At 39.9% G+C, this 72,089-nt stretch overlaps 1 protein-coding gene across 3 annotated transcripts; it reads right to left on the bottom strand.

Moving 5' to 3' along the window:
- Positions 1–39,146: 39,146 nt before the first annotated feature.
- LOC308261986 (cytochrome P450 2C18-like) lies at positions 39,147–70,737 on the bottom strand (the record flags this gene model as incomplete). 3 transcript variants are annotated; one of them, XM_080694223.1, is made up of 10 exons in its annotated part: positions 39,147–39,328; positions 41,429–41,570; positions 44,298–44,485; positions 49,265–49,372; positions 56,694–56,739; positions 60,035–60,211; positions 63,366–63,526; positions 68,431–68,600; positions 68,705–68,883; positions 70,570–70,737. In XM_080694223.1, 10 exons carry the CDS (start codon positions 70,735–70,737, stop codon positions 39,147–39,149), a joined length of 1,521 nt encoding a protein of 506 aa, XP_080550349.1. The 3 variants fall into 3 exon arrangements, with proteins under 3 accessions (XP_080550349.1, XP_080550350.1, XP_080550351.1); XM_080694224.1 differs by having other exon boundaries at positions 68,431–68,580; positions 68,721–68,883; XM_080694225.1 differs by lacking the exon at positions 60,035–60,211 and having other exon boundaries at positions 68,431–68,580; positions 68,721–68,883.
- Between the last annotated feature and the right edge of the window lie 1,352 nt (positions 70,738–72,089).

The raw sequence follows: 72,089 nt of genomic DNA, 5'->3' as shown, positions 1-72,089 counted from the left end.
TATGAATGAATATGGACTTTCCTAAATGATCACTTGCTAAAGGCTTGGTCAGGAATAGGGCAATGTTCAAAGTGGGTGGGGAGGCTCTTGGTCAGTGATCTACTTCATCAGGAGATTAATCCAATGATAACTGAATGGACCACAGGGAAGTGGTAGAAACTGTGCAGATGGGGCAGGGGCGGAAGAAGTAGATAACTGGGGATGTGTTGTTAGGAACTACATTTTATCCCAAACATACTCTTTCTCTCTCTTCCTCCATCCCTCCCTCCCTGTCTCCCTCTTTTATCTCTCTCTCTTTCTTTCTCCCATCTCTTCCCATTCCCTCCCTCTCTCTCCCACTTTCTGCTTCCTGACTGTCAGGAGCTGAGCTGATTTCCTTCACTATGCTCAATGATATGCTGCCTCATCTCAGGTTCAATGTGATGGAGTCGGTCATTGGTGGTGGACTGAAACCATAAGCCAGAATAAATATTTTCTCCTCTAAGTTGTATTTTTAGGCATTTTTTGTAGTGACAAAAGGCTGAGTAACACACTCCCCATATGTAATCTTGATTAATATCTAGGAAACTTGATGATTTGATGAAATAAAACTATTCATAATTTGGGTGGCTTGAGCTGTTTCAAATAAATTAGAGCTGGCCTCCTCAGTTCTAACCTGATAGATACTTAAAGAAAAGTTGCTGGGGTTAGTGACTGACTTTGATATGTTTGTGAATGTGGGGGAGGGAATGGGGTGGGAAGTGAGGAGGGCTAAATGAATGATGTGTTCATTTATATTCTACTACCTTGTACCCCATTAAGATGTATGACTACAGCCAGGCGTGGTGGTGCACGCTTGTAATCCCCGCGCTTGGGAGGCGGAGACAGGAGGATGGCGCAGGTTCGAAGCCAGCCACGCTGGTGTAAGAGACCCTGTTTCAAAAATATAAAATAGGTCTGGGAGTGTAGCCCAGAGGTAGAAGGGCTTCCAGAACCCCAGTACCACCAAAATATATATATATATATATATATATATATATATATATATATATGTATATATATATGTATATATATATGTATATATATGTATATATATGTATATATATGTATATATATATGTATATATATATGTATATATATATGTATATATATGTATATATATATGTATATATATATGTATATATATATGTATATATATATATATGACTACAATGCACAATTTAAAAAATGAAAAAGAAAAAAAAGAAAAAGTTGCTGGAGAAGGAAAATAGTGGATTGGAACTAGGCAGCAGATCTCAATTCCTCCATACTCCATAATCAAAACAATGAGATAGCAGCTGATCAGAAGGTGGCAGCCAACTGAAAGCACTAAGACACAATTCTAGACTGTTGGAGGCTTGGAGGAGTCAGAAATTTCAATTTCTGAAACAGAAAAGAGGAAAGAATTTATTCACCCCAACCCTGGCCAGGTCAGGTCTGTAGGAAGAGTAACAAATGAGAAGGGGGAGAAGCAAAACCAACAAGCTAATTTTATAAACATGGTGTATAAAAAGAAGGCAGGCTGAGTTAAGCTGGAACAAGAGTTTCAAAGCCCCTAAGTGAGGAAGAAGTGAACTGCTTATCTCAAATTGATGGTGAAAAACTGCAGGGCAGTCATTTGATAGAGACCATGCCTCAGACAGCCTCATAGAAAGAATTAAATCTACACAGCTTCATCACACACACACACAAAAAAAAAAAGTGGCAACAAAATTATCACAGGGAACATCATTCCATTAGTCTACATAGAGGGAAGGCCGCCAGCTGCAAGTTGCTGAGCCCCTCTCTCCTAACCATACCAACCCTTACATTTATAGTCAATCAATTTTTGACAAGGGTGCCAAGGAAATGTATTGGGAATAAATAGACTTCTTGACGAATGGTGCAGTAACAACACAGTTCATCCTATGGGTTACCTGAGAGACATGGAGCTCTAACTCTCTATATGAAAATTCATCTGGAGTTACACTCAATTAAAGCTTCTCTCCTCCATATACTCTTTCTCACCACACACCTCAACCTGCACCATTCAATCCACATAAAACTCACTCACCTTTCAATTCACCTGAAATTTGCAGTCCACAGAAGAAAAGTGAATTAGCAGTCAGTCACTAGAGACATTTGGACTGAAGGTACCTAGGGTTAGAAGTTCACTGTATCCTTGAGAGTCTCCAGCAATCACCATAGGACTGATAACAATAGTATCTGTGGGTTGAAATGACTCGGCCAATAGGCTCAGAAGACCTAAATTCAAATGCAGCTATGTTTGGGTGCGAGAAGCACCAAATCCAGAGTCCAACAAGGTCTCATGTAATTACAGATGCCCAGAAGAGTATCAGTGTCCCTGAGACACTGCTCAAGCCCCAGGATAGCCACTCAAGCCCCAGGCCAGCATGCTACAATCTCTCCCTATGAGAATTTATCCCCTATAAGTAGGGAGGTCAGGAGCTAGTCAGGAGTTCATGTGATCACAATGACAGTCTGAGAACTCAATAATCTCTCTACAGGTACACTTTAAGACTGGCATGCATGCATCTGACAGCACTCCATGTAATCTTAACCAGCAGATCAATAGTAGCTTCCCTGGACCATCAAAGTTCAGCCAGCCAAGCCACAAGATTGGAACATACTTATCTATGGCTCTGATTAACTTAGACCTGGTGACCACAGAGGCCAGAGGTCAGTGCTTGGCAAAGTGTCACAGTTTCACATCCAGTAGAGCAATGGTGGTGTCTATGGAGCATTAAATACCAGTCATCAGGCTGCAGGCTTTAAGAAAACATCATAGTCTCTGGCTGTACAGAGATTGGGCCCAGAGAGCATTGTGACCTGCAGCCAAGCAGAGACTCCTGTTTGGCTGCACTAAGAACTACAGCTTGTTAAACAGGCTGAAAAAAAACCACAAACTCAAAGGATTAATTATATAAGAAAGATTCATAAAAGCAAATATATACCCCCAGAATATGCCTTATTATAAAGGGATAAAAAATGGACACAGGACTCCCACATAAATAGGAAGAGAATGCCAAGACAATAGAAATACATACCTGAGAACTCTGAAAAGTGTGACTGGACCAGTGAGGAAACAATACACTCCCACAATGCCACAACAAGAAAGGCTACCAATGCCTGAAGGAGAATTCAGAATATTTATTTTCAATATAATCAAAAGCCTCAAGATGAAATCAGAAAAAGTATACAGAAAATTAAGGAATATATGGATAGAGAAACTGAGGCTTTAAGTACAAACCAAAAAGAGTCTTTGAATGAAATGAAGGAATCAGCACAAGAATTAAAGACCTCATCAGAAACCAACTCTGGCAAGCTAAACCATATGGAAAGTAGAGTCTCACTCTTGGGAGACAGCTTATTCAAAACTTACTACACAGTCAACAATATAGAGAAGCAGTACAACATGATCTAAAAAAGATTGAATAATATGAAATTACCTAACCTATAGTTAATAGACATTGAAGATCTATAAGCACAAATCAAGGATATTAAAAACCTCTTCAGAGAAATAATATCAGACAATTTCTCACACCTAGAAAAAGACTTGTATACCCATATACAGGAGACATTCAAAACACCAATAAGAAAAGATCAAAGAAGAACTTATCCCCACAACATAGTAATTAAAATGACTAACATAGAGACAAGGAAAGAATATTAAAAGCATCAAGAATGAAAAAAATGGGTAACATTCAGAGGCAAAACAATAAAAATGACTCCAGACTTCCCAACCCAAGTCATGAAAGCCGAGTGGCTCAAGTATAATATACTCAGACGCTGAAAGAAAACAACTTCCAAATAGACTTAATAGACTTACATAGGATATTCCAACCAGCAATAGCTGAACACACATTCTTCTCAGCTACTCAGGAAAAATTCACTAAAGTAGATCACTTTCTGGGTCACAAAGCAAGTATTAGCAAAGTCAAAAAGTGTAATATAATTCCCTGCATCTTTTCAGATCATAATGTAATGAAACTAGAAATTGACATAAGGAAGACCAAATTAAATTACATAAATACATTGAGACTGGATGAAAAAACTTAAATGAGGACTGGATAAGAGAAGATATAAGGGGAGAAAAATTTTTTTAATTCTATAATTAGACAAGATTAGAGAAAAAACATACCAAAAGCTATGAGACACATTGAAGGCAGTTTTAAGAGAAAAATTTATAGCAGAGAGTGCCTAAATAAGAAAAACAGAGAGTCAGCAAATAATGACCTAATGATACATCCCAAGGACCTGGAAAAATGGGAACAGTCTAATCCAAAAGGCAGTAGAAGGCAGGAGATAATTAAAATCAGATCAGATATCAATGAAATAGAGAACAAAATAATAGTAAGTACCAAAGATTAACAAAACAGAAACTTGGTTCTTTGAAAAGATTGACAAGATTAGTAAAGCCTTAGTAAACCTAACCAAATGAAAGAGAAAATCAACCCAAATTATTAAAATAAAAAATGAAAAAAGAGACAATACCACAGACAGTGAAAAAATTCAGAAGATCATCAGAAACCATTTTGAAATTTTATATTCCAATAAACTGAAAAACATAGAAGAGATCCAGATTTCTAGATACATACAACCTACCTAAATTGAACCAGGAAGATATAGAAATTTTCAGCTGAACAATAGAATGCAAAGAGATAGAAATGGAAATAAAAAAACTAAAATCAAAGAAAGTCCCGTGTCCAGATAGATTCCAATCTGAATTCTACAAAACTTCTACAGAAGAACTAAACCCAATACTTCACAAGTTATTTTGTGAAATCAAAAGAGATACAATCCTTCCAAACTCCATCAATTAGGACAGTATCACCTTAAATCAAAACCAAATAAATATCCTTAAAGAAAAGAAAATTATAGACCAATATCATTGATTAATATAAATGCAAAAATTTATTTTTTTTGAATTTCAAGATTTACTTCAGCAGTTTTCAAAGGCTTAGAAATAGCATTAAATAATAAATATTTAATATGGAAAAGTTGCTTACTTGAAAATTGGGCTTTGAAATTGACAAATCCAAAAAACACTGCAGAAATCAAGATAGAAAAAACTAACCTCAACAACATTAGGACAATATACAACAAACCCAGAGCCAACATCATACTGAATGCAATCCATTCATCTGTTGATGGGGACCTACGTTGTCTCCATATTTGGGCTATTACGAATTGTTCTGCTATGACCATAGGTATGCATATGTTGCTGTAGTTCTCTGATTTCAACCCCTTAGGAAAACTACCCAGGAGTGGTAGAGCTGGAATGTATGGTTGGATCTATTCTCAGTTTTCTAAGGAATCTCCACAAAGATCCCCATAGTGGCTGAACTAGTTTGCACTCCAACCCCACATCCTCACCAGCATTTGTTATTTGATTTCTTTATGCTTGCCAATCTGACTGGGATTAAATGTAACCTGAGCATAGTTTTGATTTGCATCTCCCTGATGGCAAATGATGAAAAACATCTTTTCATGTATCTATTGGTCATTTGTATCTCTTCTTTTGTAAAGTGTCTATTCAGTTGAGTTGCCCATTTCTTGATTGGGTTGTTTGTTTTGCTAGTATAGAGTCTTTTGAGCTCTTTATATATTCCGGATATTAGCCCTCTATCAGAGTGGTGGCTAGTAAAGATCTTCTCCCATTCTGTAGGCTTCCTCTTTAGGTTATTGATGGTTTTCTTTGATGAGAAGAAACTTTTTAGTTTGATGCCATCCCACTTGTTAATTCTTGCTTGAATTTCCTGAGCTTTGGAGATTTTGTTGAGAAAGTTACTGCCTGTGTCTATATGTTGTAGTGTTGAGCCTATGCCCTCCTCTAATAGCTTCACAGTCTCTGGTCTAATTTCTAAGTCTTTGATCCATCTCAAGTTGATTCCTGTGCATGGTGAGAGGTGAGGATTTAGTTCCATCTTTCTACAAATGGATAGCCAATTCTCCCAGCACCATTTGTTGAAAAGGCTGTCTCTTCTCCAGCACACAAATTTGGCCCCTTTGTCAAAGATTGACTATATGTGTGTGGATTTGTTTCTGTATTTTCTATTCTGTTCCACTGGTCAGTACACCTGTTATTGTGCCAGTACCATGTTGTGTTTACTACTATTGACCTATAGTATAATTTGAAGTCTGGGATTGTGATACCTACTGCATGATTCTTACTGCTGAGAATTGCTTTGGCTATTCTGGGTCTTTTCTTTCTCCATAGAAAGTTCATGATTGATTTTTCTAGGTCTATGAAGAATGTCATTGGTATTTTAATGGGAATTGCATTGAATCTATAGATCAGTTTTGGCAGAATGGCCATTTTGATGATATTTATTCTGCCTATCCATGAGCACGGGAGATCTCTCCATCTTCCAAGGTCTTCTTCAATTTCTTTCTTTAATGTTTTATAGTTTTTGTTGTAGAATGTCTTTTACATCTTTGGTTAGGTTTATTCCTAGGTATTTTATTGGTTTTGAGGTTATAGTGAATGGAATTGTTTTCTTTATTTCTTTCTTTGTGGATTCATTGTTTGCATAAAGAAAAGCCACTGATTTCTTTAGGTTGATTTTGTATCTTGCAACTTTGCTGAATTTGTTAATCAGCTCCAGAAGTCTTGGTTGAGCTCTTTGGGTCTTCTAGATAAAGGATCATGTCATCTGCAAATAAGGATAATTTTAATTCCTCTCTTCCTGTTTAATTAATATTAAATTAATTAATTAATATTAAATTAATATTTAATTAATTAATAATTAATATTTATATTAATATTAATTTTAAATATTATGATATTTTAAAATATTTATATTAATATTAATATTAATATTATATTTATATTTATATTAGTTAATATTTAATATTAATTAATATTTAAATTAATTAATTAAAAATTAATTAATATTATATTAATTAATTAATTAATTCCTTTGAATTAATTTCCTTGTCTTATTGCTGCAGCAAGAGTCTCAAGGACTATATTGAAAAGGAGTGGTGACTGTGGGCATCCTTGTCTTGTTCCTGATTTTAGAGGACATTCTTGCAGTTTTTCCCCATTCAATATAATGTTGGTCCCGAATTTGTCGTATATTGCCCTAATGATGTTGAAGTACATTCCTTCTATTCCAATTTTCTGCAGTGTTTTTTAACATAAATGGGTGTTGGATTTTGTCAAATGCTTTTTCAGCATCTATTGCTATGATAATGTGGTTTTCATTCTTGGTTATATTTATGTGGTGAATAACATGTATTGGTTTTTGTGTATGTTGAACCAGCCTTGTTTTTCTGAGATTAATCCAACTTGGTTGTGGTATATTATTCTCTTGATATTTTTTTTGGGGGGGGGGGTTGGGGATGGAACACAGGGGCATTCGACCTCCAAGCTACACCCCTGCCCTATTTTTTATTCTTTATTTTGAAACCGGGTCTCACTGAGTTGCGGAGGGCCTCACGAAGTAGCTGAGGCTGTCCGTGAACCATGATCCTCTGGTCTCAGCCTCCTGAATGCTGGGATTACAAGCATGGGCCATCACACCCGGCTCTTCTCTCGATATGGTTCTCAATGCATATAGCTAGTATTTTGTTTAGAATTTTTGCACCTATGTTCTTAATGAACATATTGTGATATTGGTCTGTAGTTTTCCTTTCTTGAGGTATTTTTATTTGGTTTGGGGATTAATGTGATATTGGCCTTGTAGAAGGAAATTGGGAGAGTTCCATTTCTTTCAATTTCCTGGAACAAGTTATGTAGTATTGGTATTAGTTCTTCAGTGAAGGTTTTGTAGAATTCAGCTGGAAACCCATCTGGGCCTGGGCTTTTCTGTGATGGAAGAATTTTTATCACCATTTCTATTTCTTTGCTATTGGTTGGTTTAGGCTTGCTATGTCCTCTTGGTTCCGTTTAGGTAGATTAACTGTGCTTAGAAATATATCAATTTCTTCCATGTTTTCTAGTCTATTGAAGTATAAATTTTTAAAATAGTTTTTGATAATCCTTTGAATTTCTCCACTATCTGTAGTGATGTCCCCTTTTTCATTTCTAATTTTATTAATTTGAGTTGATTTTCTTTTTCTTTTGGTTAGGTTGGCCAGGAGTTTATCAATTCTATTAATCCTTTCAAATAACCAGCTTTTTGTTTTGTTGATTCTTTGAATTGTTTTTTGTTGTTTTGTTGTTGTTGTTGTTGTTGTTCTCAATTTCATTTATTTCTGCTCTGATTTTAATAATTTCCTGCCTTCTGCTGACTTTGGGATTACACTGTTGCAGTCTTTCTAGATCCTTGAGTTTTGTGTCATTCAATTTTTTGTTGTTGTTGTTGTTGTTAAATAAATGTTTATTGGTGCATTGTAGTCATATATCTTAATGGGATTAAAAAAAAACTTGTGGAGATATACATGCACACATCACCCAATCAGTCCCTACCCAATTCCTAACCCTTCCCTTCCCCTCCCTCGTTCCCATACTTGGTTTCCTGATTAACTTTGATATGTTTGGTTTTTTATTCTTCCTTATATGGTCAAGTTATTTTTGACAAGGTTCCCAAGAACATTTAATGAAGGAAATAATAATATTTTCACTAAATATTGTTGAAAAATAATAACTACATAAAAAATTAGACCCTTACCTAACACCATATACAAATATTAACTCAAAATAGATAAGAGACCTAAAAGTAAATCTTAAGACTATAAACTTTTAGAAGAAAACCAGGGTCATAAAACTTCACAACATTGAAATTGGTAATGATTTCTTTAATATGATTCCAAAGGCACACAGAACAAAAGCATAAACAAACTTCATAAAAAATAGATAAATATTGTACATCCAAAGACAATGTAAACAGAATTAAAAGTTACTGTTAGAATGGGATAAAATATTTCCAAATGATATATCTGAAGATATATTAATTTCCAAATATAAATCATAAAAATTAGCAACAATAAAAGCAAACAATACTTTTTAGAAATAGGTAAAAGACTAATACTGGGTGTGGTGGTGCAAACTTGTAATCCCCATGCTTGGGAGACAGAGACAGAAGGACGCAGTTTCGAAGCCAGCCTTGCTGGCTTAAGAGACCCTGTTTCCAAATAAAATATAAAATAGGTCTGGGAGTGTAGCCCAGAGGTAGTATAAAATAGGTCTGAAATTGTAGCCCGGAGGTAGAAAAGTCCCTGGGTTCCAATTTCACCACAATCAATCAATCAATCATCATCATCATCATCATCATCATCATCATCATCATCTCTAAAGGTATTGGTGATTTTTCCTTTAAACCTAGTGTTCTGAAATTCCACTACCCTGTGTCTTAGGGGTGGATATTTTTATTTTATTCAGTTTTCTGAATATTTGGGGAGAAATTTTTCTAGGTGAATGACAAGTAAAAAAAGAGAGTTTTTTCCAGTGGTACTATTCATTCTTTAGGAATTACATCTGGCTGCTGAATGTCAGGAACAAGAAAGAGGCATTATGCTTTTCTATTCTTCTCTTCCCTCTCTAATTCCCTATTTCCACTTCCTTCTCTAGTTCCCAGTAGCAACTAGCTGTTGGTTTTAATTCCCTGATTCAATTTATATTTGAAAAAGAGCCCTCTGTACCATTACAACTATAATATCAGGGCCATAGAAAAAAAGTGACAGTATTATACAACATGCAAGTACTTTCAAGAACTTCAGCCTTCAAGATTAGGGCAGAGAAGAGAGTGAAACACAAAGGTCACAGTCTCTCCCTGAAAGAGACTTACTAGTGTTCCAGTCATGGTAACTGGGACTAAAAAAAATTTTTTAAAAAGACTCTATGATTGGTCATCCTAGGTTCCTGATAAAGACATACCCTGTTGTGATGGGCCTGGCCAGCTCTAGCTGCTGGCTCTTATGAGATAAATAAATAGGACTTAGATATAAACCTTGATGTCTCCAGAGAGTGGCACCTAATGTAAGAAAGAAACTATAAAAACAGGTGTCAGATCCTGAAAAATCCACTTTGGTTAACTAATGCAGACTACCAATTTGGTATATTATAACAGGAACTTGGAAAGGGAAAAATAGGAGAAACACCATGGAAAAAATCTGACTTCTATGCATATAGGTACCAATCCCACAGGAGCCCATGCTTTAGGTGGGGAAAGCTGAGATGAATGTTCTCAGCAAGGAGATAACAGACACCCCTCAAAACCTGGCCCATGGTGTAAAGGAGACCACTGGAAATGCTAGTGGCCCCAGATCTAGAGGAATCTGCTATTCTCAGACCAAAGTCTCCAGTGATGGCTCCGAGGACCACCTCTTTAGGCTGTCACCACCTGGGCCAGAATTGAAGAGCCTTGAGAAACCCTAAGGGTGGAATCAGCCGGGTATGGTCGTGCATGCTTGTAATCCCAGCATTTGGGAGGCTGAGACCATGGTTCACAGACAGCCTCAAGTACTTATCGAGGCCCTTTGCAATTCAGTGAGACCCTGTTTCAAAAAAATAAAAAATGACTAAAAAATAGGGCTTGGAGTGTAGCTCGGAGGTATAATGCCCCTGGGTTCCATCCCCAGTACCCCACAAAAAAAAAGTAGAATCATAGTCCATTGTGAACATAGATGACAGATTCTCAATGCTGCCTTTCTCCCCTGACTCAATATCCTCTCGTGAAGTGATGGTGTTGGGCATATCAAGCCAGCCCCTTAAACATTTCTTTGCTCAAGACTTAGCCTTCTTCTGGGGTGACCTCCATTTCTCTCATTCCTTTTTAATCATACCAGAGACCACAGCTTCACTGTTGGGAAGGGATATAATGTCAAGAAACCAAGCTAGCAGAGTGTGGTGACACATGCTTGTAATCTCAGCATTTGGGAGGCTGAGAGAGGAGGATCTTGGTTTGCGAACAGCCTCAGCTACTTGGCAAGGCCCTTTGCAACTTATTGATTGAGGCCCTTTTTCAAAATAAAAAATAGGGCTGAGGGATGTAGCTCAAAAGTAGAGCTACATCAGTACCACAAAGAAAGAAAGAAAGAAAGAGAAAGAAAGAAAGAAAGAAAGAAAGAAAGAAAGAAAGAAAGAAAGAAAGAAAGAAAGAGAAATCAAGCTAACTTGGATACAAGCCTTACCCTTATTCTTACTTAATTACACTCATTTTGTCTACAAGCACATTTCATCCCTCCAGAAAATCTCCCAAAGGGGGAAAAAAACTAAACTTCTCTTTTACCCCTTTTTGCTGTACTGTTTGTATTAAAATAATTTTGCTGTTCAAAGGTGCTTAAAATTTTGTCATTTTAGTCAGTCCTGGCTAAAATGTGAACATCTGGGGGGAAAGGCTATTAAATTTGAATAGATTATTTTTATTTGTTTTTTATATTGTTAAAAAGTTTATGAAATGAGCCAGGCATGGTGGCGCATGCTCGTAATCCCTGCGCTTGGGAGGCTGAAACGGGAGGATCAAAATCAGCCTCAGCTACTTAGTGAGGCTCTCAGCAATGTATTGAGACCCTGTTTCCAAATAAAATATAAAATAAGTCTGGGAGTATAGCCCAGAGGTAGAAAGCCTCTGGGTTCAACCCCAAGTACCACCAAAAAAATAAAAAAATAAAAAGTTTATGAAATGTTTCAAAATATAAAGTCAAGAAATTAACTAAGTCAGAAAGAAGCCAGTATGTAGGAATGAGAAAGAGATGTGAAGAAGGTACATGAGTATGAGTTTTGGTAAGGAAGGATAAAAATAAAAATAGATATTTTAGGGATAAAAAATGATTTAGAAAGATAAAGTAAAATCTATCTTTTTCCAGTATTGGAAAATTGCTCTAGTATTAATTTCCAAAATGTGAAAAGCAGTCAGAATCTGGGTGCTTCTCAGGCACTCAGGCAGGGAGTGGGGGCAGTTGTTATACTACAGAGATCCTCCTCTCTATCTACTTACTATCTATATATCTATTTCTGCCCTTTATTCTAATATTTACCCATAGCAAAGCCTTTAGCCCTAAAAATATGTAGGAACAATTGAAAACCCTAAGATCACAGTGACTCAGCCTGGCACATTTCAGAGACACAAAAATAGCAAAAACCTTGTGCCTTTCTCTTAGAGATTACACACAGCTCACTGGCTGTAATTTGTGCCTCTATTTCCCTCCTATTCTTTGGGACCCACAAAGGTAAACTCTGTGTACTGCTTCAAAGCACCCATAGTTGATGGGCAACCAATATAGCCCAATACAACAAAGGTAAAAGCAACGTAGATTATTCACCTCTGTACTTAAGCAAGCGCACTGCCAGGAGACAAAGAGGTACCACCTGCCTAAGAAATAAGTTACTATCCCATTGCCTTGGTAATGCTGATAAGAACATACCAATACAAAATCTATATATAAAGGTCAGGGACAGAGGGTGGGGGCAGAGTTATATTTTTGGGCTCTCCAACAGATCTGCCAGGCACACTGATTTTCCTCTTTTCCCTTTCTATTTCCTACTGACTTTGTAATCAAAATTTGTTTGAACCTGCAACCAAGTTATTAGTTTAATTTACCAATTCAACATATCTTAGTTGAATTGAGGAAAAAAATCCTTCAATGTGGTTACAACTGTAGCATATCCTAAAAATGTCCCAAATGGGAATAGAAAACTAGGGTAAAACCACAAAAAAAGGTTTGAGTACATCGCAGAATATTTGTTAAGAATAAAGCTTATGAAACAAAGATTGCATGTGTGATAAAGATGGTTATATTTAGCCGGGCATGGTGGCGCACGCTTGTAATCCCCGCGCTTGGGAGGCAGAGACAGGAGGATCGCGCGGGTTCAAAGCCAGCCACGCGTGCTGGCTTAGGAGACCCTGTTTCCAAAATAAAAATGTAAAAATACGTCTGGGAGTGTAGCCCGGAGGTAGAAGGGCTTCCAGGAACCCCAGTACCACCAAAAACAAAAAACAAAAAACAAAAAGATGTTTATATTTTTTAAATTATTTAAAAGGTTTACAGTGAGATTCTATTAAGCATACCTCTTTTGGAACCTCTAGCGACCATTTTATTCAGCTCATTTTTACTAAATCATATGGTTAAGTTTGTCTCCAGCAGGATTAAAGCCATCAAGCTTCAGATGATGCTCCAGATGAAACCACCAATGTACATTTACTAGAGTCCAAGGATGGCCATGGTAACCTTGGACATTTCTCCATGTGGCATTTTGCTTGCATACACCCCAAAGGCTGGGACCCCACTCCATCCCCATACAACAAGAAGTAGTTGGATCAATTTGAATGACCTATTCCTTGTCTATGGATATATGTAAGTTAATAAGAGAGGAGGGAATGATCTAGTTATGGTATCCAGAAATGATTAGAAAGAAAAGATCCTGTGACTGCTCAACCAATATTTCTGATAGAGATATACCTTGTTGTGATGGACCCAGGAAGCTCTAGCTGCTGGCTCTCATGAAATAAAGAAATAGAACTTAAATATAAAGCTTGAGGTCTCCAGAGTATGCTGGAGGATACTAGTAGGAGGATAAGGTGAACCCATGGTGGGAGACCAGACTGGGAAAAACAGCAAGATATGTCTGAAAACAATACTGAATTATAAATGTTTACTGATGTCATATACACTATTTGCCACCTTCTGTTAAGAAGATGAAGCCAGACATGGTGGCACATGTATGTAATCCCAGTACTTGGGAGGCTGAGATAGAACTATAGGTTCAAGGGCAGCCTAAGCAACTTAGTGAGATCCTGTTTCAAAATTTAAAAAATTAAGATAATGCCGAGATAAAGCTCAGAGGTGGAATATTTCTAGGTTCAGCCTACAGTACCCAAAAAGACAAAGAGTGGGTGAATAAAAAATGATCACCAACTTGAGGAATAGCATTTAACTGTACTTATTAAAGATTCCTCCTGCGGTTCCCAAAGGGGTGCTGTGAAAAATAGATACATAAAAGAATGCAAACTTGTCATTGCATCTGTTTATTAGCTTAAATAAGGCAGATTTCCAGGGGAGGAATGCTGAGAAAATTTTTTTTGTTTTTGTTTTGCTGAAAATAGGGTGGTAAGCCAAATTTGGGAGGAACAGGTTTGGGAACCTCTGCCTGCTGATAGAGAGGCGGGCATCAACTGATGACATGATTGCAAATGATAAGAATTTCCTACATTCATACATTATTTTGTAGCATTAAAGCATCTTAAGCCACACATGGTGATGCGTACCTATGATCCTAATACTTGGGAGACTGAGATATGAGGAACACAAGTTCAAGGACAACCTCAGCAATGTAGCAAGACTCTCAGCAATCTACCAAGATCCTGTTTCAAAAGCACAACAGAGCCAGGAACAATGGCACAGGCTTGTAATCCCAGTACTTGGGAGGCTGAGACAGGAGGATCTGGATTCATGACCAGCCTCAGCTACTTAGTGAGGCCCTCTGCAATTTAGTGAGACCCTGTTTTAAAATAAAAAATAAAAAATAGGGCTGGGGTATAGCTCAGAAGTATAATGTCCCTGGGTTCAATCTTTAGCACTACAAAATAAATAAATAAATAATAAATAAATAAATGCCTGGAGATGTAGCTTGAAAGTAAGATTATCCCTGGGTTCAATCCCCAGTCTCCCCCCAAGAAAATCTTTACATCCATTGTCTCATTTTTACCTGTAACCTTGAAATATGGAATGACATGAATTGAAGAAAGAAAAATAAAGAATGACATGAATTGCTATGAATCACATGTTGTAGATAAAGACGGGAAATTTGAGCCACCCAAACCAGAGCACGAGCCTGCCATTTTGAATACCAGCAATGGGTCTCAGGAATAGAATCATAATTTTATAACTGGGAGGTGTGTAAAGACACCATAAAACTCAACTCTGGATTTATGGATACATATTGTGCACAAGAGAGGTTAAAATACTTTTGTAAAATCATGCAACTATCTTTCAAGCAAAAAAGACAAAGTCATATATTTGAGTAGGGTTTATGCACTCCAAAACCCAATGGTTCTGTCCTCCTTACCCTAGTTGCCTTCTCAAGTAGGATCCCAGCTGGAGCGTTAACCCCCACTATTCAGGGGTTCCTGGCACATTCTGTGCTATTCTCCACCCTTGACATCTTAAATTAAGACATTGTTTCTGCCTGGTAACATGATGAAATGGTCCCTAAGTGTTGATTGGTGGATAAGCCAGTGGGTAGTGGAAGCTTTTCAGCAAGAATCTTGATGTCTCCTTGGTGCTTGTGCGTGCTTTAGGACAGTCACCAAAGAACTGCCTGGAATCTGAGGTTTGGTGGGAAAACCACTATAGTCACTGGGCCTGAATGCAGCCCTACACGCAGGCATTTTCTTTCTGTCTGTAAAATAAAGGCTTCTATCTTTCTGAGATGTTCATACCATGATGCTAAGATCCAGACAGGATGGTGGTGGCCAAACACTCACTTCACAGTAGGTACAATGGACAGTCCATCCCCTCAAAAAGCTTAAAAGAACTGAAACGATCAGCATCAACTTTATCAGAACTCAGGAGAACACTCAAATGTTTACAACAATGAAGGAGGAGTTGATTGGGGGAAAGGGTGTGTGGGGGACAGGGTACTGGGGATTGAACCCAAGGACATTGTACCTCCAAGCTACACCCCCATTTCTTCTTTATTTTTCATTTTGAAACAGAGTCTCGCTAAGTTGTTGAGAGCCTCGCTAAGTTGCTGAGGCTGGCCTTGGACCTGGAACCCATCTCAGCCTCCTCAGTACTGGGATCATAGGCATGCACCACCATGCCCAGTTGAAAGGGGGAAGCTTTAAAATGATAAGAAACCCTGCAGCACTGCTTTTGCCCTTGTGCAGCCTCCAGCCTCGGCTTGACCTTGGCACTGACAAGGGTGGCCTGTTCTCGGTGTGGATTCTTGATTCCAGAGAACTGTGTTTCTCTGTTCTGCCTGAGGACTGCCTGCACTGAACAGAAATGATATTTGTGTTTTCTTTCATTTCAGTCAGAACTCACTGGGAGAAATAATGCCAAAAAGCCACCAAGCAACCCAAAGCCACCCAGGGTAAAAAGAGTGTAATCAAGGCACATGGTAGTCAAGAGCCTGAGAAGAGCTGTGGACAGAGTCTCTTTGAAAAATTAGAACATTCAAAGCACACACACATACTGGTAAGTCCACAAAGCTACACATGCCCGGGCAGGACATGAAATGACCATAAGCTTTCGCCTCTGCTGGCTTTGAGGCTGCTCACAAGAGTGGGCGGTGACAAATGCCCGCAGAGAGCCATCCAAAGGAAGTTTCTCCCTTCCGCCTTCCCTCCCTTCTTTCACTCTTTCCTTTTTCCTTTTCTTCCTTTTTCCTTTTTTCTTCCTTCTTTCTCTCTCCCTTTGTTTTTTTCTTTCCCTCTCTTCTCCTGCATTCCCTGATTCTCTCTGTCTCTCCTCACATTCAAGAAAATCTCTGTCAAAACCAGCTATTCATAAGGTACAGGATCAGAGACTTCATAGGCTACACATAACAAAGATTACAGACTTTTAAAAGTGTAGAAAAGTCACTAAACTAATAATTAGTTACAGCCTGTAGAAAAAAGAAGAGAGAGGGAAAAAGAAAAAAATTATCAAAAAAAGGAAGGTAAGTCCTGCTTTGTTGGGGTGTGTGCATACAGCGCCTAAAGAGATACAGCCTCCCTTGGCCTGAGCGGCCTGCAGGCTAAGCCTTAGGTAAAGTTTAAGAACTTCCGCAATAAAAGGGGCTAAGACGGTGCCTGGAGGAAGTTACGAAGGCATGGTTTCCCCATTCGTTATGGGTGGGGAGACTGAGCAGTTTTTCCCTTTTTACCTTTAAAGGAGCTTCCGCACACATGAATGACTCGTGTACTGGCCTGGGATTGGCTGAGACCTACATGCTGGTGACCTTTATCCCGATAGGCTAGGCTATTTCCTCATTGGAAATTTCCCTTGTGGTTTTGTGCTATAGATATGTTGTTTGAAGAAGAATAAATGAGCTCCTGCTTGACTCAGCTCCTGGCTCTTGTGTGGTTCTGTTCAGGCCATCGGCACCCACCATTCTTCTCAGCCCCACCGCTGATGGGCTGGACCCGTCACTGCTTTCCAGAAAAAGAAATTCTATAAACCTAGCTATGGGTAAATGTTTGGAAAGTGGACATGTTGGACACTGATGGAAAATGTTGGGCTTATCAGAGAACTGAGCATAAATGATTATTAGAAAGAGAAGAATGTGGGCTCACCAGAATCCATGTGGTATTCAAAATCCTGAAGTTTTCATTGACTTTTCTCATCAAGTTAAGAAAGGTCTGATCTTCATAATCAAAACAATTCTGGAAAATAATGGAGCAGATTATATTGCAGGGAACAAGCCCAGGATGAAGGTAAATTCACAGGGTGAGCCTAGAAGAGTCGGAACATTTAAAATACCACTAAAATATACATATACAAGTCTTTATCTTTGAAGTAATAAACAATGGTAGTTTCATAATCTCTTAAGCAATGCTGACTTAGAAATTACTATTGGCAGTAACTTCCACATGCTTCAGATCAACACATCACTTGTTCCTTGAGCCTTGATTGACTTTTGTATCCTAGTTTGTTTAATAATTGTTGTCCCAATAATAAAATGATGTAAAAATAAAGATAAAATAAAAGATAACTCTCACTATTTAAAAAGTGATTTTAACCAGGCATGGTGGTGCACGCTTGTAATCCCCACGCTTGGGAGGCTGAGACAGGAGGATCGCACGGGTTCGAAGCCGGCCTCCGCTACTTAGTGAGGCTTTCAGCAACTTAGTGAGACCCTGTTTCCAAATAAAATATTTTAAAAAGGTCTGGGAGTATAGCCTGGAGGTAGAAAGCCTCTGGGTTGCACCCCCAGTACTACCCAAAAAAAAAAAAAAGTGATTTTTAAAAAGCCAGGGTTGAGCTAGGCGTGGTGGCTCACACTTGTAATCCCCGCGCTTGGGAGGCGGAGACAGGAGGATAACGCAGGTTCAAAGCCAGCCGCTCTGGCTTAAGAGACCCTATTTCCAAATAAAAATATTTTTAAAAAAAATAGGTCTGGGAGTGTAGCCCGGAAGTAGAAGGGTTTCCAGGAACCCCAGTACCACCATAAATAAATAAATAAATAAATAAATAAATAAATAAATAAATAAATAAAATCCAGGGTTGGCAGCCTTATACCTGTAATCCCAGTACTTGGGACCCTAAGCCAAGATTATAGCAAGTTTGAGATCAGCCTCAGTGACTTAGCAAGACCTATTTCAAAACAAAAATGTTTTTTAAAGGGCTGGGTCCTTTAATATCCACTGCCTCATATGAATATCACTCTTTGTGTTTATGATTCTCAATCATGGTCATTATTTTGGAAGATAAAGGGAAATAAGTTTGAGTAGGCATTTTTTATAACACCTAATAGCTCAAGTTAGTGCTGAATGATATCTATCTGGATAAGTGTTGATATAGGAAGGAAAAAAGAGCATCTGGAACTTTTTTTTGTACTGGGAATTAAGCCCAGGGCATTATGCCTCCAAGCTACATCCCTAGACCCCTTTTTTTTAGTTTTTTGCTTTGAAACAAGATCTCATTAGGTTGCTGAAAGTCTCCCTTCATTGCTAAGGCTGTTCTTAAATCTGTGATCTTCCTGTTTCAGCCTCCCAAGCAATGGGATTACAAGCATCCACCACCATGCCTAATTATAGAAACCTTTTCTATATAATGAATAATTGAAGGAACTGTGAATAGAACCAGCAGAAGGACAAACTAAAGAGACAATGATTATGGGAAATGCAAGTATTTGATGGAACTAAGGTAAAAAAGACAAAAGTCATCCATATTATATAAAAAGAAAAACTAACAAAAATGAGCACAAATTCTAGGAAGTTAGTTTGCCTAAAATAAAAGTGAAATAAGAAATATTCATTTTAGCTGGGTGTGGTAGTATACACTTGTAATCCTACTACTTGGGAGAATGAGATAGGAGGATCACAAGTTTGAGGACAGACTCAGCAAGTAGTGAGACTCTCATCAACCTAGTGAGACTCTGTTTCAAAATAAAAATTTAAAAATAGAGCTGGGGGTGTAGCTCTGGGGTAAAATGCTTCTAGGTTCAATCCCCAGTACTATAAAAACCTCAAATTTAAATCACAGATAGAGCAAATAAAATGTTAGGTTGCTAAATGAATTGTTTCATTTCTTTATTTCCATATTGAAGAGAAAAAATTAAAATAACTTTCTGCACCAGAAAAGTGTCTATTATAACTAGAGCCTATGTGCAATGTATGCAGTGTGTGTGTGTGTGTGTGTGTGTGTGTGTGTGTGTGTGTGTGTGTGTGTGTTGTGATGAGGATTGAACACGGGGGCATTCTACCTTTATGATATATCTCCCAGCCCTTTACTTTTTGTTTTGAAACAAGATCTTTCTAGGTTTCTGAGAGTCTCACTAAGTTGCTGAGGATGGTCTCAAAACTGTGATTCTCCTGTCTCAGCCTTCCTAATATTTGGATTACCATGCTGGGCTCTGCTACACATTTAATTTATTTAAACAAAGCCTACCCTATTATGGAAATATAGGTTTTTGATCTATATAACCATCAACAGAATACTGTATATTATTACAAAAAAAATTTTTTTTGGTGGTACTGGGGATGGAACCCTTCTACCTCTGAGATACACTCCCAGACCTATGAGATTATTTATATATATATATATATATATATATATATATATATATATATATATTTTTTTTTTTTTTTTAAATTTGGAAACAGGGTCTCTTAAGCCAGCAAGGCTGGCTTTGAACCTGCACAATCCTCCTGTCTTTGCCTCCCAAGTACGGGGATTGCAAGTGTGCACCACCACGCCTGGCATTATTACAAAATTTTTAATGTGAACATCGTTTAAACCAACTCCATCATTTTAAAGAAAAAGATATTAAGACATAGGAAATGTTTCTTTTTTAAGTGAATAATATTTTTGTGGCACTGGGGATCAAACCCAGGGGCATGCTATCACTTTATTTACTTATTTATTTATTTATGGAGCTATACCCCAGCCTTTTTTTTTTAATTGGGTCTAAGTTGAAGAGGGCCTCAAGTACTGGGATTACAAGCATGCACCATCATGCCTGGCAAAACAGGCAATGTTTAAAGCAAATAATCAAGAAACCTTATGAATAAAAGCCCCAAAATTCACATTATAAATATAGTTAAGGGTGACTTCAATGAGAAGTATTAATGAAACAAATGATAGGAAATTAAATAATAGAAATTGGTTTAGTTAATGGCTCTTGTATCAGGCACTTTTTCAGGTGAAACACTAGGGCACTAAACTCTTAGAAAATTTTTATTTTTCCCTGAAAGATAAGAGATAATTTGAAATCATTAATTTGATGTGTGTGTTGTACATTGAAAATTTGATTTTCAATATTTCCTAACATTTAGGAGAGATTATTAAATTTTAGGGTAATTTGTAGTCCAAGCTAAAAATCAGACTTATCGTGACAAGTGCTTCATAATTTAGTAGAGATAGCAATGGGGGGGGGGGTGCCAAGACATCCTGTTGCCTCGGCATCTATGTGTTGAGACCCCCACTCCACATAGTTAAATCGGCAAAAATGCCCCGAGAAGGAGGTGTCGTCTCTGGCCAAAGTACCCCCCACTTTTAGATACCCTTCACTATTATTCCTTTTAACTTTCTACACGAATTGCTCCAGTGATGTGAAATTAGGACTATAAATAGAAACTGAGTCCGTGGAAATAAACTCTCTAATAATTTGTCTAAACGTCCTTGGCTTTGCTCAATAATAATAATAAAAACTGGCCAGAACTCAGATGCTGTGATAAGCATTCCAGCTGCAGCAATCACAAAGGGTCTCCGACCCTCACTATCACTAACTTAGGTTAAGCTATTAACTCCGGTAAGGTAGTTCAGTTTAAGGTAACTTTGTTTACCCTTGAGATCCTGCCTAGAGACAGAGAAGATAAAAACCTTGTGTGTGACCTTAAAGCAATTTAGTTGATAAACAACTTAGTTGCCCAAATACAATAGACTCAAGGAAAAAGATTGGTGACTTTTACGCCCAGTGTAAATATTTCTGAAGACAGAGAGGCTGACCGCATGGTTAATGAATATGACAAAATAAAGGACAGACGTTCTAAATATATATGTATGAAGGAAAGGAAATACCGTGTAAGAGTAAGAAAAGCATTTTTGCATGAAGAAGAGCTTATCATAAGAAAGTCCCAACTGGGAAAGAAAGGAATTAGAAAGTTAGAAGCAGGTTGCAGAGGGTTTGTGACAGAGAAATGGATTATTAAAGATGGTTAGACTTTTAATAGGCTTATTGTCTAAAGAAGAGTGTTCAGCAGTTAAGGAAATACATCTGACAATTAAAACCAAGAACTTTGTGGTGTTGTTTGTGGTATTTTGTCTGCAAAACTGTGTTGTGAGTTTGCTTAAGCTTTCAGACTTAGAAGATAAGATGCCAACACCTGAAGAAACTCCATCACATCCACCTGAATCACCACATCTCCCCACACTTGCTATATGAACTGAGCCCAAAAGATGGAAAGTTCCAAGAAAGCCAAAGAAGATTCCCCGAGAAACCCCCAAGCCTTGGCCATGCTTGTTTATTTTGGGAAGTGGCCCCCTGGGACTGCTTATCTGCAAAGACCTTGGAAAAGAATCCGGAGTCAATCTCTCGAAGGCCAACAGCCAGCTGAAGGACTAGTTTTATTACCTTTGTTTACATGTCATTCATTATTATCTCACAATGATTACACCCACCTCCCTTTTCTCTTATTATTAACTTTACTGGTGAAGGGTATAAATTTTGGAGTTTTTTGTAATAAAGTGTCATTGGCTCAAGAAGCCTTTGTCCGCCTCAGATTCTTTCCCAAACGTCGTACCTAAAAACTTAGGGAATTCATAGAGGGGAAAGAATCGCTGCAGATAAGTTTCTGCAGGACATCACCTGCCTTTTGCCCCATCTTTCTGAGGATTTGACCGGGAGCTGACAATAACGACCCAACTGAGATTAGTCGGCAACAGGGGGGGAGCGCTGGATAATTATACAAGTTCTAACCCAAAATTCAATGCTCTTAAGATGCACCTGGGATTTTTTTTCCCAAATACAATGAAGCCAACAAACCAAGATATGATAACCATTGAAAAGATTGGTGGTTATTCACAGTTCTCAGAACAAGGAGGAATAACACTCCATGCAAGGCCACACAGGGAAGCAGTGGAGTTAGTCAGAAGGCAAAGGAAGCAGAGTTAATCATGGAGCCAAAACTTCCTTGGAATTTGCACAGAAAGTAATGGGTAACACAGGATAGGTACCTGAGTAAGCCTCATTACAGAGTGTGAACAGTTTCAGTCTCAGGGCTATAGTGATGGTCCCTGGATAGCCCATCCATGGCCCCGAGGTGATTTAGGTCAAGGAAACTATAGGATTTGAGTGTGGAATTTGATAAAGGAGGTTGGTTTGTACCTCAGAGGCACACTATCTATCTCTAGGAACTAGCCAACCCTGAGACAGGCTGTTCCTCCCTAGGTTTAAAAGGCATCCATGATGTCAAAGGATTATAAAATACGGAAGATAAAAATGATTAACATAGCCGGGGATGGTGGCACACGCTTGTAATCCCCGTGCTTGGGAGGCTGAGACAGGAGGATCGCATGGGTTCGAAGCCAGCCTCGGCTACTTAGTGAGGCTTTTGGCAACTTAGTGAGACCCTGTTTCCAAATAAAATATTTTAAAAAAAGGTCTGGGAGTATAACCCGGAGGTAGAAAGCCTCTGGGTTCCACTCCTAGTACCACCAAAAAAAAAAAAAAAAAATTAACATACAAATAACTAAGAAAGAAGTACAAAGAAAACTTAAAACAGAGCCAACTTACCATTATGGAAGGCAGAATAAAGAGTTATGAATAATATTTGAAATCCAGTTTAAGCCAGGCGTGGTGGTGCACACTTGTAATTCTAGTACTTGGGAGGCTAAGACAGAAGGATCATGATTCAAGGCTAGCCTCAACTACTTAAGGCCTCCACAACTTAGTGAGACCCTGCTTCAAAATAAAGAATAAAAAAGAGGTCTGGGGGTGTAGCTCCTAGGTAGAATGTTCCTGGATTCAATCCCCAGTACCAAAAAAAAAAAGAAAAGAAATGCAGTTTAATAAATCATTTTACATTGGTATTTATATATTTGCAGTTTTGCTATAACTTTTTTTACTCAAAATATATAAAACAATACAGGAAGTAGTGATTTAGTGAGTAATATTAACACCAACCAATAGTTTTCAAATAGTTCTTTGTTTACTGGGGAAACACTTGATGAGGACTGCAGTAAGAGATCCCTATGCAAATAAATAAAAGGTATACATAATTGTGGGCTTGCCAGAAAACTAAACAAAAAAATATGGACCAACAAAGTGACAGCACATTTTACTTTCTGCTGCTCAGTAAAGAAGTGATGAGGTCATTCCCATCATGTCCTCTTGATAAGTGTTCCAAAGAGAATATTCCAGAAGAGTTAACCCACAGTTATTACACTGTAAGTAAAATACCACTCTTTAACAATTTTTATTAATGAGACTCAGAACTTTCCCAGCTTCAGGCTGTACTGATTTGAAAGCAAACAAGCTGGAAAAGAATAGTACGCACAGTCACTGTGTACAAACTCGACACAAGAGACCCCCTCGGCTCTCTGCATTGTGCCATCCCACCTTCACATGCCAGGTGACAATCAGTACCCAAAATGAAGTATCTGGCCACCCTTGCAATGTTTAGGAAGACTTCATAAGAGAAGGGAGCAATCTGTTGATGTCAACGATAGAGGCACCCACCATCATTTTTACTCAGCTCCTCCACCAGGCAGCGGGCTTCCTCTTGAATGCAGTCCTCAATGGGTCAGTCCTCAATGCTTCTTTTCCCCATCCTGAAATTCCACAGGGTCATGAGAGAGAAGTGACGAATCTCCTTCCAGGTCTTTTTTTTTTTTTTTTTTTTTCAGTACTGGGAATGGTACCCGGGCGCATTCTGCCTCTGAGCTATACCCTCAGCCCTTTTTTTTTCTTTTTTTTTTTTTTTTTTTTTTTTGGTGGTACTGGGGTTCCTGGAAGCCCTTCTACCTCCGGGCTACACTCCCAGACCTATTTTTACATTTTTTGGAAACAGGGTCTCCTAAGCCAGCGCGCGCGGCTGGCTTCGAACCTGCGCGATCCTCCTGTCTCTGCCTCCCAAGCACGAGGATTACAAGCGTGCGCCACCACGCCCGGCCTAGTTTTTTCATTTTTGAAACCGGGTCTCACTAAGTTGCAGAGGGCCTCGCTAAGTAGTAGCTGAGGCTATCCATGAACCACAATCCTCCGGTCTCTGCCTCCCAAATACTGGGATTACAAGTGTGTGCCACCACGCCCAGCTCTATTACAGACTTTTAACAACGCATTTAAAACTTCTACTAATCAAAGGTGGGCTTCACTGTAATATTTTTAAGTGATACATTCCTTCCTCTCAAATCACCTCAAAATTTCTTTGAGAACTGATAACTCAATAACTGACAACTGGTTCCACAGTGATAATAAATGTTATATCTAAAATGACTTAACTAAAACAATTCTAGACTGCCACTAGCAGAGGTCACATAGAATTGAGGTGTGGTGCTTCCTATCTTCTGGAAGAACAGACAGGTCCTTGAAGCGTGAGAGTTCAGAGAGGAGCCATTTAAATAGGCAAATTACCAATGGCTACTGTATGCACTGGGAGGCCCGGTAGGCAAAGATATCCAGCAAGTGGCCGACATATACCTTACAGCTTTTCTTCGAAATATCCAATATAAGAAAAAGCCCATTTTAAGTCTCCTAGGTATTTTCAATGGTTTCTGAATTGTGGGGAACCATTAAGGCTTTCCCCTAAAAGAATATTTCTGACTCAGCTGACAGTCCTTTGCCCAAAGTCAACAAGGTTTGGGGTCATGGAAAGTTCAGAGTAAAAGGTCTGGGAGAAGATCAGATGGTGATGGCACGAGGGTACTGATTAACCTATCTGTAATATATGTACTTTGGATTGGTCTTCATTGTATTCTGGTGGTGGTTGCATGAGGATATTGATTGACCTGTAACCGTATAAATACCTCTAGAAAAACAAACCAAGCATCGGCGCAATAAAGAATACTGACCCAGGAGTAGTTGTTGACCAGTAGAGATATTGACCCAGGGGCAGGGGCCAGTAGAGATAGTGGGCTAGCGGCCCCCCCATGTTAAAATCAATTAAATATTCTGAGAATAAAATTCTAAGAGTTGAATTCTTCATCCTCACGCCTCTCTTCAGAACCCATACTTCTGCCGGCTGGCTCCAGCACTGAATTATCTGTAGGAAGCTTTGACTTAGTTGTATATAGTTTGATATATGTGTCCACTATTAAAACCAGATCATGTTTTATATCATAATTTATGTTAAGCAAAGCCAAGTTACTTGACCTTTGTTCTGTCAAAGTGTTGCTCAAGTACACTTTGAGAGCCCTTTATTTTATTCTTTAATTTGAAACAGGGTCTCACGCAGTTGTGGAGGGCCTCACTAAGTAATAGCTGAGGCTGTCAGCGAACCGCAATCCTCCTGTCTCAGCCTCCCAAATGCTGGGATTAAAACCATGTGCCACCACACCCAGCTTCCTTCCAGGTCTTTCCGTTCCTGAAAAAGATTCCTACCAGAGTGGAATACAGAAACTAGGATGGAGATCCCATGAAATGAGGAAATGGCCAGGTGGCAGCCACCTGGATGACCAAGATCTGCCTAAGGACCTCTTCAGCTTCACCCCTTGACCACTGCCCAACACACCGTGCAAACACATGCACATGCATGCTCACCAAGGCTGTTATTGCTTCTTTCAATAATTGAGAAAGTGCCTCTTGCAGAAAACTCCTCTCCTAGATAAACCAGGACTTCCTTCACAGCTTCATACCCATGTACCACCACCATGGGCTTCGTACCAAGATACAGAGTGAACACAGAGCCATAGACTTTAGAGAACTAGAAATAGAGAGGAAAAATACAAACATTAGGAAAAGAAGTCACTGTATGGTCTACATATTGTGCATGATTCAGAGCGATATTATCACTGGTATCTTTACCAAACACAACTTCTAATCTTGCTGAATGTCATACATAGAAAGGTTGTGATTACCCATAGCTGCCACAGACAGAATGACTCCTATTTGCCAGGAAATTGCCAGGGGAAAGAGCCATGCAGACTGTTACAGCTAATCGACACCTTGAGCTAGGTTTATTTCCTCTGTTTTATAGATAAAGAGATTGAGGTTCAAAAAATTTCAAATTCACCGGGTGTGGTGGCGCACGCTTGTAATCCAACTCTTGGGAGGCTGAAACAGGAGGATTACACAGGTTCAAAGCCAGCCTCAGCTACTTAGTGAGGCTCTCAGCAACTTAGTGAGACCCTGTTTCTAAATAAAGTACAAAATAGGTCTGGGAGCGTAGCCTGGAGGTAGAAAAGCCCCTAGGTTCTACCCCCAGTATCACCAAAAAAATTCAAATTCATTTCTGTTTCCCATGGCTAATAAATAAAAAATATTTGTACCTTGCTTAGTCACCTTCTGGCACTGAGCACTTTATCAGTTGCCAATGCCCAGATTCAAACCAGCTGTATTAAGAAACTACTTTAGGATCTCCTGCTAAGCTCTCCTCCTGGGAATCTGACTCAGTTGCCCTGTAATAAGTACTAGAAATATTTGTTTTTTAAAAATCTTCAAACAGGGCTAGATGTGGTGGCACACACCTGTAATCCCAGTAGTTGGAAGGCTGAGACAGGAGGATCTCAGGTTCAAGACCAGCCTTAGCCACTTAAAGAGACTCTCAGAAACCTAGCAAGACCCTGTTTCAGAATAAAAAAAGTAGCTGGGGGTATAGCTCAGAGTAGAATTCTCTGGGTTCAATCCCCAACAACAACAACAAAAATCCCTGTAACTTGGGAGCCTGAGATAGATAGCGCACCTCAGTAACTTAGCGAAGTTCTTTACCACTTAATGAGATCCTGTTTCAAAATAAAATAAAATAGGGCTGGAGTGTGTAGCTCAGAGGTAGAATGCCCCTATGTTCAATCCTAGTACCACACACCAAAATAAATAAATAAATAAATAAATAAATAAATAAATAAATAAATAAATAAAATCTACCCAGATGATTCTAATACCCAGCTCTGTTTAGAATCTGCAGCTATTATTAACTCAGAATTAAAGTGGGCACAGCACAGGCAATTTCAGGAAGTATAGCATTCCATGGACCGACAGTTTCTTCCATAGCATATATTCATAGGTCATAGACAAGAACTTGGTACAGAGCCAAAAGCATTCTGATACCACCTAGTTGACCCTCCCTAACTCTTCTTTCATTCACATATGTTTATTATAAAAATCATAAATACTTCCTTGACATCAAGCATAATTACCATCTATGGAGAAGTTTAACTACCAATCAAAATACACAGCATGGAAGCCAGTCATGATGTCATACACCTGTAATCCCAGTACTTGGGAGGCTGAGACAGGAGGATTGTAGGTTCAAAAATCAGCCTTGGCGATTTAGTGAGACTCTCAGCAATTTAGTGAGACACTGTTTCAGAACAAAACAATAGGGCTGGGGGTATAGCTCAGAGATAGAATTCCTCTGAGTTTAACCCTAGTACACACACACACACACACACACACACACACACACACACAGCCTGTACAATGGATGACTTCTTGAATAAAATCTCTAATCTCAAAACACTTCTACTTTCATTTACCTTCATAAAAAAGGATGTTAGTAACTGACTGTGAAGGAGAATTGTAGTGTATTATTTCCCAAGTATTACTCTCTTTGAAAAATACCTTGTATCATTCCAATATTTCAGACAATGACAAATCAAAAATAATAGTCCAAGACAAACATGGTAGTACGCACCTATAATCCCAGTACCTGGGAGGCTGAGACAGGAGGATTGCAGGTTCAAGAACAGCTTTAACAATGTAATGAGACTCTCTGTCACCTAGTGAGATCCCGTTTCCAAACAAAAAGTAAAAGGGGTTGAAGATGTAGCTTGGAGATAGAATGCCCCTGGGTTTAATCCCCAGCATCACAAAAAATAATGAGAGTCTACAGAGTATATTTGTCTTACAATGGCTCATTTAATAATTTCCCCCAGCAAAAGGAAGTACTAGCTCAGAGGTAGATGCGTGATGGTGTATGCTTGTAATCCCAGTACTCAGAAAGCTGACAGGAGAATGGCAGGTTCGCAACCAACCTCGGCTACTTATTGAAGCCATCTGCAACTTGGTGAGACCTTATTTCAAAATAAAGAATAAAAAATAAGACGGAGGTGTAGCCCTAGGTTCCATTCTCGGTACCACAAAAATAAAATAAAATAAAAATGGAGTACTTATTCTTTGCAAGCCACTAGAGGAGCATAAAGCATACTTACATTTCATAAAGATTTGCTGATATCCTTAACATCTATGTGCAGGATATTTCCAATAATTGGGAGAGGAGTGGGTCTAGGAGGGAGCTTCCCTCACCCAGAGCTCTGTCTCCAGAGGGAAAGAAGCAGCAGACAGGAAAGACCGAGCTTCACGACTGGATCTACCGCACCTCCTCTTGATATCTGTGTGCTGCAGCACAAAGCTTTTATAATGTTCGCTGCTAACTTGCTAACACCTAAGTGGCCAATCTGCTACATGTGTTTTAATTTATCTTCTGAGTGGACTCCCGCCAAGAGAAAAACATAAAACTCAGCTGTTCTTTACTCTTGCTTTCCTTTCCATAGTCCCACTCTGGAGATTCTAGTACAACTAATCTGGGGTAAAGCCCAGTTCCTGTTCTCATTTTTTAAGCACCCCAGGTGGTTCCAGTATGCAGTCAGAATTGAGAACCAATGATGTAAATTATTTAATCAAAAATACTGTTTAGCCAGGTGTGGTAGCACATGCCTTTAATCTCAGTATTTGGGAGGCTGAGAAAGAAGAATCATAGGTTTGGGCCGGGCGTGGTGGCGCACGCTTGTAATCCCCGCGCTTAGGAGGCGGAGACAGGAGGATCGTGCAGATTCGACGCGCTGGTTTAAGAGACCCTGTTTCAAAAAAAAAAAAAATAGGTCTGGGAGTGTAGCCCGGAGGTAGAAGGGCTTCCAGGAACCCCAGTACTATTAAAAAAAAAAAAAAAAAAAAAAAAAAAAAAAAAAAAACCAAGAAGAATCATAGGTTCATGGGCAGCCACCTTAGTGAGAATCTCTGCAACTTAGTAGACTTTGTTTCAAAATAAAATAGGGCTGAGAATGCAACTCACAGGTAAAATGCCCCTCAATTCAATCCCCAGTTCCATACACACACACACACAAAAAAAAAAAAAAACAAATTTATTCTGCATTATTAGATTGATGACCATTTGGGAATTTATGAGACTGAGGGCAAACCATGTATTTTACCCCTTGAATATAAAATCCTCGGTAATGACTTGGGTGATTTATCCAGTAATAGCTCTCAACACTAAGGTACTCTCCTTGAAAATGAAAGTCTTTTGAAATATTTTAATGTACTCCACCAACATGTGAGCTGCATAAACATGAAACAGCTAACATAAAATACATCTTGAATAACTGAACAAGTATAAGGTAATTAGCTAAGCAAATATGTACACACCTTTTGCCGCTAAACACCCTGTAAAACACTGAAAGCCAAAGGTTATTATTTTTTATTTTTCTAATGAGGTGTGGGAGCTAACTGCAGGTATATACACCTGTCATCTCAGTACTCAGAAAGCTGAGATAGGAGGATCACAGGTTAGAGGCCAGCCTCAGCAACTTATCAAGACTCTCAGCAGCCTGGTGAAAACCTACTTCAAAACAAAGAATAAGCCGAGCGTGGTGGTGCACACTTGTAATCCCCGCACTTGGGAGGCAGAGACAGGAGGATCGCTCAGGTTCGAAGCCAGCTGCGCTGGTTTAAGAGACCCTGTTTCCAAATAAAATATAAAAAAAATAGGACTGGGAGTGTAGCCCGAGGTAGAAGGGTTTCCAGGAACTCCAGTACCACCAAAAGAAGAAGAAGAAGAAGAAGAAGAAGAAGAAGAAGAAGAAGAAGAAGAAGAAGAAGAAGAAGAAGAAGAAGGAGGAGGAGGAGGAGGAGGAGGAGGAGGAGGAGGAGGGGAGGAGGAGGAGGAGGAGGAGGAGGAGGAGGAGGAGGAGGAGCATAGAGGTAGAATCCCCTGGGACTCAATCCCGATTACCAAAAAAAATGAGAAAAAGGAGAACTCTCGTGTCATACAGCTACTGGATGGTAGAACTGGGGCTTGAATGAGCTCTTCTGATAACCGCTGTAGAACACCACAGTAGCTGCCTAACACTAGAGGTCTCTGTATCATCGTTTTTGTGTTTTGGTCCTGGAGAAGAAATAAGATAGGGTTTCTCCCCTTTCCATTCCTGCAAAAGTAAATCTTGTTCAGTGTAACTGAAGGAAGAGCCAATTTTGGAGAAGCTACTAGAAGAAAAGAAGGGAAATTATGGATAGAACAAGGGTGCGTGTTTTGATGGCAGGTGCTGGAAGCACAGACTGTCTTTAAATAGTCCCCACAGCATGGAGACACTACACTACACTACACAGAGCAGAACGGGAAGATGACATTGAGTGATCATGATGCTCCAAATATCAGCAAAATACCATGGACCATTAGGTCACTGATGACAATATCCTGCACAAAATAAACTATGGACAAAAAATGTAGATGAAATAGAGGTGCATAGACAGGGAAGTCTTTAAGTCCACAGCACAAACTGCCCACAATATGCAGACCTGAATAGGCTGAGATATTTTGTGGTCACAAGGATTTGAATGGGACTGACATGACATTACTAGATAACTAATTGCAAAGACATGTATTGTAATGATATCACATTTGTTCTAACTCAACTAGTATTGTTATTTCTAAGCTTATTTAGTAAGTAAAATTAAATCCTACGGAGAATACGTTACACAGTGTTTTATTGGTCGTGTTTAGAGGGATTTTGACTATTTACAAAGGATTTTCACACCAATGAAATCCTTCTGGATTTTCTCAATTTCTTTTGCCTGAGATAAAATTATTCTCATCAGGGGGCTGAAGATGTTGGGACCTGGAGATTCCTTCCCTTAGCCAAGAACTCCCAGACAGCAGGTGGTTGAGCTGAAGCGGGACTCCATGTCCCCAATGTGTTGCACCCTTCCCTCCAAAAAGGCATTCAGTTCCACCGGGTTTGCTAATATTTACTATGTACTTTTGATTTTTTTATTCAATATTTCATGACTCAGCTTCGGTGACTTTCAAAACAAACATGAATTTAGTTAATAATTACAGCACCAGTACCAGAGAAGTTTGGTATGTAACACTTCTTTAAATGAACACAGGGTTTAGGGAATCCTTCAGCCAAAGAGAAGCAGTAACTTGCCGTCAGCTTCACGTAGCTCTAAAACTCTAACAGAACCATAGTCACTCTCCAGAGTCATCAGTTTATTCCTTAGGGCGGCCCTCAGCTCGAGGCTACACGATGCGTGTTGGACTCTGAGCCTCTAGAACTGTGAGCTAAAAAATAAATAAAATAACTTATTTCTTCATAGGTAGCCTGTGTCGGGTATTTTCTTATCATGATGAAAATCTAAATCAGTGTTTCACTTTCTAATGGGTCTACAATTTATTTTTCCATGATATTGTTATAGACACTTGGCTTGCATCCAGTGTGAGGTTATCTTGAATAGTGCTAACAATATGTAGCTCCTGTATGTGCCTTTTTTGGGTATCCCAATGAAATGTATTTGCGTTCAGTATACAACTATAAGTGAAAGTGCTAAATATGCATGCATCCACGTTGAGTCCTTTTGCCACAAACGTGTTCGAATGATTGAACCAATTTGCAATTTTACTGAGAGTACCAGCTGCTACAATTTACTGACAGTGCATAGTATATCTATCTTTTTTTCATTTTAACCATTCTTGGAGGTTATATAATATCTCATTGAAGTAAAGTCTGTAAGGTGACAAATAGTTTCAAAGTGGGGAGTCAGAAATTTCTTTAATTTGGGCTGTCTTAATTATTTATAAAGTGTATGCTATAATATTTTGAGTCAGTGCAAAATATGTACTACATTTAATGATTGATTGGAGAATTGTTTGAGGCAAAGAATGGCTGTAGCAAATTTTGCCTTTTTAGTACAAGAATAATTTTTGTGAGTTAGGGAATTATACTGATTAGTAAACCAAGTCATAAGTGACAGTAAAAACAAGAGATTATTCTTGATAAAACACAATTTTTAAAGGTAGGTTTTAATATATGTTAAGAGCAGAAAACTATATTGTTTTAAATATGAACGTAGGAATAGATCATAGAAAATTATCTTAATAAAGAGAAAAATTTTTAGACGAGTTTTCATAAAAAAAAATTTACCAAGAAGCTAAGTGTGGTGGCACATGCTTGTAATCCTAGTATTTGGGAGGCTGAGACCAGAGGATTGCAGGTTCAAGGACAGCCTCAGCAGGTAAAATGCCTCAGGGTTCAATTCAGTACCACAAAACAAAAATGCCAAGAGCAAATATGTTAAGAAAATCCAATTGTTTTAAAAATAGAATCAATGCATTAAATGTGACTTTTATTAAATTCTTTAAATAATTTTTAACTTTATTAAATATATAAATTATTTTATAACTTTTTTATTATTGGCAACTTTCTTAAACCCTTTGTGACTCACTTAACCTTTGATTTTTGTTTTTACCTTTTTTATATGGGATAACTCAGTCATTTAGAAAAAAAATTTCCCATACAAAATCCTTTTAATCTAAAGATATTTTTCTTTTTTAAATTTTCTTTCTTAAAATATCTCTTCATACCTACAAATATGACCTACTATTTATTGGATTTTCTTATACTTAAAAGAATTCTTATAAAAATCTTTTAATTTAGATAAATTGCCCTTTTTTTAGGTAGGACAAAATACTTTGTTTTTAATAGTTGTTTATCAAAACACAGCTTAAATCCTTTTAATGTTACATATAACTACATATTAATTTGAATTTTAACTTAGTAATTTATGCTTAGTTAAAATCCAAATGAAGGTTGTTTTTTTTTTTTTTAAATTTTATTTTATTGGTGCACTGTATTCATACATCATAGTGGGATACAAACTTTTGTAGACATACATGCACACATCGCCCAGTCAGCCCCCACTCAATCCCCACCCCATTCTCTCCCCATCCCTCCCTCCCATGCTTGGCTTAGTGGTTGACATCTAGTATTATAGCAATTTAACCAAAATTAAAAATGATAATCTCACATAACAGTTTCATTTGTCTGATACCAAGCTTTTGATGACTTAAAGATAACATTTCAATATTTCTTTTTGCTTTCTTTCTTACCAGAGAATATTTTTTTTCTTTTTTTTAGGTGAAACTATCATATATTTATTTTTCAGAAAAAAATCTATCCTGATATGGAATATGGACTCTAGATACCCAAAACAATCTCGAAGCAAAAACAAAGCTAGAAGATGTATATTTTCTGATTTCAAACCATATAAAGCTACAATAATTGAAACAGAGTAGTACTGTTCTAAAGGCAGATATATAGACCATTGGAGTTAAATACAAGCCTAGAGCTAACTTCTTCCCTATATTGTCAAGTTATTTTTGACAAGGTTTCCACGAAGATTTGGTGGTGGAAATAATAATCTTTTAACTAAATATTGTTGAAAAATAATAATTACATGGAAAAGAATAAAATTGGACCCTTACCTAATCCCACATACAAGTATTAACTCAAACTAGATAAAAGACCTAAATATAAATCTTAAGACTATAAACTTTTAGGAGAAAATCTGGGTCATAAAACCTCACAACATTGAAATTGGCAGTGATTTCTTGGATATGATTTCAATGGCACAGGCAACAGAAGAATATACAAACTCCCTAAAAAATAAAAGAAAATATTGTATATCCAAAGACAATGTAAACAGAGTTAAAAGTTACTAATAGAATTGGATAAAATATTTCCAAATGCTATATCTGAAGGTATATTAATATTCCAACTAGAAATCCTAAAAATTAACAACAATAAAGGCAAACAATACAATTTAGAGATAGGTAAAAAACTAACATAAATAATGAATCTCCACAGATAACCAATCTTAGTTGTCTGTTGGATGGAAACTCTTGTTTCTCTGGTTCTGGTGAGTGTTACCTATTTCTTCTTTGTAGTTAATCTCTTTGAGTATTTTCTCTAGCGCTGGTTTTGAAGACATAAATTCCTTCAGTTTCTGTTTGTCATGGAATCTTCTTATTTCTCCATCTAATTTGATAGAAAGTTTTGCTGGATAGGAAATTTTTGGCTGGAAGTTGTTTTCTTTCAGAGTTTGGAATATGTTACTCCAAGCCCTTCTGGCTCTCATGACTTGGTTTGGGAAGTCTGGAGTGATTCTAATTGGTTTGCCTCTGAATGTCACTTGGCCCTTTGTTTTTGTTGCCTTTAAGATTCTCTGCTTGGCTTCCACATTGGTCATTTTGACAATTATATGGCGTGGGGATCCTCTTCTCCGATCCTGTCTAAAGGGAGTTCTATAAGTTTCCTGGATCTGTGTATCAATCTCTTGCTCTATATTTGGAAAATTTTCTGCTATTACTTCCTTGAAGAGATTGTTGATCCCTTTGGTATCACTTTCTTTTCCCTCCTCTATTCCAATTATTCTTAGGTTAGCTCTCTTAAGATGGGCCCATATTTCTTCAATGTCAGATTCCTGCTGTTGGATATTTTTTTCTAGATTAGAAACTATGCATTCATTTTTGGATTGCTCATCTTCTAAGAGCGAGATTCTGTTCTCCATGTGGTCTAATCGGTTGTTTGTGCTTTGAATTGAGGCCTTTACTTCATTAATTGCATCCTTTATCTCTTTTTGGCTCTCTCTGAGTTCTTTTCGAAGCACCTCTATTATTTCTACAGTTATTTTCCTGATTTGATCTTCTAGAAATCTCTGATTTTCTGTTTTATCGGGTTCTGATGTTGTGGGGTTGTGCACATTCATTACTTCAGTGTTATTCCTCTTTCCCATGATTTCGGAGGTTTGTGCCTTCTCTGGGTTCTTCCCTTGGGTCACTATGGCTTCACTTAAGGTGCTCTGGATCTCGAGTCTGTATTATCTCAGACCCTACTACTCCTTTACTGGGTTGTATCACAGAGTCTCCGACCCAGGGAGTCGATAGAGGCTGCTTTAAACTATGGGGGGTGCCAGGTTGCACGCTCTCCTATGGTGTGATATCTCTGCCACCACCACTCCCTCACTGGGTCAAGTCCCAGGAGGCACAATACTGGGATTTCTCCTCTGTGGCCCGCAATTTGACTCACTGTTCTTGAGTACGTAGATGTAGCTGTACTGGACTCGGTGAATTCACTGCTGCTGCCGCCGCCGGTGGCAATATGGCGCCTCTGCCACGCCCTCGGCCATGAGGCTGGCGTATTTTTTCTTCTCTGGTTTTGATTTCCACTCTGAATCCCTGCAGCGTGTGCTGAGCTCAGCCACTGGGAGCTTTAAATGCTGTCTGCGCCGAAAGATCCCGCCTGGCTGTTCCGCATCGGCTCACCTCGGCTTGCTGTAGCCGTCCGCTGAGTTCGCCGCTGCCGCCGGCAGTATGGCGCTGCTGCCGCGTCCTCGGGCGCGTGTGTCTCCTCTGTGGCCCTGAGCTCTGTTCTCAGTCCGCTTTCTCTCTGGAGCCTGGTGGTTTTTTTGTTTTTCTGGTGATGGTGTTTTCTGGCTATGAAAGGCGCTCTTTTTGTGGTAATGGAGATTGGTTGTTAGCGGGACTCTTAAGCCCCGCTTTTCTCGGTCGCCATCTTCCCGCTGAATCCAAATGAAGGTTTTATACATATATGAAAAATATGTTTGATAGACTCAAATATATTGGCTTTTGCTGATTTTGAGAATCCAAGAGTATTTTATATTTAGTAGTTGATATTTAGCATTTAGGGTTTTTTTGTTTTGTTTTGTTTTTGTTTGTTTTTTTTTGTTGTTGTTGTTTTTTTGCAGTACTGGTGATGGAACCCAGTGATGGAACATTCTAACTCCAAGCTACACCCCCAGCCCTATTTTTTATTTTTTGTTTTGAAACAGGGCCTAAGTTGTAGAGGGCCTCACTAAGTAGCTGAGGCTGTCCGCAAACTGCAATCCTCCTATTTCCAGCCTCCCAAATGCTCATTTACAAGCATGTGCCACAACGCCCAGCAGCATTTAGCTTATTTATACATAATTTAGATTATTTTAAGATAAACAGTTGTAAAAGATTATACCACTTATATTTACTTAAATTTACTTTATTTTATTTTATTTTTTGGTGGTACTGGGGGTGGAACCCAGGGGCCTCTACCTCCAGGCTACACTCCTGACCTATTTTATACTTTATTTGAAAACAGGGTCTCACTAAGTTGCTGAGAGCCTCACTAAGTAGCTGAGGCTGGCTTCGAACCCCCTGTCTCAGCCTCCCAAGCACTGGGATTACAAGCGTGTGTGTACCACCACGCCCGGCTCTTAAATTTACTTAAATTACTTAATTAAATAGTTATTTTAGACTTATCTATAAAAACCAAAATATCAAGCAAGCATAGTTAGCTTTTTTTTTTTTTTTTTTTGGTGGTACTGGGGTTCCTGGAAGCCCTTCTACCTCCGGGCTACACTTCCACGGGCTACACTCCCAGACCTATTTTTTAACTTTTTTTTTTTTTTTTTGGAAACAGGGTCTCTTACGCCAGCATGGCTGGCTTCGAACCAGCGCGATCCTCCTGTCTCCGCCTCCCAAGCTCGGGGATTACAAGCGTGTGCCACCACGCCCAGCCATAGTTAGCATTTTAAGCCACCTTTCTCTAAAGAAAAAAATTTTTTTAAATGTTATTACACTTTAAACATCTAACAAAAATAGCCAAATATAATCCTGATTGGCTAGCATCCTGGAAAAGAATCATGTTAATTTTTTTTTCTTTTTTTTTTTGGTGGTACTGGGGATGGAACCTTCTACCTCCGGGCTACACTGAATGTCAGAGGTCAAAGGTCTATCAATCCCCAACTGAAAGGCATAGACTAGCAATGTGTATGCTGGTATTAGAAAATTGCTCTGGTATTAATTATATAGAGCATGGAATATAAAACAATTTTTAGAAATTTTTGAATAACCTGTTTTAACATGCCAGTATATATACCTCAAATAAAAACTCATAAACAACTTGTCCAGGCATGCCAGCATATAGGTTGAGAAACTTTCTGGACATGTCAGCATAGTGCTCTGACCAGCACTTCTGTGCTGCAACTGTTAATGGACACTTAGATCATAAAACACTTTCTCAGCTGGGTATGGTGGCACATGCTTGTAATCCCAGAACTTGGGAGGCTGAGATAGGAGGATTGCAGGTTTGAGGCCAGCCTCAGCTACTTTGTGAAGCCTTCTACAACTTAGTGAGACCCTGTTTTAAAATAAAGAATAAAAGCCGGGTGTGGTGGTTCACACTTGTAATCCCCATGCTTGGGAGGCAGAGACAGGAGGATCGTGCAGGTTCGAAGCCAGCCGCACTGGCTTAAGAGACCCTGTTTCCAAAAATAAAAATAGGTCTGGGAGTGTATCCTGGAGGTAGAAGGGCTTCCAGGAACACCAGTACCACCAAAAAATAAAAATAAAAAATAAAAATAAAGAAAAGATAAAGAATAAAAAAAAAATCAGGCTAGGGGTGTAGCTCAAAGGAAGAATGACCCTGGGCTCATAGTTCCACAAAAAAATAATAAAAAATCTTTCTTATCTCTTCAGCATAGGGCTCAGGTTAACATTTCTGGGCTGATAACAGACACATGAATAATAAAATGCTCTCACCTCTGCTGGACTTACATCATCAATACATTTGAACAGGTGACAGGTGTCTGGCAGGTTTGATAAGCCTGGCTGAGCTTGCCATAGACGTTGGAAAACATTCAGCAAGTCCTATAAAGACTCTGGCCTTCCTACGAGCAGTACACTGAGCTTGCTTACGCCACAGCAGTCTGCCTGTGCATATGACTCTCACCCAGCAATTTGCTCTGGTCCTGCTCCTCTTGCTGACCATCTCAGACTTGGCACCTGGGCCAGCTCCTAAGTCTCCTCTTCCATTCTTGGATTTGGTTCATTATTCTCTCCTCCCTGTGCGTTTGTCTTGTGTTGTTTTACTGATTATTTGAAGTGCTCTAAGTTTTAGAGTTATATGCTAAATTGTTAGATTTTCCAGTGTGAAGTGTATTGTTGGATGCTCATTGTGAATTCTTCTGGCATTTCCTCCAGCTCAGCATTGGTGGTCTCCCTTGTTGCTGAGTTGTAGAAGTTTATTGTTTTCTAGCTGGTCTTCTGTCTCATGTTTTCAGAGTTCTCATAGGTTTGTATTTCCATTGCCTTGGCATCCTCTTCCTCTTTGTGTGAGAGACCTGTGTTTATTTTTTATCTCTTTAAAAATCTGTCTCACAAAAATCAAACTTTTTAGCCGGGTATGGTGGCACACGCTTGTAATTCCTGCGCTTGGGAGGCTGAGACAGGAGGATCGCGCAGATTCGAAGCCAGCCTCAGCTACTTAGTGAGGCTCTCAGCAACTTAGTGAGACCCTGTTTCCAAATAAAGTATAAAATAGGTCTGGGAGTACAGCCTGGAGGTAGAAAGCCTCTGGGTTCCACCTCCAGTACCACCAAAAAAAAAATCAAACTTTTTAGTTTGTCCCCCCAAGCCTCCTTAACAGGCTATAGTTCTTGGTTCATGGGAGTCCCAGGAGAGTCATCCCCCCCCCAAAAAAAAAGAAAAGAAAAGTTCTGAGAATTGGCACAGCAATTAACAATGGTTTTTATTCAAGTATTCAGAGCCACAAATAACTCTCAATTGTCATAAACTGATCATTTTGCTGTTTTACAATGAAAACATATTAGTAACTCAGCATTGGATAAGATTTGGCACTTGTGGTGGCTGATTTAAGTGTTATAATGAAGAGCAGGTATGTTAGCATCGTGATGATACTCTCAACAAAGGATCATGAGAAAATGGGAAGACATGAGAAGAGAATTGAGAGAAGGCAGGTGTGATAGGAGGAAAAGGTAGAAAATGCCCTGTGGAGAAGTGGCAGGTGACAACACAGAACCACTCTGCTCTTTTTCAGACAGGAACAAAACAGAGCTGGTACAATGGTGGCAAACGGCCAAGCATATTGCCCACTGGGGTGGTGTCAATGTCCTTTAAGGCAACCACAGGTTTCAGGTTAAAATTCTGTAAAATGCTGGTCAGGAACAAAAACAGCTCCATGCGTGCCAGGCCCTCTCCTGCACATATTCGCTTTCCTGGAAAAAAAATATAGAAGATTGTTCCTTATTGATGACTTGGTACCCATCAATTCTTTTAGTTCCTACTTGTCCTGTAAGTATTTTGTTTCTCCACCAATTTTAAATGATGTCTTTGCAGGATATAGCAGTCTTAGTTGGAGGTTGTTTTCTTTCAGCCCCTCCAGGCTTTCGTGACTTGGATTGAGATGTCTGGAGTGATGCTTATTCTTTTGACCCTCAATATCACCCATTCTTTTGTTCTTCATATTCTTAAGACTCTTTGCTTGGAAGTTGGGTGTGGTGGTGCATGCTTGTAATCCTAGCTGTAGGGAGGCTGAGACCGGAGGATCACAGTTTCGTAGACAGCCTTAGCTATTACTTACTGAGGCTGTTTGCAACTCAGTGAGATCCTGTTTCAAAATAAAGAATAAAAATGGGGCTGGGAGTATAGCTTGGAGGTAGGATGCCTCTGGGTTTCATCCCCAGTACCACAAGAAAAAGACTCTGTTTGGCCTCTAAGTTAGTCATTTTGATTATTATGCTGTGTGGAGTTCTTTGAACTTGTCTTGTTGGTCTTCTGAATGTCTCTTGTATGTGAATATACAAGTCTTTTTCTAGATTTGGTAAACTCTCTATTATTTCTTTAAAGGGGTTTCTAATACTCTTGGTATGTGCTTCTAGACCCTCTTCAATGCCTATTATCTGTAAGTTAGATTATTTCATATTGTTCCATCTTTCTGGATGTTCTGATCATGTTGTATTGTCTTCTCTATATTGTTACTGTGTGGTCCATTTTGAATAAGTTGTCTTCCAAGACTGAGACTCTATTTTTCATATGTGGCCTGCCATAGGTAGTTTCTATTGAGTTTTTAATTCATTTATTGACTCCTTCACTTCACTAAAAGCCTCCTTTTGGTTCTTACTTAGGGCCTCAAATTCTCTATTCCTATGTTCTTTCATTTCCTCTATATTTTCTCTGATTTCAATTTTGAAACCTTTGATCATATTGAAAATCAAAATTGTGAGTGAGACTCTCATCAACTCTGTTTCAAAAATAAAAACCTAAGAGGCCTGGGAGTATAGCTTGGAGGTAGAATGCCCCTGGGATCAATCCTCAGACCATAAAAAAAGAAAGAAAGAAAGAGAGAGAGAGAGAAAGAAAGAAAGAAAGAAAGAAAGAAAGAAAGAAAGAAAGAAAGAAGTGCTCAGTCCTCAACACCTCGAAATGTATAGTGCCAGACCCAGCATAGGCATCAAAAGCCAGCACAAAACACGAAAGCAACTTCAGGCCCAGATTCTCAGCAGACACAATTTAGCAGTGAGCCTGAGTATCCGAGATACATAATCAAGAGCAGAGGAAACTGAAGATGCTCTGGAATTTGAAGATTTTCCTCCCACATTTCCAACAATTTGCTCAGCCTGCATTTGATTGGCAAGTTCTAACACCCTGGAGCTATAGGAACTGTCCTGTGCTCCATTGCCTCTGCAAGGCTCCCTGTCTTCTCTTCTTTCCTTGCTCCTGGCCCCTGTGAGCCAGCTCAACTGTCCTCTCTCCAGGGAGAATGTAGAGAAGAGAATGCAAGCGACTCCCCCCACCCCAGACCCCCCAGAAGCCTGTGCTTCCTTCCCTCACAGCTAGTCCTACAGGATCACAATAACCTGTTTGCTCACCTGCTTCGCAACTCAGGAGTGAGTCTCTCAAGAGCCTCTGTGTGCTCTAATACACTCGCATCCTAGAGCTCGGTGGGAGACACCACACAGGAGATACAAGTGCAGATACGGATACCCTCTCTTGGCAGGTGAGGAAAGTTTAAATAGGTTTCACTTCTAAGAAGAGCCCCTGGGTACCATGGTGATATATCCTAATGCAGAATTCAACTGACCTATAGTATAGCTTCTTCAGTTTGGAAAACTAGGTTGGATACTCCTCCAAAACCCACTGTCATGGCCCCATAATGAGAGTGTATTGTGACCAGAAAAAGTGCAGTATTGGAGTTGTGCCCCTCAAGATGCACCAGAGCAAATCCACCAGCCCCAGAGGAGACACAATGCCAAGAGCATCAGATCCTAAAACGTCATCTTGTTCCCCAGAGTACACACACAGCAAATTTCTCTTACCTGCTGAGAAAGCCATAAAGTAGTCGCTTTTCTTAAAGTTGCCACTCTCATCCAAAAAGTGGCCAGGGTCAAACGTCTCTGGGTTGGGGAATTCTTTGTTATCATGGAGCACTGAAGTCAAGGATGGTATTATGGTTGTGCCCTGGAAAAAAAATAATAAGTTTTTTTTATTTTTTATTTGGACAGATAAAATAAGTTATTTAGCCAGGCGTGATAGCACACGCTTGTAATCCCCGCGCTTGGGAGGCAGAGACAGGAGGATCGCGCAGGTTCAAAGCCAGCCTCGCTGGCTTAAGACACCCTGTTTCCAAATAAAAATATAAAATAGGTTTGGGAGTGTATCCCAGAGGTAGAAGGGTTTCCAGGAACCCCAGTACCAAAAAAAAAAAAAAAAAGTTACTTAAAAGCTGAGTGGAGAGCCAGGTGTAGTGGTGCACACTTGTAATTCCAGTACTTGGGAGGCTGAAAGGGGAGAGGACTGCAGGTTTGAAGACAGCCTCAGAAAGTAGTGAGACTCTCATCAACCTGGTGTGACCTTGTTTCAAAATAAAAATAAAAACCCGAGTATGTGGCACAAGCTTTTAATCCCAGGACTTGGGAGGCTGGAGGAGATTCCGTTCTCCTAAATTTATCATATTTAAATTCTATAATTTTGCTTTTAAAACACTTTTTTGTTTTATTTATTTATTTATTTATTTGGTGGTACTGGGGGCGGAACCCAGAGGCTTTCTACCTCCGGGCTATACTCCCAAACCTTTTTTATATTTTATTTGGAAACAGGGTCTCACTAAGTTGCTGAAAGCCTCACTAAGTAGCTGAGGCTGGCTTCGAACCGGTGCGATCCTCCTGTCTCAGCCTCCCAAGCGCGGGGATTACAAGCGTGCGCCACCACACCTGCCTATGTATTACTTATTTAAATTTCTTGCCTAAGACAGCTGTGATGGCACATGCTTGTAATTTCAGCACTTTGGCAGCTGAGACAGGAGAACCGCACAGGTTTGAAGCCAGGCTCAGTTAGTTACTTAGTGAGGCTCTCAGCAACTAAGTGAGACCCTGTTTCCAAATAAATTATAAAATATGGCTGAGGGTATAGCCTGGAGGCAGAAAGCCCCTGGGTTCCACCCCCAGTACCATAAATTAATTAATTCCCTAATATATATATATATTTTTGCAGTACCGTGGATTGAATCCAGGGGCATTCTGCCTCTGTGCTACACCCCCATCCCTATTTTTTATTCTTTATTTTGAAACAGGGTCTCACTGAGTTGCAGAGTGTCTCACTAAGGCTGGCCATGAACCACAATCCTCCTTTCTCAGCTTCCCAAGTACTGGGATTACGAGCATGGGCCACCACATATCTCTCTCTCTCTCTCTCTCTCTCTCTCTCTCTCTCTCTCTCTCTCTCTCTCTCTCTCTTTCTTATTTTTGGTGGTACTGGGAATGAAACCCAGAAGCATTCTACCTCCAAGCTCCATGCCCAGCCCTATTTTTTATTCTTTATTTTAAAACAGGGCCTCACTGAGTTGCAAAGAGCCTCACTAAGTAGCTAAGGCTGTTTGCGAACCACAATCCTCCTATCTCGGCCACCCTAATGCAGGGATTACAAGCCTGCACCACCATGTCCAGCCCCAGATCTCTTATATATTTCAAAAAATATTATGCAAAAATGTCATTGTAAGATATAAAATTTTCAGCAAATGATACTGAGAAAACTGGACATTCATATAGAAAAGAAATAAAGTATTATCATTACTTCACATCATAAGTAAAAATAAACTTTTAATAATACATAAACCTCAAGATAAGAGTTAAAACTGAAACTTTCAGAAAAATAGATAAAAGTAAAAACTTAAAACTTTGTGCTGGCAAATAATCCTTTAGCTAGGACACAAATGCATAAATCATCAAGTATTGATGAACTGGACTCCATCGAAATAAAAACTTCTTCTCTTTGAAGATATTCTTAAGAAACTAAAAGGAAATGAGATGAAGGTGACTAGCAGTTCTGAATAGCTACCTGAGTTTTTCATCCTCTGGAAATATTTGGCAGAAGGCAGTACTCAATTCATTTCAAGAAACCAAAGGAGGAATATTCTTCAATATAAGTGCGACTCTTTCCACCTCTACCCTACACATACAACTGTGTTTCTGGGGTTTTTGTTGTGTTTATTTGTTTTTTGTTTTTGTTTTGGGGTGTGTGTGTGTGTGTGTGTGTGTGTGTGTGTGTAGCACTGGGAATTGAACCCAGGGGCATTCTACCTCCAAGCTACAATCTTAGCCCTATTTTATATTTTGAAACGGAGTCTCACCAGGTTAATGAGAGTCTCACTATTTGCTGAGACTGTCCCCAAACCTGCAATCCTTCTGTCTCAGCCTTCCAAGTACTGGGATTACAAGTGTGCACCAACCCGTCTGGTTGCAACTGTGTTTCTGATCATGAATCTTCATGGCAGTAAAATAACCAGAAGAGGCCGAGTGTGGTGGTGCACGCTTGTAATCCCCGTGCTTGGGAGGTGGAGACAGGAGGATCACACTGGTTCGAAGCCAGCCTCGGTGGCTTAAGAGACCCTGTTTCCAAATAAAAATATTAAAAAAATAGGTCTGGGAGTGTAGCCCAGAGGTGGAAGGGTTTCCAGGAACCCCAGTACCACCAAAACATAAAATAAAATAAAATAAAATAAAATAACCAGAAGAGACATAATTTGGGAATATAAGTACATGTCACCATTCTGCAACTCAGAGGAAGTCATTCCTCCTCAAAATTGCCTACTAAAATTATCTCAAAACTATTGATAAGGGGATGACTTCACCTTAGATAATTAAAACCACACTATGAATTTCTTACACAGTGAAAAGGAAACAAGCTTACTTTGGGAATGAGGTAGTTCCTGAATTTAACATCACGGGTCACTGAATGGGGCAAATCATTGGGGATGAGGTCAATGTATCTCTGGATCTCGTGCAACACAGCATCTGTGTAGGGCATGCGGCTCCTGTCCTGCATGCTGGGGCTCCGGTGTCTGCCAATCACATGTTCAATCTCTTCCTGGACTTTGGCTGAGAAGACAAAAGTGAGTACTGATGAAAAAGGAGAAAAATGACATATTTGTCATAAGAGTCTAGTGCTTCATGAAGCGTAATGGTGTCCAACAGCATCATAAAGCCATAAGTACATTTAATTTTCTATGTTATAGGTACATAGAACTCCCTTCCAACCTAGGCATTAAGATAAATCTATATATAGCTACATATTAGCATACAAGAGAATCAATACAAATAGAAATGATGAAATTCTCCAACATACAAATATTTAGTACATTATGAATTCAAGAAATTGCTGTCCTTGCAGAAAGAAAAGAGAACAAGAATTAATATTATATCAAATTATCCTAAGGTGTTTTTAAGCTGAATTCTGCCAACAGATCTATGTGTGTATGAGGGTTTGTGCTGTGTGTTTTACTTTTTGCAACTTACAAAGGTATCCAATTATCATCCTCACATATGCAAAGGTGCTTACTTTGAAATATTCTAAGACAGGTGTGGTGGTACATGCCTGTAATTCCAGACTTAAGAGGCTGAAACAGGAGGATCACAAGTTCACAGCCAGCCTTGGTAATTTAGTGAGGCTGTCTGCAAATTAGTGAGACCTTGTTTCAAATTTTAAAAATAAAAAAAATAGGGCTAGGGGTATAACTCAGAGATAGATGTACTATGCATCCAAAAAATGTTTAGAAATTTCTTCTGTCAAGCTGGGCGTGGTGGCGCACACTTGTAATCCCCGCGCTTGGGAGGCTGAGACAGGAGGATCGCACCGGTTCGAAGCCAGCCTCAGCTACTCAGTGAGGCTCTCGGCAACTTAGTGAGACCCTGTTTCCAAATAAAATATTAAAAAGGTCTGGGAGTATAGCCCGGAGGTAGAAAGCCTCTGGTTTCCACCCCCAGTACCACCAAAAAAAAAAAAAAAAAAATTTCTTCTGTCATTTACATATACACATTTATACTGGGGATTGAACCCAAGGGTATTCTATCACTGAGCTATACCCTCAGTTCCTTTTTATTTTTTACTTTGAGACAGGGTCTCACTAAGATGCCCAGGTTGGCTTCAAACGTGTGATCCTCCTGCCTGAGCCTCCTCAGTAGCTAGGATATAGGCACTGGCCACTGCATCTAGCTAAATAATGACTACTTCTTTTTGTGTATGTCATGGTAGGGAGGGTACGCTGCAAATTGAACCCAGGCACATTCTACCAAAGAACTACCCTGATTTTTTTTTTTTTTTTGAAACAGGATTTTGCTAGATTGCTGAGTCTTGCCACATTGCTAAGACTGGCCTCAAATCTGCGATTCTCCTGTCTCAGCCTCCCAAATACTGGGATCACAGGTATGCATCTGGCAATAATGACTATTCCTATTGCTTGACTGTACTATTTTAAACAATTTCTAAAACTCCCTGGTAAGAGAGATAAAGATTTACTTACATCTCCACTACCTCTTCATACAAAATATAAAAGACACATACCCACAAACAGATACACACACTTCCCTTCACTCCGTGGTTTATAATATATTTATATAATGATTTTTATTATATCAATATTAATTTTTTACAATAACATTAATTCATAAATATTGTTCAAAGGTAAGACAACTATAATTATGTTTCATCTTTTATACATTCATGGATTTAAAGAGCCTATTTACATTCCTAATTTTAGATGCCAACTTAGCATTACAAATGCTCAGGTATGTTTCAAATTTTAGTAATCTCTTAGTTACTAAAAAAACAATCATCAAATAATCACTCTTGTTTCTTTTGTTCTTGGTGATTTCCCTCGTCTATCCTGAAGTGGCCATTGCCCAGCACTCTCCAATATCCCTGCCTGAGGTCTTCTGATTCCTGGAGCCTATTACTTTCTCTGACTTGATTATATACCTTTGGATAGAGCATATGGTCTAGTATCTTTCTGAGAACATAGAAACATAGGAAAGTGTAAAATGGGCTATCAAAATGCTAGATGTGGGGAGGGAATGGAGTACGGATTGAGTAAGGGCTAATTGAGCGATGTGGGCACGTATACCTCTACCATCTTGTACTCCTTTAAGACGAATGACTATAATACACCAATAAAAAGGAAAAAAAATGTTAAATGTGGAGAAGAATAAATTGTAAGTATAATGTTTTTATTAGTATATTTTTGTCTCTTTTCTACTCGTTTCCTTTATAATTATGTTAAGTTGCTATCATTTTAAAATATCTTGTTATAGCTGGGTGTGGTGTTGCACGCATGTAATCCCTCGCACTTGGGAGACAGAGACAGGAGGATTGCACAGGTTTGAAGCCAGTCTCGCTGGCTTAAGAGGCCCTGTTTCCAAATAAAATATAAAATAGGTCTGGGAGTGTAGCCCGGAGTTAGAAGGGTTCCATCCCCAGTACCACCAAAAAAAAAAAAAAAAAAATAGCTTGTTATAATCAAAAGATGTGTTCTAGCCTGGTGTGGTGGCACATGCCTATAATCCCAATACTTGGGAGGCTGAGAAAGGAGAATTACAGGTCCACAGCCAGCCTCCTCCACTACTTAGTGAGGCCCTACACAACTTAGTGAGATCCTGTCTCAAAGAATAAAAAATAAGACTGGGGATGTGGCTCAGAGGTAGAATGCCCCTGGATTCAATCTCCAGTACCACAAAAAATATAAATAGATAAACAAAACTGACAAACTCTTAACTAGACTAAACGAAAGGGGAAGACAAAACACAAAGATGAAAAGGGAGACAACTGACACTGCAAAAATATAAAAGATAACTGAGATTTTTAAGAATAGCTATGCACCGACAAATACGCTAACCTAGAATAAATGGACAAATGCAGCTGGACACATACAGCTAACCAAGATTGAGTCTTGAAAGTGTAGAAGACCTAACAGACCTATAACAAGTAATCAGATTCAATCAGTAATAAAAAGTCTCCCATTGCCAGGTTTGGTAAGCTCACACCTGTAAATACAGCGCTTCGGGAAGCTGAGGAGAATCACAGGTTCAAGGCCCATCTCAGAAATGTAGTATGACCCTTAGCAACTAAGGGAGACCCTGTGTCAAATAAAAAATTAAAAGGGCTGGGGGTATAGCTTGGATATAGAATACCCCTGGGTTCAATCCCTAGAACAAGAAAGAAAAGAAGAGGAGAGGAGAGAAAAAGAAAAGAAGCCGGGCATGATGGTGCATGCTTGTAATCCCAGTACTTGAGAGGCTGAGACAGGAGGATCACAGGCTCAAAGCCAGCTTCAGCTACTTAGTAAGGTCCTCCACAACTTAGTGAGAACCTGTTTCAAAGTAAAGAATAAAAAATAGGGCTGAGGGTGTAGCTTGGAGGCAGAATTCTCCTGGGTTGTTTTTGTTTTGTTTTTTGGTTTGTGGTTTTTTTTGTTTTGGGGGTTTGTTTGTTTGTGTGGTTCCCAGTACCACAAAAAAACAGACCCAGGGCCAGATGGCTTCACTGATAAGTTCTACCAAACACTTAAAGATATTTAATAATTTTTAACTTATTCAAAAAAATTAAAGATGTAAGAATTCCTCCAAACACATTCTACAAAGTCAGCATTACTCTGACACCAAAACCAGACAAGAACACAACAAAAAAAGAAGAAACAAGTCAATATACTTGATGAACATAGATGCAAACACCTTCAACAATATATTAATAAATAGAATCCGTTAAAAAGAGTATCCATCAAGTGGAATTCCATATGGTCACCTCAGTAACTTCAGAAAAGCATTCAATGAAATTCAACATCCCTTCATGATAAAAAAAACAATGAACAAGTTGTACGTAGAAAGACTGTGCCTTATTAATTTTTTGTGGTACTGGGGTTCCTGGAAACCCTTCTACCTCCAAGCTACATTCCCAGACCTATTTTATATTTTTATTTGGAAACAGGGTCTCTTAAGCCAGCGAGGCTGGCTTCAAACCTGCGCGATTCTCCTGTCTCCGCCTCCCAAGCATGGGGATTACAAGCGCGCGCCACCACACCTGGCAGGACTGTACCTTATAATAAAAGCCATATGGACTAAGCCAACAGCTAACACTGAAAGGGGAAAAGATGGATGCTTTCTCTTTAAAATCTGGAACAAGAGAAGGATGCTTACTTTTGCCACTTTTCTTCAACATAGTATTAGATCACTGGGGCTCCACCCTTGGAAGGAATTAATGGTGGTCTCATGGAGTAAATTAGTTCCCCAGAGAAGGGCTTTTATAAGAAATCCAGGTACTTACCCTGAATCCTTCTTCCAAATGTGTCACTCACCACTCACCAGTCTCACACATGTTCAAACCTCTGTGATGTGCCATCCATCATGAGACCCTCACCAGAGCAGAGTGGATGTCAATGGCATGCACTTGAACCTTCAGGACCATGAGCTAAACAAACTTTTTTCTTTATCAAGTTCCTAGTCTCAGGTATTTTGCTATAGTAAAATAAGAGACACCTATCTACTATTGAAAGTGGTCAGTTCTTCAAAAACCCAGTGTAAAATCCCAGACCACTCCATGATGCTTGTACTTGCTAAAACCCATCTCACAAAACACAGACACTTTGTCCACTAAAATCTAAAAGCTTTTGTTTTTGCTTCTGCTCACATGGTCTTCCTTCTCTCATTCACTCTTCCCTCTTATGAAAACTTGCCTCGTTTTCATGCCTTCATTGTATTTTCACAAATTACAGCTAGTAGCACACATACGTCAATCCTGAAGCTCTTCTAAGAGACTGAAGGAGGAGAATGTTAGCAGCGTCTTCACCACATCTTTCTGGAATCCCCTGTGCTCGCTGGCTATGGCCATACCTGTGATCTCCGTATGCTTCAGCAGGAGCAGAAGTCCATATCTCAGAGTGGTACTTGTTGTCTCTGTTCCCGCCATGAACATATCAAGCACAGTGATTAGCAAGTTTTCTTTTTTTTTTTTTTTTTTTTTTTTTTTTTTTTATTTTTTTTTTTTTTAATTTATTTTTTATTGGTGCAATGTATTCATACATCATAGTGGTATAAATAAGATACTTTTGTAGACATACATGCACACATCGCCCAGTTAGCCCCTACCCGATCCCCACCCCATTCCCTCCCCATCCCTCCTTCCCACGCTTGGCTTAGTGGTTGACATCTAGTATTATAGCAATTTATACAATATTAACATTGATAATCTCACATAACAGTTTCATTTGTCTGGTACCAAACTTTTGATGACTTAAAGATAACATTTCAATATTTCTTTTTGCTTTCTTTCTTACCAGAGAATATTTTTTTTTCTTTTTTTTTTTTTAGGTGAAACTATCATACATTTATTTATTTATTTTTCAGAAAAAAATCTATCCTGATATGGAATATGGGCTCTAGATACCCAAAACAGTCTCAAAGAAGAACAAAGCTAGAAGATGTATATTTTCTGATTTCAAACCATATAAAGCTACAATAATTGAAACAGTGTAGTACTGTTCTAAAGGCAGATATATAAACCATTGGAGCTAAATAAAAGCCTAGAGATAAATTCTTCCATACATTGTCAAGTTATTTTTGACAAGGTTTCCATGAACTTTTGGTGGAGGAAATACTAGTCTTTTAACTAAATATTGTTGAAAAATAATAATAAATGAAAAATAATAAAATTGGACCCTTACCTAACACATATACAAATATTAACTCAAAATAGATAAAGGACCTAAATATAAATCTTAATACTATCAGCTTTTAGAAGAAAATCTGGGTCATAAAACCTCACAACATTGAAATTGGAAGTGATTTCTTGGATATGATTTCAATGGCACAGGCAACAAATGGGTAAATAAACTCCCTTAAAAAATAAAAAAATATTGTATATCCAAAGACAATGTAAACAGAGTTAAAAGTTACTGATGCTTTTCCAAGAGTTCCTCCTATGACCCATTTCTCCCTAGCTCTCACATATTAGGGAAAGCATCTGATTTCTTATTTTTTGTGCCTGACTAATCTCACTTAGCATAATGTCCTCCAGCTCCATCCATTTCCCTGAAAATGATGTAATTGAGTTTTTTTTGATGGCTGAGTAAAATTCCATTGTGTACATATCCCACAGTTTTGTAATCCATTCATCTGTTGATGGACATCTTGGCTGGTTCCATAGTTTGGCTATGGTGAATTGTGCAGCTATGAACATAGATACACATGCATTAGTTTGATAGTTTGGTTTCTTTTCTTTTGGGTAGATACCCAACAGTGGTATTGCTGGATCAAATGGTAGATTTGTTCCCATTCTTCTGAGGATTCTCCATACTGTTTTCCAAAGTGGTTGCACTAATTTGCAATCCCACCAACAATGTCTTAGAGTTCCCACTTCTCCACATCCTCGCCAGCATCTGTTGTTGTTTGTGTTTTGAATGATGGCCATTCTAGTTGGAGTTAGGTGAAATCTCAGGGTAGTTTTGATTTGCATCTCTCTGATTGCCAGTGATGTTGAGCATTTTTTCATGCATTTATTGGCCATTTGAATTTCTTCTTTTGTGAAGTGTCTATTTAGTTCATTTGCCCATTTTGTTATTGGATGTTTTGTTTTCTTAGTGTTGAGTTTCTTGAGTTCTCTGTATATTCTAGATATTAGTCCTCTATCAGTGGTGTAGGTGGCAAAAATCTTCTCCCATTCTGTTGGCTCTCGATTGAGATTCTTGATAGTTTCCTTTGCTGAACAGAAGCTTTTCAGTTTCATGCAATCCCATGTATTGATTCTCCTTTTAATTTGTTGTGCTTTTGGGGTCTTGTTGAGGAAATGTTTGTCTGTGCCTATGTGTTGTAGTGTTGGACCTATGCCCTCTTCAAGGAGCTTCAAAGTCTCTGGTTTAATTTCCAAGTCTTTGATCCATCGTGAGTTGACTTTTGTACAGGGTGAAAAAGTGGGATTAACATCCAATTTTCTGCATATGTTTAACCAGTTTTGCCAACACCATTTGTTAAAGAGGCTATCTTTTTTCCAGTGTATGTTTTTGGCCCCTTTGTCAAAAATCAATTGGCTGAAAGTGTGTGGACTTGTTTCTGGGTCTTCTATTCTGCTCCATTGGTCTATATATCTGTTCTTTTGCCAGTACCATGCTGTTTTTATTACAATGGCTTTGTAGTATAGTTTAAAGTCAGGTATTGTGATTCCTCCTGCGTGGTTTTTGTTGCTGAGAACTACCTTGGCTATTCTGGGCTTTTTGTTATTCCAGATAAATTTAAGGACTGATTTTTCTATGTCTGTGAGGAATGATCTTGGTAGTTTAATGGGCATTGCATTAAATCTGTAGATCAGTTTTGGGAGTATGGCCATTTTAATAATATTTATTCTGCCAATCCATGAACATGGAAGGTCTTTCCATCTTCTAAGATCTTCTTCGATTTCTTTTTTCAGTGTTTTATAATTTTCTTTGTAGAGATCTTTTACCTCCTTGGTCAAGTTTATTCCTAGGTATTTTATTTTTTTGTGGGAGATCCTGAGTGGAAGTGTTTTCTGAATTTCTTTTTCAGTGGATTTATGGTTGGTGTACAGGAAAGCTTCTGATTTTTTAAGATTGATTTTGTATCCAGATACCTTGCTGAATTTGTTGATCAGTTCTATAAGTCTTTTGGTTGAGTTTGTTGGGTTTTCTAAGTATAGTATCATGTCATCTGCAAATAGTGAAAGCTTGAGTTCTTCTTTTCCTATTTGTACTCCTTTGATTTCCTTTTCTTGCCTTATTGCTCTGGCTAGAGTCTCTAGTACTATATTGAAGAGAAGTGGTGATAGTGGACATCCTTGTCTCGTTCCAGTTTTTAGGGGGAATTCTTGAAGTTTTTCCCCATTTAATATGATGTTGGCAGTGGGCTTATTGTAGATTGCCTTAATAATGTTGAGATATGTTCCTTCTATTCCAATTCTCTGCAGTGTTTTTATCATAAATGGATGTTGAATTTTATCAAATGCTTTTTCAGCATCTATTGAGATGATCATGTGGTTTTTGTCTTTGATTCTGTTTATATGATGAATTACATGGATTGATTTTCGTATATTGAACCAGCCTTGCATCCCTGGGATGAACCCTACCTGGTCATGGTGAATGATTTTCTTGATGTGGTTTTGAATGCGTGTTGCTAGTATTTTGTTTAATAGTTTTGCATCCAAGTTCATCAGAGATATAGGCCTGTAGTTTTCCTTCCTTGAACTGTCTTTATTCGGTTTGGGTATTAGTGTGATGTTGGCTTCATAGAATGTATTTGGGAGAGTCCCGGTTTTTTCTATTTCCCGAAATAGTTTGAGTAGTATTGGGATTAGTTCTCCTATAAAGGTTTTATAGAATTCACTTGGGAAACCATCTGGTCCTGGGCTTTTCTTTGATGGTAAGCTCTTTATTGCTGTTTCAATCTCTTTAATTGTTATTGGTTGGTTTAAGTGTTCTATATCTTCTTGACTCAGTTTAGGAAGGTTGTATTTATCTAGGAAGTTGTCGATTTCCTCCAGGTTTTCCATTTTGTTGGAGTATAGTTTTTCAAAGTAGTTTCTGATAATCCTCTGGATTTCTACGCTGTCAGTAGTAATGTCTCCTTTTTCATCCCTTATCTTCATAATTTGGGTTGATTCTCTCTTTTTTTTAGTTAGGTTGGCTAATGGTTTATCAATCTTGTTAATTTTTTCAAGAAACCAGCTTTTAGTTTTGTTGATTTTCTGTATTGTTTTTTTATTCTCTATTTCGTTAATTTCTGCTCTAATTTTAATAATTTCCCGTCTTCTGCTGGCTTTGGGGTTCAATTGTTCCTGCTTTTCAAGGGCTTTGAGGTGTGTCATAAGGCTATTTATTTGAAGATTTTCTGTTTTTCTTATGTGAGCACTCAGTGCTATAAATTTTCCTCTTAATACTGCCTTCAAAGTGTCCCAGAGGTTTTGATATGTTGTTTCTTTATTTTCATTTGTTTCTAGAAATTTCTTGATTTCACCTCTTACATCTTCTATGACCCATTCTTCATTCAGAAGTGTGGTGTTCAGTCTCCACATGTTTATGTTGTTTCTCTGAGTCTTCTTATAGTTGATTTCTAGTTTCATTCCATTATGGTCTGAAATGACACAGGGAAGTATGTAACATTTTTTAAATTTGCTAGTGCTCATTTTGTGTCCCAGGATGTGATCTATTTTGGAGAAGGTTCCATGAGCAGCTGAGAAAAATGTAAACTCTGCTGTAGTTGGGTGAAATATTCTATATGAGTCCAACAGGTCCATTTGGTTAATGGTGTTCTTTAGTTCTGAGACATCTTTACTGACCCTTTGTCTGGAAGATCGGTCTAGTATTGTGAGAGGTGTGTTGAAGTCTCCCAGTATTATTGTGTTGGGATTTATGTGTGACTTCATATCACAAAGAGTTTGATTTATGAAAGTAGCTGCCCCTATGTTTGGGGCATAGATGTTGATTATTGTTATTTCCTCTTGCTGGACTATTCCTTTTACCAGTAAGATGTGACCTTCTTTGTCTCTTCTAATAAGTTTGGGTTTGAAGTCTAACTTGTCTGATATCATAGTTGCTACTCCTGCTTGTCTTCGAGTACCATTAGCATGGATTACCTTGCTCCAGCCCTTTACCTTGAGTTTGTTCCTATCTTTACTTGTAAGGTGTGTTTCTTGTAAGCAGCAGATGGATGGATTCTGGCTTTTAATCCATTTTGCCACTTTATGTCTTTTTATTGGGGAGTTGAGGCCGTTTACATTAAGTGTGATTATAGAGAGATAATTTTTAATTCCCAACATGTTAAGATCTTATTTCTGTTTAAGATACTGTTTATTCTTCTTTGCTTAGTTGTCTGCTGGATGGGAATTCTTGTTTCTTTGGTTCTGGCGTGTATTACCCATTTCCTCTTTGCAGTTAATCTCCTTGAGTATTTTCTCTAGCGCTGGTTTTGAAGACATAAATTCCTTCAGTTGCTGTTTGTCATGGAAGCTTCTTATTTCCCCATCTAATTTGATGGATAGTTTTGCTGGGTAGGAAATTTTTGGCTGGAAGTTGTTTTCTTTCAGAGTTTGGAATATGTTACTCCAAGCCCTTCTGGCTTTCATAACTTGGTTTGGGAAGTCTGGAGTGATTCTAATTGGTTTGCCTCTGTATGTCACGTGGCCTTTTGTTTTTGTTGCCTTTAAGATTCTCTCCTTGGCTTCCACATTAGTCATTTTGACAATTATGTGGCGTGGGGATCCTCTTCTCTGATCCTGTCTAAAGGGAGTTCTATAAGTTTCCTGGATCTGTGTATCGACCTCTTGCTCTATGTTTGGAAAATTTTCTGCTATTACTTCCTTGAAGAGATTGTTGATCCCTTTGGTTTCACCTTCTTTTCCCTCCTCTATTCCAATTATTCTTAGGTTAGCTCTCTTGAAATGGGCCCATATTTCTTCAATGTCAGATTCCTGCTGTCGGGTTTTTTTTTCTAAATTAGAAACTATGCGTTCATTTTTAGAATGATCATCTTCAAGGAGCGAGATTCTATTCTCCATGTGGTCTAATCTGTTGTTTATACTTTGGATTGAGGCCTTTACTTCATTAATTGCATCCTTTATCTCTTTTTGACTCTCTCTAAATTCTTTTCGAAAGTCCTCTATTATTTCTAAAGTTATTTTCCTAATTTGATCTTCTAGAGATCTTTGGATTTCTGTGTTATCAGATTCTGATGTTGTGGGGTTGTTGGCATTCACTGCTCCATTGTTATTTCTCTTTCCCATGATTTTGGAAGTTTGTGCCTTCTCTGGGTTCTTCCCCGAGTCACTACGAGTTCACTTAAGATGCTCTGGATCTCGTGTCTGTGGTATCTCAGTCACCACTACTCCTTAACTGGTTTGTATCACAAAGTCTCAGACCCAGGGAGTCAATCAAGGCTGCTTAGACTGTGGGGAGTGCCAAGTTGGGCGTTCTCCAGTGGGGAGTTGTGACTATGGTATGATATCTCTGCCACTGCCACTCCCCCCCTGGGCTGCACTGCTAAAATCTCCGACCCAGGGAGACTATCTGCGCAAGTCCCTGGGAGCGCAGTACTGGGATTTCTTCCCTAGGGGTCACAATTTGACTCACGGTTATTGAGTGCGCTGATGGAGCTGTAGTGAACTTGGTGGATTCGCTGCTGCCGCCACTGGCAATATGGCACCACTGCCACGCCCTTGGCCGTGATGCGGCGTATTTCTTCTCTGGTTTTGAACTCCGCTCTGAGTCCCTGCCAGTTGTGCTGTGCTCGGCCCTTGGGAGCTTTAGATGTTCCCTGCACCAACAAAACTGCTGACTGCCGCCCGGCTGTTCAGCACCTGCTCACCTCAGCTTGCTGTCAACCGCTCCTCTCAGGCTCCTGGTGGCTGGTTGAATGGATTGGTCTAGGGCTGTCCGGTGAACTCACCACTGCCGCCAGCAGTAAGACGCTGCTTCTGCGTCCTAGGCCGCGAGGCCAAAGTACCTCCTCTCTGGATTTGAGCTCTGTTTTGAGTCTCCCTCCTCTCTGGAGCCTGGTGCTGCTAGGGGAGATGTAGGCCGCTCCGCTCCGGCCGCTCTGCGCCCGGCTCTGGCTGCTCTGCACCGCGGGTCTGGCCACTCCGGCCGCTCCGGCCGTTCCGCAACGCGGCTCTGGCTGCTCCGACTGTTCTGGTCGCTCCGCTCCGGCTGTTCTGGCCGCTCTGCTCGGCTGCTCTGGCCGCTCCGCTCAGCTGTTCTGGCCGCTCCGCTCCGGCTGCTCCAGCCGCTCCACTCCGCGGCTCTGGCCACTCCGCGTGGCCGCTCCAGGCAATCCGCGCTGCGGCTCTGGCCGCTCCGGCTGTTCTGGCCACTCCGCTTGGCTGTTCTGGCCGCTCTACTCGGCTGCTCTGAACCGCGGCTTCGGCTGCTCTGCACCGCGGGTCTGGCCACTCCGGCCGCTCTGGCGGTTCCGCGACGCGGCAGGCCGCTCCACTCTGCGGCTCCCCCCAATCCGCGCTGCGGCTCTGGCCGCTCAGCGCTGCGCGGGCGCGGCACTTCGGGCTGGTTTTTTTCTGGTGTCTTGTTTTTCCAGCCCTTTTTCTCTGTCCCTTGTAGTTACCGTTTTTATTTCTTTGCTGGTGGTGTTTTCTGGCTCTGAAAGGCGCTGGTTTTGTGGTAGTAGAGTTGGGTTGTTAGCGGGACTTGTAAGTGCCGCTTTCCTCCGTCGCCATCTAGTTCTATCTGCAGGAAAATGCTGGAAAGACTCAATGAACAACTTCAGAAAAATGCCACCGCGCGCAGCCGCCGCCGCCGCCGGGAGCCCAGCAAGTTTTCAATAGTAAATTCAGACTGTTTATTGTGTTTTTCCTAAAAAAAAATTACATGATTAATTATTTGACAGTTTGCCAGCATATTTGATTACCGTGAATCCAAAGTAACTTGGGTTATTCTAAAAATAATAAAACTTAGCCAAAAGAGAGTATGGTACTAAAACTGCAACAACTGCATCATACGGCAGAGAAAGTAGATTCATTTACCCAGTCGTTATTTCCTGCCCCTTATCACTTGCTTGCCTGAAGATTTCATTTCTCAGCGACTTTCTTAGTTATGACAGCCATGTGACATATGTTTTAACAATGACATATAAGAAGGAACATATAATGCCACTTTCCCTCTTTTGTTCTTCTTACTCAGAATGTATATATTACAGGAGAAGTGATGGAGACACTGCCATAAACACTAGCATCTAAGCGTCAAGACAAAGGCTCAGGCTAATGCTGTAGCTCAAGATTAGAGTGTGTGCCTAGCATTCAGAAGGCCCTGGATTCGACCCCCTGGATCATAACGAATATGGAAAGGGAGGGGGAGAGAGGGAGGAAAGAAAAAGGGAAAGGAAAAGAGGTGGAGGGCGAATTTCAGAAGGCTTTGTAAAGATACTACTAGTGTCCTTCATCTTGGTCTCTTAGAGAAGCTCCATTATTGAAGTTTCTGCACCACTAGCCATAATCTGTGAAAATATGATGAATGCATGCGAATGAGACAATTTTTCCTAAAAGGGGAGTAACTGAGAGAAGGGAGACAGCATGAGCAGTAGCAAAAGCAGCTGAGTCCACGATGTCTCTGGGCTACTGTACGAGTTATAGAGGAACCAGCATGAGACTCCTTATAAGCGAGACAAATGCACTATTTTGTAAAGCCAATATTAATTAGGTTTTCTCATGTGTATGCACACACAATTTTAATGAGTATTAATTGGTATATTAGAGCAAAATCTCAAAAAAAATATTATAAGCCAGAATCAAGAATTTGCAATTCCTGGAGTGTGACATCAGCAATGTGGTAGAAGAAGAGGCTGTGACTCTCCATTTGCCCAAATAATTCTGGTATCAATTACCTATGAGAAACTCAGGGGCAAGCCAAGAGATTCCCACACACTAGGCAGCTGATAAAACATCTACGTCTAGCAGGTAAGAAAAACCACTGCACACTTGAGCCCTGATCCCACCCTGAACAATATGCCATTGCCAGAGCCAGCTGGCAAAAGTACGGGTTCTGAAGAGAGGCATGAGGATGAAGAATTCAACTCTTAGAATTTGATTCAAAGAATATTTAATTCTAACATGGGGGAGGTGCCAGACTACTATCTCTACTGGCCAACCCCTGCTCCTGGGTCAGTATTCTCTATTGGGCTGACCTACTGGCCAACTGACTGACGCCTACTTCTGGGTCAATATCATCACCCCTCTTGGGCCTTTCCTGGGGTATGTATAGAGTTACAGGTCAATCAACATTCTCATGCTATCACCACCGGAATACAATACAGACCAATCCAAAGCGCATACATTACAGGTAGGTTAATCAGTACCCTCGTGCCATCACCACCTGATCTTCTCTCAGACCTTTTACTTTGAACTTCCCATGATCCCAAACCTTGTTGACTCTGGGTAAAGGACAGGCCAGCTGAGTCAGAAATATTCTTTTAGGGGAAAACCTTAATGGCTCCCAACAAGCCATATAATCTGAGAGGCATCTCCAACATCCGGCGGAGAGGGAGGTTTGGACCACAATTATAACACCCTAACTCAAAGGTTCCCCACAGATTGACTCTAAATTCATCAGCTCTGGGAGTGGAGGAAACAATCATACAGGAGTGTCTCTAGAACACAGAGAAAAGTGGATTTATACAGGGGCAAAGCACTTCCAGAGGATTTACACTCAAGAATCAGGGCAGAGAAGGGGATTAAAGTCAAAGGTTTCAGTTTCTCCTTGGAAGGGATGTGCTACTGCTAACTGATGAGCTTCCACTAGTCTGTTAACTAGGCCAACAAAAAAGCAGACCTCGGGCAGCCAGAGCAGGAGCTGGCACCTCCCCAGCCACACCATGATCCTTCCCCCAGCGATTAAAGACCAGGCTGTCCGTTGTCCCTGGAAGGAGCCGTGAGGGTCACCACTTCTACAGCTCCCACCCAAGGGAACACATCCTTAACTACCCAGCCCTGGCCAGATGAGTCTCTGCATTCCCAAATCTCCTTATACCACAGAAAAATACAATAGACCCACTTCCAGAAGCAATTTTCACAGGAGCAGAGGAAGCCACTGCAATAAGTGTGCAGGCATTTGCCACAAATCACACATATACCTGATCACATCACAACTCTATATCAACATGCAGGTTTTCAGAAGACCTGACGGATAACTCCACCTCCTTATTTGTCCAGATTCATTTCTGGTTACAGTCAACTAAAATGTCTCTCTTCCATCTCTGCCACCACACAAATATGAAGCCCTCATTATATCATTCTACACATTCTATCTATTCCTTCTCCTGTCTCCCACTTAAATACTTAGAGATCTATGTCAAACCTCAGGAAAAGCAAGAGCCCCTTCCTCCTCGCTCTCTCAAATGCTCTGTGATATGATCAGTTCATCCACATTTCTTTCATGGCTTGATATTTTATATTTTCTGACTTATTTTTTGCAGGTCAGGGGATGGAACCCAGGAGAAATTGACCTCCAAGCCACATCCCCTGCCCTATTTTTATTCTTTATTTTGAAACAGGGTCTCACTAAGTTGCCGAGGGCCTCACTAAGTAGCCGAGGCTGTCCACGAACCGCGATCCTCCAGTTTCAGCCTCCCGAATGCTGGGATTACAAGCGTGCGCCACCACCCCTGGCTTCTGACTTGTTTATACCTCCATTTTACCATAGGTGTACATTCTTTCTTTCATCAAAATCATTATTAGTAGCCGAACGTGGTGGCGCACACTTCTAATCCCAGCATTGGGGAGGCTGAGACCAGAGGATCGCGGTTTGTGGACAGCCTCAGCTACTTAGTGAGGCCCTCCACAACTCAGTGAGATCCTGTTTCAAAATAAAGAATAAAAAATAGGGCTGGGGGTGTAGCTCAAAGGTAGAATGCCCCTGGGTTCCATCCCCAAACTCGCAAAAAAAAAAAAAATTATTAGTGCTAAAAATAGTTCCCATTTATTCTAATTCCTGAGTTATTCTATTTCAAATCTCCCTTAAGGATTAGTCCCAATCCATGCACACAATAGAAACTTACAGTGCTTTCCAAGTGCTCCTGCCTCAACCTTATACATCCCCAGTAAGTACAGAAATTATCAATCCATTATGAAATGCAAGCAAAGGAATAGCACTTTACCTCTTCCATTCTGATCAGAAAACAATCAATGAAGTCCCGAGGATTGTTGATGTCCAGCGATTCTTGGTGCTCTTTGACCTTCTCCAAAACATAACTCTTTATATAAGCAAAATTTTTCATTATTTTGTTATGACTGCCTGGGAGATAGTCCATAAGAACAGGGAAAGCATTGCAGACCTTAAAAGGTGAGAATAATATCTATTAAATTAAGAATATGCAAAGAAGAAATATATGAATACCATAAGCCAAGCCCTGATTAAAAACTGGAGTGGATTAAAAAATAGCCTCTAACTTGAAAAACAGCTTTTAATTGTACTCATAAAGAAATCCTCTATGCTGACAGAGGGATGGGAGCAAGCTGACCGCATGATCAAAGGGGAAGAATTTCTATATTTATACATTATTTTTATAGCATTAAAGCATTCTCTCATTTTAACCTGCTGCAACCTTAAACTGCAGAATGGCGTGAACTGGTGAGGTTCACCTGCTGTAGATAAGGAGACGTAAAGGTAGTTTGGGTTACCTGACACAGAGCATAGAATCACTTTCTGACATTTCTCATACCAGCAATCAGTCTCGGGGATAGAATCACGGTTTTATAGCTGGGAAGGGTGCAAAGATGCACCCCTTGAAAAAGTTGAAGGGTTCAACTCAGCATATTAGGGATAAGTATTTGTGCACAAGGGTGGTTAATTTACTTCCATAAAACCATGTAATTACCTTTCAGATTGAGAGGCTAGGACATGCCAACTCAATAGAGGGCAAAATTGCGATACATTTTCATAAGGTTCATACACTCCAAAACCCAATGATTAAGTCCTCCTTACCCTGGTTACCTTCTCAACTAGGATCCCAGCTGGAGCGCTAAACAACCCTCACTATCCAGGGGTTCCCAGCACATTCTATGCTCCTACTCTCCACCCTTGACGTCTTAAATTAAGACATTGTTTCTGTCCAGTAACGTGATGAAGAGGTCTCTAAGTGTTGATTGGTAGACAGGCCTGTGGGTAATGGGAGCTTTGCAGCAAAAACCTTTGATGCCACCTTGGACCGTGGGCATGCTTTAGGACAGTCACCAAAGTACTGCCTGGAATCAGAGGTTTGGTGGGAAAACCACTATAGTCACTGGGCTTGAATCCAGCCCTACAATCAGGCATTTGTCTCTCTGCCTGTAAAATCAAGGCCTCTACTATCTTTCTGAGATGTTCACACCATGATGCCAAGATCCAGAAAGGACGTGGTGGCCAAACACTCACTTCACAGTAGGTACAGTGGACAGCCCATCACACCCCCGCCAAAAACCTTCTTCAAAGAACTGAGGAAAAACTGTAGGCATCAACTTTATCAGAACTCTGGAGAATATGCAGACATTTACAAGCTAAATTGTTAAAAAAAAAAAAAAAAGGTATTGGGGGCACAATTTAAAAATGGTAGAAAATCCAGGCATGGTGGCGCATGTTTGTCGTTCCAGTACTTGGGAGGCTGAAACAGGAGGATCACAGGTTCGCAGCCAGCCTCAGCTACTTAGTGAGGCCCTGTTTCAAAATAAAGAATAAAAAATAGGGTGTACATGGATATAGCTGGGCGTGTAGCTCAGAGGTAAAATGCCCCTTTGTTTAATCTCCAATACTATGAAAAATAAAAATGGTAGTAAACCTGGAGCACTATGCTTGCCCTCTCCCTGCCTTCATCCTCAGCCTGGCCATGGCCTTAATCAGAGTGACCCTGTTCCCAGTATGGGACCCTGATTCTTGGTTCTAGAAAAACAGAGGTTCTTTCTGTGTTCTAACTTGTCTGAGGCTCGCCGGTAGCTTGAAAGCAAGGCATGTGTATTTATTTCATTTCAATCAGAATTCACTGGGGCAAAAAAAAAAAAAAAAAACCCAACAGGCAGTATCAATAAACTCATAATGCTACTTGGCAACCCAAAGCCACCCTGGGCAAAAGAGTACAGTTAAGGAGTTAAGGCCCATGGGAAGACACTGGGAGGAACAGCTGGGGAGGAAGCATTTTTTGAAAATTAGGACATTCAAAAGTACCTACATAGCTGGGCAGGGTGGCACATGCTTGTAATCCCAACATTTGAAAGGATCAGACAGGAGGATCATGGTGCACAGCCAGCCTCAGCTACTTAGTGAGGCCCTTTGCAATTCGGTGAGACCCTTTCAAAAAAAAGAATAAAAAATAGGGCTGGAGGTGTAGCTCGGTGGTAGAATGCCCCTAAGTTCCAGCCCCAGTACCAAAAAAAAAGCACCTACATATACTGATTAATTTTATTTTTTTATTTTTATTTTTTGTGGTACTGGGGTTCCTGGAAGCCCTTCTACCTCTGGGCTACACTCCCAGACCTATTCTCTCTCTCTCTCTCTCTCTCTATATATATATATATATATATATATATATATATATTTATATATATATATATATTAAACTTAGTGAGGCCAGACTTGGCAACTTAGCAAGACCCTGTCACAATATATAATTTTAAAAAGCCTGGGGATGTTGCTCAGTGGTAGAGCACTTGACATGAGGCCCTGCGTTCAATTCTCAATACCAGGGAAATAAAATTTAAAACTATCTGAACATAAACTAAAGGAACAGACACAGACCACGCATGACAAAGAATGTTGATTCTTAACAAATAGTTTAGAAAAACACCTACACTCTGCTGAACATTAAAAAAAATTAAAAAGTTATCTACAACAGACCATTTAAAAAAAAAACTAAACATGGCATGTACTTGTAATCCCAGCATGGGAGGCTGAGACAGGAGCATCACAGTTCGAGGACAGCCTCAGCTACTACTTAGTGAGGCCCTCTGCAACTCAGTGAGACCCTGTTTCAAAATAAAGAATAGAAAATAGGGCTGGAGCCGGGCACGGTGGCACACCCTTATAATCCCAGCATTCGGGAGGCTGAGACCGGAGGATCACGGTTCGCGGATAGCCTCAGCTACTTAGTGAGGCCCTCCGCAACTCAGTGAGACCCTGTTTCAAAATAAAGAATTAAAAATTGGGCAGGGGGTGTAGCTTGGAGGTCAAATGCCTCTGGGTTCCATCCCCAGACCCACAAAAAAAAAAATAAATAAATAAGGCTGGAAGTATAGCTCAGATGTAGAATGTCCCTGGGTTTCATCCCCAGTACGGCAAAAACAAACACACAAACAAAACTAAAAGGGGAGGGGGGAACTTGATTTCCAGAGTTGGCACACTGTAGTATACAAAATGTACGTTTTTTAGACATTCACTCCACAGCTCTGTCCATGTAGAATTTTAGACTTGTCAGAGAAGAGAACACAAATGGTTTCATGAAGGAAGTTTCTGCATCTCACCTGAATCCATGTGGAGCTACCAAGTAGGAGGCTTTCATTGAACTTTTTCATCAAATTAAGAAAATTCTGATCTCGATAATCAAAACGTTTGTGGAAAATAATGGAGCAGATCACATTGCAGGGAGCGCAACCCAGGATGAAGGTGGGATCACAGGGTGCGCCTAGAGAAATGGAAACCGTTTTAAAAATCATCAAAATATACATGTGAAGCATTTTGCTATTAATAACAGGCAAAGGTACTACAGAAACGTCAAGGTAATATCTACCTGGAAGTTCTCTATTAGCAAAAACTGCAGCTTACTTAAAAATCAAAACACCACTCTTCCCTTAACTCTGAATCAATCTTTCCATCTTAGCTTAGTTTAATGATGGTTATCCAAACCTTCTGTTAACATCCCTGCGTTCAGGCTGGCGTGGTGGTGCACTCCTGTAATCCCCACACTTGGGAGGCGGAGACAGGAGGATCAAGCAGGTTCGAAGCCAGCCATGCTGGCTTAAGAGACCCTGTTTCCAAATAAAAATATAAATAGGTCTGGGAGTGTAGCCTGGAGGTAGAAGGGCTTCCAGAAACCCCAGTACCACCGAAAAAAAAAAAAAGAAAAAAAAATCCCTGCCTTTGTTTGTATGATTCTGACCCAGGGTAACCATTATTTTGGAGGACAAATGAAAAAATGCAAAATAAGGTTACATTTTTTTAAATCCCTAATAATTCAAGTTATCAGGTTAGAATCACATCTCTCTGGAAAACCTGAAGACAATCATCTCAGACAGAAGTAAATAGCTACCTGGGAACCTTTTCTATATAATGAATAGTTGAAAGAACTGTGCGTAGAACCAGCAGAGGGGAAGACTAAAAAGATAACAGCTACAGGAAATGCAGGTATTTGATGAGACAAATGTAAAAAGGCAAGAGCTAGCCATGTAAAATGAAAAGAAAAGCCAATGAAAATGAGGACAAATTCTAAAAAGACAGATTTGTTTGCCTAAAATAAAAGTAAAATAAGGAATGTTCATTTCAATTTTTTTTTTTCTTTGTGGTACTGGGTGTGGAACCCAGAGGCTTTCTACCTCCGGGCTATACTCCCAAACCTTTTTTATATTTTATTTGGAAACAGGGTCTCCCTAAATTGCTGAAAGCCTCACTAAGTAGCTGAGGCTGGCTTCGAACCCGTGCGATCCTCCTGTCTCAGCCTCCCAAGCGCAGGGATTACAAGCGTGCGTCACCACGCCCAGCTTTCTACTTTCTATTTTATTTTGAAACAGGGTCTCACTAAGTTGCTGAGAGCCTCACGAAATAGCTGAGGCTGGCTTCGAACCTGTGTGATCCTCCTGTCTCAGCCTTGTAATCTCAGCGGGGATTACAAACTGGCTTTCATTTCAAATTTAAATCACAGATAGAAACCAACACAAAAGGCCAAATTGAGTTTGTAATCCCAGTACTCAGGAGGTTGAAAGAGGAGGGTCACAGGTTCATGGCCAGCCTCAACAATTTACCGAGGCCTTCCACAATTTAGTGAGACTCTTTTTAAAAATAAAGAATAGGCTGGGGTATAGCCCAAAGGTGGAATTCTCCTGGGTTCATCCCCAGAACCACACTCAAAAGAGACTAAATGGATAAGTTATTTATTTTATTTCTATATTTCAATATTGAAAGGGGGGAAATATGTCCTGCCCTAGGAATAAGTATCAAAACCATTCAGAGCACACTTTCAGTTTATTAGACAAAGCCTGCCCTCTTGTGGAATTCTGAGTTACTCCTCTATGTAACCACCAATGAGTACTATTTTTGTAAGTTATTAAAAATTTTTAAGTTTGACCACCATGTAGGTCAATCCATATTTTATTGCAAAAGAAAACAAAACGGAATAGATGTTTTCCTTTGTGGACAATTTAAATGAGATTGTTGTAATCAAATAATCAATAAACTTTAACTGTGAAAAGTCTACAAATTTACCTCACAGGTATAATTAAGGGTGACTTGAATGGAAAGTGTTGTACACATTATCCACACTAGTCAAAAACTGGAACCAACAAAGGCGTCCACAAGGGAGGAATGTATAAAGTAACTGTGGGACATATACAAAATGGAATATTGCTCAGCCGTAAGAAAAGAATGAAATCCTGTTGCCTGTGGTAAAAATGGATGAAACTGGGAAACATTATAAGTGAAATAAGCCAGGCACAAAAATACAAGATATATGTGTGTGTGTGTGTGTGTGTGTGTGTGTGTGTGTGTGTGTGTGTGTGTGTTTTCTGGTACCGGGGATTGAACCCAGGGGTGTTCTAACTCTGACCTACAACCCCAGCCCTGTTTTAATTTTATTTTAAAAAAGGGTCTCACTAAGTTGTGGAGGGCCTCACTAAGTCGATGACGCTGGCTGCAAACCTGTGATCCTCCTGTCTCCGTCTCCTAATTACTGAAATTACAAGCATGCACCACCATGCCCGTAATATATATTCTCATTCACACATATAAGCTAAAAACGTGGAGCTCATAAAAGAGAGTAGATTAGTTGTCACCGGAGTTAGGAAGGGTAAGGAGGAAGAAGAATAGAAAGAAGTTGGCTAATAGGTACCAAAATACAGCTGGAGAGAAAAATAAATTCTAAGTTCTGTAGCATATTAGGGTGAGTTTATATCCATTAAATAAATATTTTACAAAGATCTAGAGGAGAGGTATTCAAGAGTTTCCCAAAAAAAGCAATGGCGAATTTTTAAGGAGATGAAAATGCTAATTACCTTAATTTGATCATTACAAATTAAATATGTGTGTCAAATTATCACATTCTACCCTACAAATACATACAATTATCATATGTCGGTTTTTTAATGTTGCGCAGAAATGATGGGGACTGAGTAACTGAAGCCTCTTTAGTGGCTAACTGCTCTTATGCCAAGCTCCTTGTCAGCCGAAACACACCAGAACACTCAAGTTTTATTTTGGCCTGGGAGATAGGGGATAATTTGGAATTGTTAGCTTGAGTTTTCTGGGTGGAGAATGTAATTCACAGTGAAAATCTTACTTTCAATCTTAGAAGAAAGAATTAAGTGTCAGGGTACTTTGGGATCCAAACTGAAAACCAGATTTATTGTGACAAGCAGTGCACAGATAAGTAGAGCTGACAGTGGATGGGGGTGGGGTATATAATTATTATAAAACTTCTAACCCAAAATCTAGTTTACAATTCACCCAGGACTTCATATTTATTCAGATATGGTGAGGTCAAGATCCAGCTGCCCTTAAAAAGGCAGTTTTCACCCAGATGCACACCTGTCACCCTCGTACTTGGGTGACAGGAGGATTGCAGGTTCGAGGCCAGCCTCGGCAACTCAGTGAAGCCCTGTTTCAACATAAAAAATTAAAAAGGGCTGGGGTTGCAGCACAGAGGTAGAATGGCCCTGGGTTCAATCCCCAGTACCCAGAAATAAAAGATGGTTTGCTACTCACATAACACAAAGGAAGGGCTCTCCACACCACAGTGGGGAAAGGGGGCAGCACACTGAGAAGCCTTCTGCGTGGTCAGGAGGGGGAAAGAGCCAGGGGAAAACAGGGGGCAGGTCCTTTATTGGGGTTTAGATGAGAATGAGTGAGGTGGGGTGGGTATGCTGGGTAAATTTAGGATTGAATAGTTTGAATCGTTCCAGGGAGTTCTGGGCCTGGTAGGTAATCACTAATTATCCCATAATTGACCCTGGAATGCTTTAGGGCAAGAATATTGGTTTGGTGTGTGAGAATTTGAGAAAAGGCATGGTTGTGAGTAAGAGCTATGGATAGGTTGGTTTGTACATCAAAAGCACGCTATTAGAAAACATATTTGTCATCTCTAGGAATTAGCTAATTAAGAGTTTTCTAGGTGTAGTGTGGACCAACTATAATCCTAATACTTGGGAGGCTGATACAGGAGGCAGAGATAAGAACATCACAGGTGCAGGTTTAGTCTCAGCAACTTGGTAAAACCATGTTTCAAAATTAAAAGGGCTGGAGGTATGTATGTTGGAAGTAGAACACCCCTGGATTTAGTCCCCAGTACCAAAAAAAAATTTTTTTTTTAAGAGATGAGAAACCAGGCATGATGTTTGCATGTCTGTAATCCCAGTACTTGGGAGGCTAAAATAGGAGGATTGCGGGTTGGAGAATAGCCTCAGGAATAAGACTCTCATCAATCTAATAAGACCCGATTTCAAAAAATAAAAATAAAATAGGGGTGGGGTGTATCTTGGAGGAAAATGGTCCTGGGTTCAGTCCCCAGTAACAATATACATATATATATCTACATTTTTTTTTTGCGGGTCTAGGGATGGAACCCAGGGGCATTTGACCTCCAAGCTACACCCCCTGCCCTATTTTTTATTCTTTATTTTGAAACCGGGTCTCACTGAGTTGCTGAGGGCCTCACTAAGTAGCTGAGGCGATCCGCGAACCGCGATCCTCCGGTCTCAGCCTCCCAATTGCTGGGATTACAAGCATGCGGCACCACGCCCGGCTTCCAAAATATTTTTTTTTAAATGATCAATTTAAAAGAGTGAGAAAGCCGGGTGTGGTGACGCAAACTTGTAATCCCAGCATTCGGGAGGCTGAGACAGGAGGATCACGGTTCGCGGACAGCCTCAGCTACTTAGTGAGGCCCTCCGCAACTCAGTGAGACCCTCTTTCAAAATAAAGAATAAAAAATAGGGCAGGGGGTGTAGCTCGGAGGTCAAATGCCCCTGGGTTCCATCCCCAGTACTGCAAAAATAAATAATAATAAATTAATTAATCAATTAATTAAATAAAATAGCTAGACGTGGTGGCGCATGCTTGTAATCTCCGCGCTTGGGAGGCAGAGATAGGAGGATCACACAGGTTCAAAGCCAGCCTCGCTGGCTTAAGAGACCCTGTTTCCAAATAAAAATATAAAATGGGTAAATGGGTCTGGGAGTATAGCCCAGAGATAGAAGGGTTCCATCCCCAGTACCACCAAATAAATAAAAAATAAATAAATAAATAAATAAATAAATAAATAAATAAATATAAAGAGGAGAACAGTCTGAGAAGGCCAGGGCTACAGAACAATGAATCACTCACCATTGGTTTTCCTCAGCTCCTCCAGCAGGGAGCAGGCTTCCTCTTGAACGCGGTCCTCTAAGCTCCTCTTTCCCATCCCGAAATTCCGTAGGGTCATGATGGAGAAGCGCCGGATTGTCTTCCATTTTTCTCCATTGCTGAAGATGATTCCTACCAGGATGGGAAACAAACTAGGAGGGAGAGCTCAGGCAAGAAAGAGGAAACTGACCCATGGCAGCCGCACCGATGGCCAAGACCTGCCTTTGAGTCTCATCCTAAAACCACTGCCCAGCACTCAAGCAAATACTTACCAAGGCCCTTATGAGTTTTTGCAGACAATGGGAAACTGCCTCTTCCAGAGAAGTCATCTCCTAGTTCAACCAGGGCTTCCTTCATGGCTTCGTACCCGTGTAACACCACCGATGGCTTCATGCCCAAGTACAGAGTGAACACAGGGCCATAGACTTTTGAGAACTGGAAATGGGAAAGAAGATTTAAGCAGTAGCAAAAGGGGGCAGTATTTGCTATACTTATTCTAACTGACATCAATCAGAATGAAATGAAATATATCACTGATATTTTTACTCAGTCAAACCCAGCTTCAAATATTTCTGGATTTTATATATGAATAAGATGGTAAATAACTGCCACATACAGAACGACTGCCATTTGCCAGAAAATTGCCATTTGCAAGAAAATTGCAGATTGTCACAACTAATCAACATTTTAAGATGGACTTATTTACTCTCCTTTGTATGAATAAAGAGACTGAGGTTCAAAGAACTTCAAATTCATTTCCATTTCTTATAAGTAATAAATATCTGAACCCTGTTTAGTCGATCTCTGAGAATTTCTGCTTAGTCAATCTCTGAGAGTCGATTCCTGAGAATTTTACAGTCCTTGATACCCACATTTGGCCCAACAGCAACTGCTCAGTGAAGGACACTGCTTCAGGCCTCACTCGTTAACGTCTTTTCCTGGGGACCTGACTCCATAGCCCCGTGGTAAATACTATGAATCTCCACTGTTTAAAATCTCCCCAGATGCCAGGCATGGTAGTGCATGCCTGGATTATCGGTATTTGGGAGGCTGAGACAGGAGGGTCACAGATTTGAAGACAGCCTCAGCAACTTAGCAAGGCCCTCAGCAACTTAGTGAAATCCTGTTTCAAAATAAACAATAAAATAGGGCTGGGGTGTAGCTCAGAAGGCAGAACACCCATTCTCCAGTTTAAAAAAAAGAAAAGAAAAACACTACTCCGTCACTCCATGATTCCAAAGACCAGCCCTGGTTGAGATCCACTGGTGTTTTTTTGTTTTTGTCTTTTGTGTTTGTTTGTTTGTTTGTTTATTTGTTTGGTGGTACTGGGGTTCCTGGAAACCCTTCTACCTCCAGGCTACACTCCCAGACCTATTTTATTTTATTTTATTTTATTTTATTTTGGAAACAGGGTGTCTTAAGCCAGCAAGGCTGGCTTCGAACCTGCACGATCCTCCTGTCTCCGCCTCCCAAACTCGGGGATTACAAGCGTGCGCCACCACGCCCGGCTTGGGTTTTTTTGTTTTTTTTAACTCAGAAAGAGAATGGGCATAGCAGAGGCAGTGCCAGGACATGCAGTATCCCACAGAAGAACATGGACAATGTCCTGAATAGAGTACATTCACAGAATGTACCTCAAAGATTCTGAATCCACCCAGGTGGCTCTCACTTTTTTCTTTCTTTCACATATATTTATTGTAGACCTACACGTCTTTCTTTACCATCAGACATACTCTGTTTCTGTGAGGAAGTTTAACTCCCACGTGTACCAAACAAAATAGATGGCATGCACAATAGATGGCTTCTTGAATAAAATCTCTAAACTCAAAACACTGCCGTTACTGCTTACCTTCAGACCAAAAGTCACTACAAGGGGCTGTGAAACAAAGCAGTACTTGTCTAAGTCTACCCTATCCCGGAAATATTACTTTCCTGGCAAAAATGCACTCTCTCTCTCTCTCTCTCTCTCCGCTATTTCTGACAACGACACACCAAAAATAACTCAAAGGGAACGTGTGCTTTACAATAAAATAACCTTGCCTCCAGCAATACTATATACATTTAAAAATAGCGAATTACTTACCCTTTGCAAGCCACTAGAGGAGTATAACACATATTTACCTTGGTTAAGGACTTGCTGATGTCCTTAGCATCAATCTGCAGGATATTCCCAAGAATTGGAAGAGGAGTGGGGCCAGGAGGGAGATTCCCCTTCCCAGAGCTCTGTCTCCAGAGGGAAAGGAGAAGCAGACAGGAGAGAACAAGCACCAGGACCACGAATGGACCCATCGCACTTTCTCTTCTTGCTGAGTTAACTGTGAGCTTGCGGTCCAAAGCTTTTATTAACACTCTCTGCTCATTCAGTACGTGCCTCTTTGAACAGTAGCCAATCAGCTGTGTGCAATGTAATCTCTTCTGAGTGGACTCTGGCCAGAAGAAGAACTCTTTCTGTACTTACCACAGCCTCACCCTGGAGATTCTGGTGCAACGAGTAGCCAATCAGCTATGTGCAATCTAATCTCTTCTGAGTGGATTCTGGCCAAAAGAAGAACTCTTTCTGTACTTACCACAGCCTCACCCTGGAGATTCTGGTGCAACGAGTCTGGGCAAAACCCAGGTGCTGGTTTCATTTATAATTCATCCCAAGTGGTTCTGGTCCACAGTCAGAATTGAGAATCATAGCCCGGCGTGGTGGCGCACACTTGTAATCCCCGTGCTTGGGAGGCTGAGACAGGAGGATCGCGCAGGCTCGAAGCCAGCCTCATCTGGCTTAAGAGACCCTGTTTCCAAATAAAATATAAAATAGGTCTGGGAGTGTAGCCTGAAGGTAGAAGGCCCCTGGGTTCCATCCTCAGTACCACCAAAAAAAAAAAAAAAAAAAAGAATTGAGAATCCATGATATAAATTATTTAATCAAAAAACTGTTCTTTCTGGATTCTTAAGATTAATGACCAGTTGGGAATTTATGAGACTGAAGGAAAACCATGTATTTTACCCCTTGGATATAAAATCATGTTTATTCAATAATGGTTCTCGAACACTAGGATACTTTCCTTGAAAGCGAAAGTATTACAAAACGCCTTCTTGTACTATTCCAATATTAAACCTGTCTAAACATGATACAGTCATATATCCTGAATAACCAAACATATATCAAATAATTAGCTACGTAAATACACACATCTTTTACCACTACACAGCCTGTAAAACGCTGGAAGCCAGAGGTAATTATTTCTTACTTTTCAGATGGGGAGAGGGGACCTGGGAGGGCAGGGGCCTTCCAACATCAAGCAGCTGCAGGGTGGCAGCTCTGGGATTTGAACGCGCTCCTCCGACGCCCCCCTGCGGTGGGCTTCAGAACCGCAGCTCCCTAGAGAACAATTTTAGCAAAACAACCCCTCAATACTCTGCGCGTACACCAAAGTGCCCACAAGAACTGAGGAGAAATAAGACTGCGCCCCTCCCTTCAACATCCATGCCTACAAAAGTGAAGCTCGTTTAGCATAACCCGGGGCCCAAGGCCACGCCTCGTGCTCGCAGCCAGGGTCTGGCGGGAGGGTCCACCGGGTAACGTCGAGCTGTCCTTTCTACCCTTTCTCCCATGACTTTTCTTATTACGCTCTACCCAGGTGGCGTGGCCT

This window comes from Muscardinus avellanarius (genome assembly GCF_963383645.1).
Source record: "Muscardinus avellanarius genome assembly, chromosome: 4".
Lineage (NCBI taxonomy): Eukaryota > Metazoa > Chordata > Mammalia > Rodentia > Gliridae > Muscardinus > Muscardinus avellanarius.
The sequence above is the reverse complement of the archived record's forward strand: the minus strand, read 5'-3'. Positions and strand labels throughout refer to the sequence as shown.